The 71,697-nt window shown below is 42.5% G+C and overlaps 3 protein-coding genes and 1 long non-coding RNA gene across 6 annotated transcripts; 3 read left to right on the forward strand and 1 right to left on the reverse strand.

The window, feature by feature from the left end:
• The first annotated feature begins 166 nt into the window (after positions 1-166).
• jcada (junctional cadherin 5 associated a) lies at positions 167-20,616 on the forward strand. Of its 3 annotated transcripts, XM_084566171.1 has the most exons (5): positions 215-510; positions 9,441-9,989; positions 12,204-13,157; positions 13,474-17,039; positions 19,065-20,616. In XM_084566171.1, exons 2-5 carry the CDS (start codon positions 9,619-9,621, stop codon positions 19,097-19,099), a joined length of 4,926 nt encoding a protein of 1,641 aa, XP_084422297.1. In that variant the 5' UTR covers positions 215-510; positions 9,441-9,618; the 3' UTR covers positions 19,100-20,616. The 3 variants fall into 3 exon arrangements, with proteins under 3 accessions (XP_084422296.1, XP_084422297.1, XP_084422295.1); XM_084566170.1 differs by lacking the exons at positions 215-510; positions 19,065-20,616 and adding an exon at positions 167-213 and having other exon boundaries at positions 13,474-17,822; XM_084566169.1 differs by lacking the exon at positions 19,065-20,616 and having other exon boundaries at positions 13,474-17,822.
• A 10,564-nt stretch (positions 20,617-31,180) lies between these two features.
• LOC311503264 (uncharacterized protein) lies at positions 31,181-37,942 on the forward strand. The gene is made up of 5 exons (XM_084565899.1): positions 31,181-31,460; positions 31,661-31,857; positions 36,165-36,220; positions 36,525-36,893; positions 36,976-37,942. The coding sequence occupies exons 3-5, from the start codon at positions 36,172-36,174 to the stop codon at positions 37,206-37,208; spliced, it is 651 nt and encodes a 216-aa protein (XP_084422025.1). The 5' UTR covers positions 31,181-31,460; positions 31,661-31,857; positions 36,165-36,171; the 3' UTR covers positions 37,209-37,942.
• A 149-nt stretch (positions 37,943-38,091) lies between these two features.
• On the reverse strand, positions 38,092-42,958 carry LOC311503266. Its single transcript, XR_014699577.1, has 4 exons — positions 42,885-42,958; positions 42,515-42,591; positions 42,344-42,435; positions 38,092-38,376 (listed from the first exon to the last, which is right to left on the reverse strand). It is a non-coding gene; the product is annotated as an uncharacterized lncRNA (long non-coding RNA).
• LOC311503265 (uncharacterized protein) lies at positions 42,918-48,291 on the forward strand. The gene is made up of 5 exons (XM_084565900.1): positions 42,918-43,223; positions 43,923-43,975; positions 45,830-45,885; positions 46,194-46,556; positions 46,639-48,291. The coding sequence occupies exons 3-5, from the start codon at positions 45,837-45,839 to the stop codon at positions 46,827-46,829; spliced, it is 603 nt and encodes a 200-aa protein (XP_084422026.1). The 5' UTR covers positions 42,918-43,223; positions 43,923-43,975; positions 45,830-45,836; the 3' UTR covers positions 46,830-48,291.
• The last annotated feature ends 23,406 nt before the right edge of the window (positions 48,292-71,697 follow it).

Consider the following 71,697-nt stretch of genomic DNA (forward strand, 5'->3'; position numbering starts at 1 on the left):
GGTGGATGGATGACTCGTCTGGAAATGCTGAGCGCGAATTGACCTTATTGCTGAGCAGAATCCAGCTGCCTCCCGGCTGGAGAAGAGGGATGTTTCCTCAGAGCTGTAGTGTAGGGGGGCTGTTCCCTCAGCAGATCCCAGCTCAGTCCGTCCAGAGCAGCGGCAGGGATGAGCGCGGGGGACACGGAGGCGACGCAGCGACGCATTTCACAGGTAAAAAAACAAAAAACACGGCAACTTTTCACTCAGGCGTTTTTGTCAGGGCTTTAATTTCACGACACGGGAAGCGACAGTGGATGCAAACTGCTGCTTCTCCTGCTGCTGCAGCTGCGAGGGAGTAGACAGAGCCTGAGAGACGCATCTGCTCTGCCTTCAACATTTCCAGTAGTGGTCCCTCAACTTGCAGCCGAGCCGCGCCAGCTTCCACGGCTCCTGCCTGCCCGGCTCCCTCCTCAGCCGGGATTGGAGCCTCGGGACTGTAGACACTTCCCAGGACGCGGCGTTAAGCAGGTGAAGGAGCAGGAGGATGTCCGTGTCTTGCTTTTTTATTTTTTAATTTATTTCTGGTGGAGGGGGTTTGTTTTCTTTAACTTGACGCGTGTGCGGCGCCGATCGTGCCACCGTGTGCGGACGCGCTCCGATCAGCTGAAGGTTAAAGATTGCTGATGGAGCTAGCCGGGCTAGCGTTAGCCCCCGTGCTGCTCCGTTTCTCAGCCGTGGAGGGGGGAGAAAAAGAAAAAGGCCAAACTCCGTCCAAATTACGCAGTTTTCTGTGACCTAGCTCAGGCGCGGAGATTTCTACCGAGATGGAAACACTAATTGTGGAGCAAAGCGACGCACCTCGGCCGGGGCTTGTCTCCAAGGCAGCCTGCGTTACTCCAAACAACTACCACTCATATTGAATTTTAACTTGTAGAATCGCTTTGCCTTGTATTTCCTCCTACAGTGCGCTGTGAGCGTCTGGAGCTATAAAACGGAGCAGTCAGTGACATGCAGCCCCGTGCAGGCAGCGGATCATCCGTGCACGCCGAATTGATCCGAGCCCCTCCACTGATCTTTACGTGGATTGTTAAGTCTTATTAAACATGCACGCACGTGTTGCCTGCTCGGCTAAGCCTTAAATGTGCAGATGTTTGAACGGGGTTTGCTGGCTCCTTTTCGTGGCATCTGTAAAACTGCATGCGCGCATCCGGGCCGGGGCTAGTCCTGCTACGAGCAGCAACCTGCAACGGAACCAGGCAGCGGAGCTAGCCGGGGCCCCCGTCAATCATTTTGGAAGCGACGTGACAAGGCTCGGGTCCAGTGGCGGCTCCTGGTTCTGGTGAGGATGCACCAAATGGCGATGGGAATGAGGCGCAAAGAGCCTCACCCCCCCCCCCCCCCCCACTCTGCTTCACCCCTCCCCTCCTTTGGCAAATGGTCTGCCAAGTTTAGGTTGCTTTGATGTTTGCATGCATGCTGTCACTTTGTCACACCTGCAGCATGTTTGCACGGTGATGGCTGCTGCTGCTGCTGCTGCTGCTGCTTGACCTCTCTTCTCCTTCCCCTCCATGCAGCCTCCCGCTCCGCCTCGTAACCTTGCACGATTACAGTGCCTGCTGCTGTCAGTCTGCAGAAACAGGTGTATAACATGATTTACCTCCAGCGCTGGACGTTGCACTTAAACGTCCTTTTAAGGAGTAGTTATTTTTAATGGCCTACGCGGCTGCACGATGTGAAAGACTCACCTCTGCTTTGCTCGTTACCTTAAACGATGTCTCAGTGGCTTTAAATTTAGAAGGTCTTGGACATAGATTGTTGGTTACTGTCATGTAGGGACCTCTAGAGGCCGGATTGCCAAGATTTTTACCAGTTCAAGTTCGAGATTTTTGTGTTTTTGTTAGGATATCACTCATATTGACGCCGCCCTGAGGTTTTGATTAACGTCGTTGCCCAGCGGTGATGTGCCCCTTCGAGGTTACGGCAAAATCTGTTAGATCGTGCAGGATCTGAGGAGTTTAAAAGTCAAAACACTGCAAAAAAAAAAAAAGCTGGTAAATGTGCCTTTTCACAGAAACAAGTGAGATGTGTGCGTGGGTGCATGTGTGTGTGCGTGGTAGGTCTTTCACACATCCTTGAGACTGGGATGGTGTGGGAACACAAGGCCGTGCTAGATACCCCGAGGTGGAGGAGGAGGAGGAGGGTGGGGGGAGGTGTGGAGCACGGTGGGACGTATTAAGAACGGAAGCAGCTCATTAATTCCTTCCAGCACCAGGAGGAAAGGGTTGGTCAGCAAAACTGGAGAGGGCCCCTCCACGGCTACGAACTGAGTCATAGCAGCTCTGAGAAGACGTCCGAACGGCAAGTGGCGCCACGAGAAAGTGCTTTTGAGTGACACGGTGTGTGTGTGTGTGTGTGTGTGTGTGTGTGTGTCATCTCGGGCTCCGTCCGTCGGTCTCGCTCTTCATTTCCGGGCCGTCGAGTGATTGAGTTTCGTCTGCCGTCGCGGAGCTGCAGCTGAAGCCTTTGAAAGTCATCTGCCCGGCTACAGGGATCCCCTCTGAGGTCTCGCCTGATGTCACACGGTGATGTCAGAGCAGAGGTGACGCAGGCGGGAGGAAGGAGGCTGGTGGATGAAGCCAGAAATGTGTGAAAGCCACTGACATCTGCCAGTGAGCCTCTCAGAGCGAGAGGCATTAAATGAAATGGAATGCACACAAACACACTCTCTCTCTGTCCCTCTCTCTCTGTCTCTCTCTCTCTATATATAAATATAGTTTAATCCTGGATGGGTGTTAGCTGGTGGATGTCCATATGTTTGACAGATGGCTCGTGCCGCCTTTGCTTTGTGATGTCGCCGTGTGTCAGTTTCACGCCCGTGCAGCGGCGGAGCCCTTGAGATAACCCTGAGCCGTTCGTTTCCACGTGTTTACCTCGCAGCTTTCCACATCCGTCAGGCCGTCCGTCGTGACAGCGCTGCGTGGGTGAGCCTTTTCATTCCACCTGTAATGTGCGTCACGGGCCGTCTGCCAACAAAAATCCTATCGGCTGCCTTTAAACCTGACGCTCGGCGCGTTTAAACGCTCCCGTCGAGGCGTGGGCTGGCCTCTGTTTTGTTAAAAATGTGGATTGTTCACTGCCTTTTTTTTTTTCTCCTTTCCCTCTCCACGACGCTGCAGCAGGAGCCGTGCAGAGTCCACATCTGATTAGCAGAAAGCCAGGCCGTGCTAACCCTTTGATCAGCGTGTTTCTGGCTGATAAACCATGCCACTGTCATCTCTAGCGAGCCCCGGACCTTTGACAGACACTAATTGCCATGAAGCCAGTTTGGCAGGCTCAGAAACAGCATGGGCTTGGAATAGTTCAGTGCAGGTGAAGCCTACTGTGGAGGATTAGCATGCATAATAACCTCTCTCCTTTATGTTTTGTTTCTCTCTCTCTCTCTCTCTCATATGAAATGATCATTTTCAATTCCTGGCACCAGGCCCTCAAATCTCCCAGCACATATGACGGCTGGATGCATTTTTCAGAAATTGTCGTGACGTCAAATCGTCACATTGGAGCTGAACTGAGCTAAGCCCTGCCACACAATGGAAAATGAGTCCAGTGACATAATTACCCACTCATCATCAGCGTCTTACTGCTTGCCTTGTGCATCAGCGGGCTATTAGCTATACGGTTCTTGCGCTCAGGCCAGTTGTTATTGAAATTTGTCTCCGGATTGAAACACTGACACTGCATTAAACTCGGGAGAACAAATGTTTGGCTGGACTGCTTCTCGACAGTCTGCAATGAATCAGAACCAGGCCGTGGCGTCGCGAGCTGCGATGTGTTGGAATATGGTGGAATAAAAACAACACCCACCCCTCCTCCTCCTCCTCCTCCTCCTCCTCCCCCATCCCCATCCTGCCTTTGATTCCTCCGCCAGCTGAGAGTCTGACTATAATAAGTTTTGGGCCGAAGCGATGCAGCGGGGATATCTTAGCGGCCCGCGTGCTATTGTCTCGCGAGCTGCCATTCACAAAAGCAAAACAGCCGTTGCCATGGGATATGCTCAGCGAAATAATGTAAGTGGGTGTGTTTCTTTGGCTGAAGCTTTTCCACATGAGCTAATTGACTCTGAATGCGCGGGCCCTGCCTGTTGCCGCTCTCACCGTGCGTGCCGGGGAGAGCACATGGTTCGCAATGTGGCGCTGAGCTCATGTTTTGTAACGGGACTTTTCAGACGCATGTAATTTTTCATTGTTGGGTCGTAATTGGCCTAAACTGCGGCGGCTGCTGAGCTCCGGTGGGATTTTCCTGATGGATGGCGAGTGTCCAGAGGGCGCACAGCTCCCCAGATAATACGCTCACACTTCACTTCACGTTGCTGAGTTACAGTCCTACCTGAAGTGGGGAACAGAGCGGGGTCGCTGTGGCTGAAATATGGCCTGGAGGTTGTTTATTCCTCTGGCCTCAGCAGAAAGCATCCCTCTAACTTTTTACTTTCCAAATAGGAGCCCTCAGAGGGCCTGATTGGAAACATCTGCGACACCGCCGGCTCTCCTCCGTCCCCACAACGACACACTTCCTCAGGAAGAGGAGCGACGGCGGCCCCTCCGCTGGACGCGCTGATGTCACACAGATAAACAATCTCCGCGATGGGTTCGCCATCCCCGACGAGACCCTAACAGATGCAGGCCAGAGTCTTGCCAAGTACACACCCACTCGGGTCAGTTGTTATAGATCCAAGAAAACTGGGAACAATGTGCTGGAGAGGTGCGGCTCTTGTGGAATATTTTAGGAAGGAGCGGGGCTTATCGTCCTTTCGGTTCCAGGCTCGGGTGTTTTTGAGATTTCTTTTGTTGTGGTGCCTTCGTGCTGGAGGCTGTTAAATCCAGATTTGTTTTGTCTGTGGCGCTTTTCACTTTTAACACATCTGCGTCGTCTTTGGGACAACTTCAAGCGCGCAGTGTTGCTCAATCTGTTTTAGAGGACAGTGCGGAGACTCTTCTGTTTTTCTACTTTTTCATGGACTTTCCCCCGACTGCTCACTGTCTATAAAGTTTATTTGCGTGTGCTGATTCATTCCGTTAACCTTGTTAGGCCTGTAATCCTTGCAGGTTTTGGGCTGTTTACTTACACCCTCTTTGGGTGCAGTTCTGTCCTCCCCGAGGCCTGATTTAGGTCTCTGTCCTGCGTCGTCTGCCTGCCGCCCATGCTGTCCCCCCTCCGCTTCCCTTACACCCCGCTTCCTCCTCGCCCTGCCCTCATCTCACTTGGGCCATGAATAAGGAGCTGACACCAAACTGTCAACCTGCAAGGCGTCATAGCCCTGCACGGTCTGCCGCCGGTGTAGCCACCAGTCACGCCTCGCACACTTACACGCAGCTAAAAATGCTGTTATCAGTTTTATTATTATCATAAAAGGCCTTGACAAAAGTTCACTTGAGCTCAAAAGCGCCTTTCGTGCATCATTTTACAAAGCGTTTACAGTGGTGGTGTGCAGTGGCTGGCGTTAAGGTGCCAGGCCTCATGTGGTTGCATTTAAATTTGGCTTACTTAGCAGCACATGTTGTCCATAAACCATATCATTAATTTCCCCCCTTTTGTGTGAGCCATGTAATTAAAAATACAGCCTTTTTTTTTTTTTGCTGCCAAATCCAAGAGGCTGCCATTTTCACACAAGAAGGCATTGTAGCGGGAACACAATGTTGTTGTGTTTTGGGGGATGAAAGCCGCCCATTGTTGCGCGCTGCCGCTGCTTGAATCTGAGGTTTTTATTTGATATAAAAATGGGGTAATTCCATTGCATAACGGCATTAGCGGCGTTTAAACAGAGCTCGTCATGGGGAGGAAGTGGCGGGGGCCTGAGTGAGTGAGGGCAGGTCACTGTACAGGAGGAAATCCTCACTTTTTTTTTTTTTTCTACTGACGATGGAGATAATCCTCATTTGGTGATGACACCAAGAGCAATTGCCTCAGATTAAGGGTTTAGCTAGATTAGAGAGCGTATGGCTGCTGATCTAAGACAGGTTCGTATGCAAATGCGGTCGCAAAAAAATGCGTATTAATAACAAAGCCGTTGACCGAAGGCTCATTTAATTAAGCCTTTGCCTGGTTGGAGAGATAGGCCTCAACTGCAGGAAGGAAACGGCGATACCAATCTGACTTTGATCTCAGCGTCTGATACCGGCTTCTCTGAGGCTGAAGGGAGATCTGGTTCTTAATTTCAAGTACATAAGAAAATGTTTAGAGAAGAATTCGTGTTCATCAAGTGAGTTTGGGTTACTAATCTGTGGCCGCCCCTGACACCCTGACAAATGGCCACAAATACTACCGTCTTAGATCGCATATTTCTGGCATTCGCAGCGTTTCCGAACGTCGTCACTGGCACGATTCCCGGATAGTTCAGCTGAAGTTTAAGGAATAGTGGTCGGTGAAGAATTGGCCGCGTCCTCGGCCCGTCCGGAAGCGAGTGAAGCCCAGACGAGAAACTCAACACCGGCTTCTTCTTGAGGAGATTACTCATTAAGTGGAAAGAGTTAAACTCAACAAAAGTATTAACTGGGTAAGCGCCAAGAGTCAATCCTCCAAAACTAACAGGTTTAAGGGTTTTAAATGAAAAAGGTAATCGTATTAGAGAGCCAGACATGCAAGGAGAGCGGCATTTTCACGGTCTTGGATCCCGTTAATCACCTAGTAGACTATCCTAGGGTTCAGGTATAAGGAGGGAGGAAGGGGGGAGGGATGGCGGGGAGGCAACTCTGTCCTCTGAGTCAGGACTCCTTTCATAGGTGGATTTTATTTCCATCTCTTTGGGACGACTATCGTGGCTAAACAAACGCTAAGAAGCAAATCAAATGCTAATCTCTTCACAGCTGAATACATTTCGGCGAGGCTGTGTCGGCCCTCTTGTTTTTCCGAGATGCGAAAACAAGCCATTTGGCTCGGCCGTTTAACAATCGTGCCGCGACTGGCTTTCAAGACATCTGAGCAGCGTTTGATTCTGGCAGCGGGTCTCACGGCGCTGTTCCTGTACGCCATTTCTTATTAAGGACAGCCAGGTTGTTGGCAGTCTGTTCCAGTAGAGAGAGTATTGAATGAGTGGGCCGCAGCAGCATCTGTCCTGTTGACAAGGCAGCAAGCATGGCTTCATCAAGGGCATTACATCATGTGCAGATGCACACTGGGTGTCATTGGTTCAGTTCCTCATCAGTCCTTCATACTAATGCTTGCAGTCACTTTTGAGCATGTATATATTTAGCATGTGCTATCCCACAGGACCCTATACGTCTATGTTATTAATTTGCAGCACTTCCTAATCTTACAACGACTACAAAAATGACTTATTGTGTTTTGAAAACACGTGATTACTCCCAGAGCGGTTCGATTTGGCTCGGTTTACCACGTGGAACAAGTAAAGGCTGAATTTGAGGATGTTTTTCAGGTGGAAATGTCAAGTGTTTCCACTGTGTTTTTTTTCTGTGCTCCATCATCACACTTGCTTTAAACGCAGATAGCGGCTCAACTACTATTTACATCATTGATTGGTTTTGCCCTTGGCAGCAAATCAATAACTCAATCCTGATTCATTGATTCATTCTCCTTAGTGCATAAAATAGATAATGTAGTTTCGCAAAAAGGCCTCAGGCGACTCTCGCCACACCGATCAGGCATAACATTATGACCACCTTCCTAATATTGCGTAGGTCTCCCTTGTGGTGACTCATCAGAGAATGGACATGGGCCTTCTGAGGGTGTCCTGTGGTGTCTGGTAACACAATGTTGTTAGTTGGGGGGGCGTTTGGGATGTACCTGGTCTGGTCTAGGTGGGTGCTACATGTCTAAGTAACATCCACACCAATGAATGCCAGGTCCAAAAGTTTCCCAGCAGAACATTGAATTGTCACAAGATGGTCAATGTTATTCACCTCTCCTGTCATAATGTTGTGGCTGATTGGTGTATATTCACTTCACTGTGATACAAGACTCATAAATATCCCAGAATACACTTTAAAAATCACGAAACACTGAATTAAATAATACCAATTTCGTTGTCTGTTTTCTTGTCAGCTGACAAATCATATTAGTGGCTTTCATTTCTGTACATATGATATATTTTTTTTCCAAATCCAGCTCTAACCTAGATATTTATTTAGGGCATATGTCTGAAAAAAAACAACATCTTAATCTTATCTGACTGAAAGCAGAAAGTAGTTTTGAGATTGATGTGGAGGTGGGCACAGAGGAAAACAACCCCCCCACAGTTGCCTCATTGATGTAAAACATAAGAAGTGGAAGACTGCACTGCAAAAACTGAGCTCTAACTAAGATGAAATATGTTAAATCAAGACAAAATATGCTTGTTATTTTTTATTTTTTTATCAACCTAAGATAATTCTTCTTACTAGGCAGTTTTTGTGTTTTGTGTTAAAGCATTTGATTCTCTTTAAGTGTTTTGTTCCTAAATTATCTTACCAAGCTTTCATAACTTGTTATTGAGATTTTCTTACCGGAAAAACAGCCCTGGGACCGGAGGGTCACTGGTTCACATCCCTCTATGTCCATATGTCTCTAAATCTTTCCTTTGTATCTGGACAAATGTACTTGATTTCAGTGTAGCTGTACTGGTTTCAAAAATGTCTTGCCTAACAAATGACCTTCTTTAAAAATCAACATTCTGTTAGTGGGGGGCCTTTGAGGGGAGGGGCCTCTGTGTATCATCCCACAGATACTTGATCAGTTTAGGATCTAGTGAATTTGGAAGCAAGGTCAACACCTTGTGCTGTTCTTCATGTTTTTTTGAGTTGTTCCTTAAGCGTTTTTTGTGGCTGCATCCTGCTGGGGTCATTGCCATGGGGTGGGGGTGCCTGGTCTGGTCTAGGTGGGTGCTACATGTCTAAGTAACATCCACACCAATGAATGCCAGGTCCAAAAGTTTCCCAGAAGAACACTGAATTGTCAGAAGATGGTTTAAATGTTATTTACTTCTCCTGTGAGTGGTTTTAATGTTGTGGCTGATTGGTGTATTTACTTGTTTTAAGAAATCTTGGCAAGCCAAATTTTCCTGTTCTTCATACAGATTAATTTTGCTTATTTTAAGTCTGGTATAGTTTTTGCAGTGTGCTAACAGCTGCCTTAAAGCCTCAGTATGGAGGTCTACAGGGAGCCCACTGTAAACAGTGACAGTTTATCTTCGTCCTCCTCAGTCTTGGAACGTGAATGGGTTTGGTTCCGGATGTGCTCTTCGAGGAGAACAAGAAGAATGACTGATGGGAATGCGGGTGATGTCGGTTTTGTCGTGGCGGCTCATCTTGGTTTTTTTTTTTGGCTTGCTCTGTTGCTCTCGATTGTCCACAAAGGTTGGGACTCTTGACAAAAGCTGGACACGGGGATAATGGTTTTAGCGTCCTCTTATTTTCTCTGTGTCTCTTCTCGTCTCTTCATGTCATCCCCTTCTCTCTTTTTTTTCCCCCCAGTGATGGCCTCAGCTGCGCAGCTGTGCCGGTGATCCTGCCGCTGCACGGAGGGAAGAAGCAGAGACGCCTTGACAACCGACCTACCTTCCTCTTGCTCCAAAAAAAAGAGAGAGAGAGAGAGAGAGAGAAAGAGAGAGGGGGGAAAAAAGAAAACACACCAGCATAAACAAATGCGACCATGTACAGCGTGGAGGACCTCCTCATCTCTCATGGATACAAGCTGCCCAAGCATACAACCTCCTCCACCCCTACCCCGGCCCCCTCGTCCTCGTCCCGCCAGCCTCCCTCATCGTCGCCGCCGTCCTACAGCAAAAAACACCATGAAATCCTGGAGAACAGGCCCGGCCCCAGGACGGTGAACGGCTACGAAAGAGGCCCCGTGGTGACCTGTGGGAATGGCGGCGGGACCAGGCAGCCCCAGGCGTACGGCGGCAACTGTCCCAACAACAACAATGAACCCAGGGACAGGAGCCAGCCGAGACGGGAGGGGGAGAACCGGAGCCAAACTGACTCCCACTCCTTGGGAGAGTCGCTGACCTCAGACAGCGGGTAAGACGTAGAGTCGGTGCTTGTACCTTGAGGCCAGCGATGTGCTCTGGTCTGAACAGATTGCATGCCCTCCTCCCATCATGGTTGTTCTTTCACTCTATCGATTCGCGTCACAATCTTTCACCGTCGTGGTGCTTTTGCTGGAGCAGATTAATCACATTAAATAATGAATCGAGGGCTTTTGCGCGGGGATTCTGCATCACATCTTCAACGCAACGTTTTTTGCTCAGCCTCTCTCTCTTGCCTCCGTTATTCCCCTCGTGAGTAACTTCCTCTCATTTCTTCTCTGCTCCTCTTCCCAATCAAGTCTCAGGCAGGGGAGGGGGTATAATGTGTGCTGGAGTCTTAATCTGCCACATGGGACCTCGGAGACGTAATCAAAACAGCTTTTGGGCGAACCTGTGTGCCCCAGTTTGAGCATGCCCAGTCTCACACATGCAGGTTGCCAAGTTTGACAGGATACCCCCTTTCCTATTCCATCTTCATACATAACCCATATGCCTAACAGGCTTCCAGTGTTTCACACACATTATACCTGCTTACATAATGCATGCCCCATCAATAATACAGGATTCATATAGGGTTTATTTAAATATGAATATGGAGGGTAGGCTATATTTAGCTCAGTCTGGAGTTATGCAATTGAAACCCTCACGGGTAAGGGCTGCTGGATCGTATGATATTTCCAGCGATATCGCCTGGCTGCAGCCCGTCTGTTTTTTCCTGAAAACAGGATTGTTTAGATTGCCTATTCGCACCAGTTAGTGTGCTGTAACTGAGACAGAGTCAATACAGCTGTTCCCTTGTCCACACAATTAGGCAGGCTTGTCAGATATTTTTTTTCCTCCCCCCGCTTTTATCTTACATTTTGTGCGGATGACTTTCTTTTCTGTTCCCCCCCTAATCCCTTCCAGCCACCAGCCAGTGACAGAGCATCTCAAAATAGTCAAATGACCTTGGATAATGTCAGCGGTTGTGTCAGTGTTTTTTTTTTTTCTTTTTTCTTTTCGCTTTTATTCTTTGAGACGAGTAATCCGCATTTTCATGTCACTGCTCCGCCAGTGCTATCGGAGCATTCAATTGGGAACGTGGGAATTGCTAAGACATATGTTCTCCGATTTCAGTCTGTTGTTTGTTCATCCCTCTTTATTTTTTTTTCCCCCTCGTCCAAATCCGTTTTGCCTGGCAGCTTTAGTTTAGATAAGGAGCAGGCCTATCTTGGCACTCCCACTAGGCAGCGCTACTTAGACCCAATTAGACTAATGACGGTAACTCATCTTACACGAGATGGCCTCATATTTAGCAGACTGCCATGGCCACCCCCCCTTCCCCACTCCTCCTCCTCCTCCTTCGCAAACGTCGCTGGCCAGTGATGATCACGGATGGAAATGTCAAGGACGCTCAGCGGCCTTGGCCTCGAGGGGGAGTACACATGTGCTTGCGTCTTGTTTACGTTGTCAGTCAGTCAGTCAGCCAGTGCGCAGATAGCTTGAGATGATCAGACTGCACGTAGGTCTGCCATCAAACATCATCTCAGGGATGTAGTGGAAACCTTCTTACGCTGAAATGCTTCTCATTGTCTCAGATTACGGTGCAATAGAAAGACTGTCAATGAAATGTCCTATAACTGTCGATCTTTCCTTACTAACAGCCACAGATTTGTCATTGTGTAATGTGCCCATTATACCCGTAGAAAAACCACAACAACAGTGCACTGACACTCGTGATCATCTGTCTCCATCTAGTGGGAGATTCTTTCCTTTTTTATTTAATCTACTAAGGTTGTAGACTGGTCTTTCTGATGGTGCGCATTTGTTGGGATTTAATGCCCCTGAATGTTTGTTTTTCAGTGTTCTGATTATTTGGTTGCTTTAATGTTTTGAAGTTCCCATTGCGCATGGATTGGCTCATAACTATAGCGCAAAGGAAGGGAAGGTTATCCTGGAAACTATTGTTCATTGTCAAAGATTTGAATACAGGGAGGCAGTCTGGTAAGTCCGTCTTGAAAATGATGTGTGGAACAGGTAAAAATAGAGCTTTAAAAAGAGTTCAAACCTTTACTTACTTCTTGGTTTGTCAGATTGTCTGAGGCCAGAGTTACAAAGGCAATTACAACATTGCGGAGGTGCATGAGGTGGTGTTTGAGGGACTATTCAACGACCCAACAAGCATTTCAGCTGAAGCTCGTTGACACCTTTCTTTATTTCCTTGCAGGTTTTGTGATGGCACCAGAGGTCCTCAGCCACAGTCTAAGGACGTGTCTTATTGGAGGAGGAGAGGCCAGGACTTCACTGTGTTGCTGGACTATGCTGACTTCCGAGAGCCCCATGGAGGGGGGCATGGGGGTTACAGCAGGCCAGAAGGTCCTCAGCAAGCAAGAGGCCAGGAGCTCTCTGCAGAGGAGCGTCAGAGGGCAGCTCAGGAGAGACAGCGCTGGGCAGCCCAAGCCCAGGCTCAGGTCCAGGCTCAAGCCCAGGTCCAGGCCCAAGCCCAGGCTCAGGCTCGGTCTAGAGAGAGGGATGCTGCTCTTCATCAGTGGAGAATGGTGACAGAGAGGAAATGCCAGAGCCTCGGGACAGATGAGTGGCGTCCAGCTGTGAACTTTAGCCGGCAGCTGTCACAGAGCGAGGGTGAGCGTTGGCCACAGGAGCAGCAGCGCCTCCATGCCAGGACACCAGACGGCATGGTAGTCCATCCCAGGACCAAAGCCAAATCCCAGTCCCTGCCCAGGATGCTGCAGCCTGAGAGCCTGCAATATGTAGACATAGCTGCTTCCGGTCAGGAACTGTACAGGCGGGTCAACGGTCACCCACTGTCACACCATGACCTTTACAGGCCGCCCAGGTGGCCAGAGAATGGCAGGCCGGCTAGCGCTAACCAACTCTCAATGACACCAAAGCCCCGCTTCACTCGACCCCCCAGACCTCCCTCTTATGAGATGCACCAGCAAATCAGGGGAAGCTGTGAGGTGTTGTCTGGCAGAGACTCAGTCATTCCCCAGGCCAGGGACAGAACGCCACTTCCCATATTAAGACCAGGTGACCCCCAACTGGAATATTATGCACAGGACTCTGGACCTCCAGGATACATCCCTCCACCGTCGTATAAGAGAGCTCCTATAATGGGAGGGGGGCGCCGGGGATATGGTGAAATTGCTGTAGGATACAGGTACCGTAGGACTTTTTTCACTTTTACAGTCTTTAACTAGGATTTAAAATGAAATCTTGAGCTTATGAGATGCAGAACTTGGTCTTAGCTTTAAGTATTCAATTAGGTTTGAAGAAGGAATCTGCTACAATTTCTTTTTAGATGTTACGCTCAAACCAGACTCTGGTAGAGCTCTTTGAACGGGTTTCATTTTATGCAGTAACTATGAGGCGCCTACTGTCTTTTACTGTCTTGTATTATTAGTTTGGCTAACATAACTTAGACTGTAACCTATCATCTTTATATTGAAGAGTAACTTGATTGTTTTTGCTCTTAGGTACAGAGGGGATGTGTACCAGCATATCCAAGTGGCTCCAGATGGATCTCATTGGTTCACCAGACATCCAGCAGGTTCCTGGCCTGATCCCCAGAGAGAGAGGAGCCTGTCCAGCCAGAAGCAACTTTATCCTGTGTATACAACCCAGCAGCGCCCAGGTGGAGGGGTTCAGTACATCCCCTTCGACGATCCCCGCATCCGCCATATTTCCTCAGCCTTGGGTGGCAATTCCCTGACGGATGCTGACAAGATACGCCACATCCGTAACGAGCTTCCCAGCGTCACCGTGTCGGAGCCTGCACCCGACGATAGTGCCTTTTTGCCCCCGCCATTGGGGCCTTTCATCGCTGCCAAACTGGCCGATGATGCTAACCAGACGTCTTCGAGCGACTTCGACAATGACAATAACAGGTGGCACAGCGATTTGCACAAAGAGACTGTCGATAACTTCCCAGCACCTGACCAAAACTGCAACAACAGATATCCCAAAAACCAACGTCCTCCTCTGTCGCCCTCTTCCGCATTTCACGTCCCGTTAACAAGATCCTCTTCTCATCAGGGTCCCAGTTCGGACCAGGTCTTTGCAGAAACCATCACCCAAGTGAAGAAAATTGCCCCAGATTCAGGGCTCGAGAATAACAGGAATACCAAGAGAAGAGTGAGCGAGACCATCTTCTGCCTTGTGTCTGTCCCTGTTCACACACCAGTTAACATTAACAAAGACTTATCAGCTGATCAGAACAACAACGAGACAATGCCAAGCTCGAGCATTACCAACACGGACACTTTTGCTGTAGGCCTCAAAGAAAGCCCGAATATTCGGAGCAAGTCTGTGAATGAGATGCCCATCAAATCCCACTATTCTCACTTTCCCACCAGCAGCACATCCTCATTGAGGAATTACAAGAGGGCTCCTTTGAGAAAGGAAATTATAGATGCCTGGGCACTCCAAGCCAGTGAGGACAAAGAGTTGTGCTATGCTGGGTCCTGGCCCGGAAACCAGTACCGCAATCAGGAAACTCAGACCGGTTCACCTTTGACGGTGGTAAAAAGTCCAGAACCCCAGAGTCCTCCTGGGGGAAAGGAGCCCGTTCAGTCTGCCTCAGATACAACTACAGATAGTGGTGTGGGGACAGACAGTAACTCCTCTTATGTTTACCCTATGGCGGGCCAGAAAAACCTTCATCCATCGTTCAACAGCGCCTTCTCCCGTCTTAGCGTCAGTCCAACGCAACCGCCATCACTTCAGCCGTCACAACAAGACCCATCTTCTCCATCCAAGGTGCACGACCAAGGAGACCAGCCGCTATCTTCTCCCAGGAAAAGCAACTGTAGCCCCCCAGAAAGTGCAGAGCAAGTGGTCTTTGGTCAGTTTCTCTTAAAACCAGTGAACCGACGTCCCTGTGATGCCATCGGTGAACTGGAAAGCATTAATAAGGAGATGGAAGACACAATAAGTAAGAGACCGAATGCGGTTCGTTCCATAGATGATCTTGACGGACTGAGTAAGAAAATAGCTCGGTGTAAGTCAGGAGCACATTTCACTGCTGGTCCAGAACCTGGCAGGGAAGCAATCAGTCTTCCACCATTGCACATAGAGAAGCCCAATAATATAAAAGTGAGATCAAAGTCTTTGGCTTCAACTGCTGAACTGGATTCCATGGATATGAGGAGTGCTTTCTCCAGGCCACAGGCCAACAACATACCACCAACAAATGAGCTCAAACCAAGCCCCAATGGTAATTGTGTCCTGTCGTCAGTGCCCCCACACACTGAGTCCAACCGGACAATCTATAGACAGGATATCCCTGTCCCTCAAGAGTCCTTACTTCGGGATGTGGGACTAACCGTCTACACAGAAACTCCTGGTGGTCCTGGGGAACCAGTGCAGCGTTCACTTTCGGTCCCATCTCCGCTTGATCATAAGGATCTTAGTCAGTCGGTGCAGCTCCCCTGGGAGGTCCAGACAGCGCTTGTTAAAAATAGTGGTAGCCCTGAGCACAGTTCACCTAAACAGCTTAGGGCTGGAGTTAACATGGAGAGAAGGGCTAAATCGGAGAGCGCTCTACCACTCAGGGGTGAGGTGAACTTAGGCATCTGTAGAACCAGAAGTGAAAGCAGCAGGTCCCCTCCGAAAGACAGTTCGCCACGTATCACAAGATTCACCAGGGAGGTTTCTTTCATGTTTGAGAATGATGATGGTGATCAGAGATACAGCAACGCTGAGCCTCTGACCTATAAAAACGAGTCAACAATAGCAGATAAGCACCTAGAGAATTTACTGATTAAGGAAAAGGCCAACGCTTTACCTGCGGTGGACCTCAGCAACCTGTATGAGGTGAAATGCGCAAAAGGAATTCCTGAAAACGAGTCAATCGAGCAGCGGGCAGCAAGGATCCTAGGGATAGCTGTTCCAGTGGAGGCCTTGGGTGTGGCCGATAAACAGTCTGAGGACAATCAGGACGATGTGGACACCACTGTAGGTGAGAAACGACTAAGTTCAAGTGAAGAGACACAGCAGGTGATAGGAGAGTGTGAGCAAGTCAAAAAGGAGACCCTTATGGTGCAGGGAGCAGATATACATGAGGTTGTGGAGAAAGGATCGGGCGTTTACCAAGAAGAAAACAGACAAAAGCACAGCAATGACTACACTGATGGTGGGGACGGCGAGACTCAGTCAGTACTAGACCTGCCAGAGTTCCCACCGAGTAAGCTTCTGCTATCTCTGCCCGTCGCCCCTGATGAGAAGCTAGCCCTGAGCATGTGCAGCGTGGAGACAAAAGAGCGAGGAGGAGCGTGCAGTGTAATCGAATCTCTGCAAGATAAGCTCAACTCTTCTGTGGCTTCATCTGCCACATCTCTGGGCAGGTCAGACAGAATGGCCCGCCTGAAAGAAATGGAATCGGTGACTCGGATGAGACGACTCAGCCTCAACGGTCCCGAATCTGGAGGAGAAGCTGATTCCGTAGAGAGAGATGAAGACAGGGAGGAATGTGAAGTACAGGAAGAGGCTAAGGAGGAAGTCGTCAAGCAGCAACTAGAAAGAGAGGAGAAGGAAATGGAGGAAGGAGAAAGCAAAGAGGGGGAAACCCCAGCTGAGAATGCACATGACAAGTTGGGAGATTATAAAGAGGAATTGCAACCAAAGGAAAAGGATGAAGGGGTATGTAAGGAAGAGCAAAGATTGGAAGAGGAGGTAGAGGAGATTAACGCTGAGATTGCACTAAAAGCAGAGCGTGGAGAGAGTAAAGACGTAGATGTTGAATTAAAAATGGAGGAGCCAGAAGGAGAGACGAAGTTGAAAATTGTGGAGGAGGACAAAGAAGAGGCTTTGGGGAAGACAACAGATGAGCAGAATGCAGCCGGGGTCAGCAGAGCGGAGACAACTCGAGAGGCTTATGGAAGAAAGTTGCCCAAACCAAAGCAGCGCACCCGGCTCCAGAAGCCTCCCCTGCTTCCCAAACCTCGCAGTGTTCCCAAGAGAGAAATAACGCTGCCTCAAAGCTTCAGCTCTGGGACCTGCGGCACCTCGGATGTGGAGGATGAAGAAATGCTCTCAGTCTCAGGTGGGTGCAAAGCAGTTAATATTTGTTTCAGTTTAGTGTGGACGTAGCTTTCTGTGCAAATTACTCCCCCAGTCAAAGTCAATCATCACCAGTCTTGGTTTTGGCATCTGTACACAGCCTATAGTGCCAAACCTGCTGTCAGTTAGCATCGCTGTAGCCAGATTTGACAATTTTATGGCTCATTCGTTGGTCACTGAGGCCCTATTCAAACCTTGCATTCATATCCATCATGGCCAAATTCAATCGCAAGTGGCCTGCTTTAAGTACCTGTGGTCTCCACGTGCGTCCCCAGCCGGCACTTGAGATCCAGTCTCAGTTTTCGCGCTCTGTGTGCAGATAAACATCGACATCATTTTCGGCCGGAAGTATATTATAACAGCTGCTGTCTCTAATGCATCGTTACTGCTATATCAGAACCACAAACAGCTGTTGAGTGCACGTGTTTTATTATTTATTTATGTCCTCCCTGACATTGGTTATTTTAGAAACCTGCACAAAGCTCAGATTATGACTCGAACCCTGAAAACTTCCGTACGCACCAAGCTGTCACAGAAACATCTCTCGTAATAAAGATGATAAAGACTTCTGTGATTATAGAGGAAATGCGTAACTTAACTCCAGGGAAGCGGCTCCTTATACACCAACATGATCACATCAATAATCAACCACATGCCGACACGTTTCTTAGTGACAGAATCGCACACCGTGTTCTCGAATTGAATAATTTCATTTGTTAAATGTTGTTTAGATTTCTTTATTATTTAATTAGTCAACAGCTACGAGGACTGAATATTTTAAAAGTCTCAGACATCACTTATGTTGTCAAACTCCTCTGAGGAGTAACGGAAGACATCCCGGTAGTAGCTTCGGGACATTCAAGCCAGTTTACTAATATCTGCCTTGGTTCAAAAGGAAGCTTGTCGTTGTCGGCAGGATTCGAACCTGCGCGGGGAGACCCCAATGGATTTCTAGTCCATCGCCTTAACCACTCGGCCACGACAACTGCTGTTTGCACCTCATGGTGGCGCCAGACAGACCGAACAGAGAACATTGCACTACTCGTCAAAATAGATTCTTGTTTTCTATAGACTGGTGGGTCTGTTCTAGGGACTAGGATCTGTTCACACCTTGAGACTGATAATGAGACATTCGAGAACCATTCATGTACTTTTACAAGCAGAAACTCTGGCAGTTGCGTTGCCTTGTCTTTCTGGCTTTGACGCACTTGCTCAAGTGTCTTTTACAAAAACATGAAGGCACATTGTGCATGGATCATCTAAAAGATTGGAGATGCCGGGGATTGAACCCGGGGCCTCATACATGCAAAGCATGCGCTCTACCACTGAGCTACATCCCCTGTTGAAGCGTCAGCATGGGCAGCAGAGGGGTACAAATAATCTTTTTACAAGAGCGACACAGTGTTGTGGTGGTTAGCACTGATGCCTGATGATGGTTCTGGGTTTGATTCCATCTGAGCCATTCTGTGCGGAGTTTGCATGTTCTCCCTGTGTCTGCGTGGGTTCTCTCCAGGTACTCAAGCTTCCTCCTGCCATCCAAAGACATGCTGGTTAAGTTCATTGGTGATTCTAAATTGGCCGTAGGTGTGAGTGTGAATGGTTGTCTGTCTCTCTGTGTTAGCCCTGTGATAGACTGGAGACCTGTTCAGGGTGTACCCCACCTCTCAAATCTGATCTCAGTGCGTCCTTGGTGTATCCACATCTGTACTTCAAGCTGGTCACTTCTGATCCGGTTGCCCAGGAGGATGTTAATGCAAGATCTGAATGGGGGCCTGATAAATTCATTGTGTAACTCCTCCTGAATCCACAAAGTCCAAGTGTGCTTATTGGTATTAGAGGTGTTGGTAGACATATTTTGGAACTTTAAAGACAGACAGGTTTGCAGCTTAATTTCCAATGTGTTAACCACTTTCTCTAAGGTTCACCTTTGTATGAGAGGAAGTAATATCACTCTGACTTGTTCTCGATTGGGGCGTCTAATCTTCTCATTCCTCTCTTTCCTCATCAGACTCTTACGACCCCAGTCGTGTGGAGAGGGTGTAACCTGTGACCGCTGCCTTCGCCACTGAGGATATCCGTCTTTGTCCAGTTAACAGCCTTTTTCCAACAACAAAGGCTTTCATCTCACCTTGTAGCCCAGTTAGCTGTGGCCTCTGCAGCATCGTTACACATGACTTCTCACAGAACTAACTGTCCTGGTGCATTTCTACAGCCAAACAAAAAGGTCTCCGGTCCTTTATTCAGCCTCGTCATCCGCGTCCTCCTTTGGTTTGTTTGCTCAAGCGAGCGGACTTCCTCCTCCTCCTTTCTTTTTTGAAGCCGTCTCATTTTGCTTTTGGAAAAGCGCACGCCCTTTTTTCCCCTCCAGGTCCCGCACTCGGGCTCCTCGCCGAGCTTCGGTGTTGAAATATGAATGTAAAAGTGCTTCTGCTCAAACAAATACAAGAAATGTAACAGAGAAAAAAAAACAACAACACAAGAACGCAACAGTATTGCATTACAATCAGTATTAACCTACACCAAATGTAAATAAGAAAGAGTTATAAGATTTTATTAAGAATATAAAAAATAAATCAATTTATGACATTTAATTGCTGAAAATGTATATTTTCTTATGTATGTTAAGAAAAAGACTAGATTTTTGGAAGTGTAGTCTTTGGGTGTATTACTAATATTAAAATCCCCTCCACTGCTCTTTATTCTTATACTTGTGTGATAGAGAATGTACTCAGAGAGTCCGGATTGCGAAGAGAAACACTGTGGTCCTTGAATAGTTTCACTCAAGAGCAATATAGTTGTCACCACGGGACGTTTGTGACACGATTTCAGTAGTTCTAAGTCTGTCATTTCATACGAGCTGATCTCGTTTGCTTTAAAGCTCCACCTTTTGGTACAAGTGTTAGATTTGCACTGCTCAGATTATTGGCTTTATGTTAACCAGGGATAATCTCCGCAAATGCTCTCGAGGTTTCACTCGGAGGGGATTCACGTTCCGCTCGGCCTCGGCATCAGCATCAGCAGTCGCCACGTCTTTTGTTAATCCTCACACTGTTGCAAAAAGAAAATATAGATTTTGTGGCATTAACAGAAGTCTGTATTTAACCGTGGAGTGATTTTATTTTTTTTATTCTGTTCACATCTTGTGTGTATGTGTGTGTGTGTTGTTGCAGGAAACGATAGATGTAGCTAAACTGGTCTTAGCCTCGTGCACACAGTTTCACATTCACTGTCGTCAGTATATGACTCCTAGTTTAAACTGGACATCAGCGAATCCATTTCACTTTATTGAAGACGGAAAGCTATATGACGTTTTTTGGCAATAATGATAATAATATTTAATGTTAAGCCGCAGGCGCTTAATGTTGATGCTGTATAGATTATTGCTGTTGGAATACTAATCACAGTTATATTAATAATTTAATGCTGACATATCAGTGCTTTATAAGTTGTGGGCTTAACTGGCAATTGGTTTACACTCACGTCACTTATAGGGTAGCAATATGAGAAATTTAAGAACACACCAAACCAAACTTTTTTGCTATGCATTGGACATCAACATTCACTGGGGTGGGGGGTGGGGGGGTTAATTCCAAGCTAAAACTGCAACTTCTGGTTTGCCTGTTTGACCCTGTCACTCTGTGAGCTGTACTCAGTGTTGAACCCGTTGGATCTGGTCGTAGACTTGCATGGGAGCGGCTCTTGACTCGAGCCTCGACGCAAGGTTTCGTCTTAGTCCTGTTACCGACCCAGTTACCCGTACCTCTGTGCTCCAGGTAAAGTGTTATCTGGTCATTCTCGTAGGTCTTTTTGTACTCCGAGTTCTTTGTAACATAATCTAGACTATTGGTGCACATCTTGCTTTGATATTTTCTATTTTCATACAGAAGTATGTACAGCTTCTTTTTTAATGCGAAGCATCTTTTTTTTCCTGTTTTTTTTTTTTTTTTTTTTTTTGGTGCATGTAATGCGTAAGAAGTCACAGAGAGATGGTGTATTTGCATATAATTGCATTTGGTACAATATAGTCTATCCAATAAACAACTGTTATATTTCATATAATGTATATTTTATTTTCAAAAGTTAAGCTACATATTTAAAAACAGAACAAGGTATTTTTAGATTATTGTGAAAAGGGAACTGTTTTTGAAGGCGCAGTATTTGTCTATATTTGGTATGAAATATAGACAAGTGTGTGCTGTTGTACAGTACTGCAGACTATTCATAAATAAAAGTCTTTGCATGAAACACTGTCTCTGATTTTGTTCTGTGTGTTATTATCATGCATCATTAGAAATGTGCATTATGCAAATAACCGAGGTTATGCACACATGGAGGCTTCATGGCTGCAGGTAAATTACACTGCCTGACCGAAAAAAAGTCTCCACCTGGATTTAACTAATCAAATAGGTAGGAGCCTCCCATTGGATAATTACTGCATGGGTGATTATCTTCCAGCTGACAACAAGTTATTTAACCCCAACTGATGCAATGAGTAGCTTCTAATTTCTTAAACAACCATGTCTGAAGACACATCCTGTGGTCGTGGAAAAGATGTTAGTCTGTTTGAGAAGGGTCAAATCATTGGCATGCATCAAGCAGAGAAAACATCTAAGGAGATTGTAGAAACTACTAAAACTGGGTTAAGAACTGTCCAACGCATTATTAAAAACTGGAAGGATAGTGGAGAACCATAATCTTTGAGGAAGAAATGTGGTTGGAAAAAAATCCTGATTGATCGTGATGAAACCAAATCAAAGAAAACCAACAGTAGAACTTAGGGCTATGGTTAATAGTGAAAGTAAGAACATTTCCACACGTACAATGTGAAGGGAACTCAAGGGATTGGGACTGAACAGCTGTGTAGCCTTAAGAAAACCACTAATCAGTGAAGCTAACTGGGAAAAAAGGCTTCAATTTGCTAGGGAGCATAAAGATTGGACTATGGAGCAATGGAAGAAGGTCATGTGGTCTGATGAGTCCAGATTTACCCTGTTCCAGAGTGATGGGGGCATCAGGGTAAGAAGAGAGGCAGATGAAGCGATGCACCCATCATGCCTAGTGTCTACTGTACAAGCCTGTGGGGGCAGTGCTATGATCTGGGGTTGCTGCAGTTGCTCAGGTCTAGGTTCAGCAACATTATGTGTCCAAAGAATGAGGTCAGCTGACTACCTGGATATACTGAATGACCAGGTTATTCCATCAATGGATCATGTTCCAAGATGACAATGCCAGGATTCATGGGGCTGAGATTGTGAAAGAGTGGTTCAGGGAGCATGAGACGTCATTTTCACACATGGATTGTCTACCATAGAGTCCAGACCTTAACCCCAGACTCTCCCATCATCAATACAAGATCTTGGAGAAAAATGAATGTAACACTGGATGGAAATAAATCTGGTGACATTGCAGAAGCTTATTGAAACAATGCCACAGAGAATGTGTGCTGCAATCAAAGCTAAAGGAAGTGCAATGAAATACTTCTTTTTGGCCAGGCAGTGTATACAGTATGTCCAGTCCTGTGAGTGTACAAGTGTCTGTGTACCATGTGTGGACAATATGAAATATCAACATTGAAAGTTAATCGTTGACCATGCCAGTAGTTGTCTTACACATATTTTGAGCTTTAAAATGACGCTTTGTTCACTATGAGTGAGTCAAAACAAGAGTCTAACAAGCGTTAAGTCTAGTCTTGGGCCACATCATCAGTGAGAGCCTGTGTTCAATATTTAGCTGAGTGAGAACACCACCTGCTGGATGCAGCTGGTATTTTACTTGTAAATGCTCAGCAGTGAGTTGGACATAGAGGAAAGAAAACCTTTTAGTTTAAGCTCCAGATCAGAACATGCGTGAAAAGAGGAGAAGTGATGATTCAGTGCAGTCTTTTATTGAAGTCTTTTCTTCTGTTTCTTGAAAAACAAATCACCTGTCAACAACAGCCTTAGTCTGGTGCTGAGGTCAATTTGCCTTATAGATTGAGCGGAGGATGTGCGTTGGTGGTATAGTGGTGAGCATAGCTGCCTTCCAAGCAGTTGACCCGGGTTCGATTCCCGGCCAACGCAAACTTCTTTTATTGAAACTTCATTAAATATTTGCTGCTCTTTACCCTTTTTTAAAGCTTTTAAAATCATTGTCAATACAGAACTTTAAATGTCTTAGTATATAAGTCTGCTACTAGACTACTTACTAGATCAAATAGACATGATAATTTTATGATACTAACATTTTTTTTTCTCTCTCACACACTTAGACTTAGACTTTTGATTTTCATCAAAAAGAAATTTCGGTACAATGGCTCTTAGTACAGCAGGAATATTTAACAGAAACAGTATGTACAACAGAAACGGTATGTACAATTTCCAGGAACGTATATACAGAATATAATAAATATAATATAAATATCTAAGAAGCTTGAAATGTAGATAAATATTATTGCACGTTTTTAATTACAGGGTAATGGGAGTGGGGTACTGTTTTATAGTGTGTTGAGCAGTCTTATGGCATATGGGATGAAACTGTTTTTGAACCTGACTGTTCTGCTCTGTAGGCTGCGAAACCTCCTTCCAGAGGCCAACAGTGAGAACAGTCCATGTTGGGGGTGTGAGGGGGCTGAGGTGATGTTTTTGGCCCTTGTCAGACAGCGTTTCTTAGCAATGTCCTGGATGGAAGGAAGTGAAGTCCCGATGATTTTCTCCGCTGTCCTCACCACCCTCTGTAGGGACTTCCAGTCAGAGGCACTACAAGCCCCTGACCAGACAGAGATGCAGCTGGTCAATATGCTCTCTATAGTACCTCTGTAGAAGGTGGTGAGAATGGGAGGGGGCAGGTTGACTCTCCTCATCCGTCGCAGAAAGTGCATGCGCTGCTGAGCCCTCTTTACAAGGGTTCCAGTGTGTTCAGACCAGCTCAGAGTGTTCGTTATCTGCACCCCCAGGAACCTGGTGCTGCTGACGATCTCCACTGCTGAGTTATTGATGGTGAGAGGAGTGTGGCTGGACTGGTTCTTCCTGAAGTCTACGATGATCTCTTTAGTTTTTGAGACATTCAGGATCAGGTTGTTGGTCTCACACCAGTCCACCAGATGATTCACCTCCTCTCTGTAAGCCTGGTCGTTGTTGTTGCTGATGAGGCCCACTACTGTCGTGTCATCTGCAAACTTCACGATGTGGTTAGTAGTGGATGGCTCACAATGGCTCAGTACAGGAGAGAATGCTTTTCATTCCAGCTTTCAGCAGTCCACCTACACCTGAAGGACAAGGACACTCCTCTGAGGACCTGAGAACATTTTAGTCAGAAGAAGACAGATGGTTTGAAAGAGGAGTCATGGACTAAATCTATGTCAAATTAGAAAACCTCTGGAATCTCTGGACAGAGGAGCTGGAACTGAACATGGACGCCTCCAAGAAGACAGGTGAGGAGTCCAGTGGGTCGTTGCAGCAAACTAGCAGCGGTTCATCAAGTGTGTGGCAATACTTCACTAAAGATGAAGCCCATTCTACTGTGACATGTCAGTCCTGAAATAAAGTACGGTCCACATCCTCTGGACAGCAGAGTATTAAGAACTTCACCAAACACCCTGCAGTAACAGAGAGAAGAAAGCTGCACATCAACTCTTTGCAGGTGAATTTAATTGTCAAAGTTATTAGACCTTTAGCTGCAGTACATGGATAAGGTAATTTTATTTATTTCCCCTTTACACTATCCTACCTTACAACACAATAGTTTAGCTACATATCTGCATACCTGTATTATTTTTTATTGGTTCTTTTCTCTATACTGTTTTTTTTTTCTTTAAATCTGTGTATAGCTGTTGGTACAAGTTACATTTCTTTCGATTGTGCACTACAGGTGTTTAACTTCAAATGACAGTAGTATGCAGCAGCTACATGTGAGAAGAATAATGATCAGGAATTTAAATTAGCTAAATCTGAGAATTAGCATCTCTGATTTAACATTACCACCATTTTCCACTTCAAAGAGGACATGGAAGACAGTTTTCCAAAGTTATTCTCTGTCTGCCACTTTTCAAAAGCAGCTCTTCGTTGTCGGCAGGATTCGAACCTGCGCGGGGAGACCCCAATGGATTTCTAATCCATCGCCTTAACCACTCGGCCACGACAACTCGTGTTTGGCCGCATGGTGGCGCCAAACACACACAGACAGACTTCAGCAGACAGACTATACTTGTCAACTGTGTGCAGTGTTTGCAGTTGCGCTCTTCGAATCCACATGTGGCGGCCGAAAATCGTACGTTTTCGTCGCGTTGGTGGTATAGTGGTGAGCATAGCTGCCTTCCAAGCAGTTGACCCGGGTTCGATTCCCGGCCAACGCAATCTTATTTTATTAAAACTTTATTAGAATTAGAATTTTGTTACATTTTTTTTTAAGTTTTAAAATCATTGTTAATGAAACACCTTAAATGTCTTAGTATATAACACAGCCCGAGAACAACAATAAGTTTCTCATGGTGGTTAACTTTAACCCACTGAGAGCTGCTTCTCTTGGTCTCAGATGTAAAGTCTGCTACTAGACTACTTACTAGATCAAATAGACATTATGATAATTGTATGTAAATACTTTTACAGTTAAAGGGGTCAGAGGAGGATCTTGGAGGCTCAGTGATCAGTCACATATTTTTCACATATTCACTGTGTTTCAAACCTAAAACAAAGCGTTTAGTCGATTGATCATGGTTTGTAGTGTTCTGTAAGAAATGAAACTGTGCGACTCAGAGTTTTCAGGTTTCAGCAGTCCACCTACATTGGAAGGACAAAGGACACAATAATTCTCGTCGTCGTCTTCCACTTATCCGGGTCCAGGTCGCGGGGGCAACAGCTTCAGCAGGGAAGCCCAGACAGCCCTCTCCCCAGCCACTTCAGCCAGCTCCCATAACCAGTTCCCAGGCCAGACGAGAGATATAATCCCTCCATCGTGTCCTGGGTCGGCCTCGAGGTCTCCTACCGGTGGGACATGCCCGAAACACCTCTCCCGGGAGGCGTCCGGGCTTCTGAAAGCCAGCTTCCATAACCGAGGATCAGACCGCCAAGGCCCCCGCCTTGGTCTGCTGCCCGATCCACAATGCTCCGGACCCTTCATATTCCTCCTGCGGGTGGTGGGCCTACAGGGAGGCGAGCCCATGTCTCCTGTTCGGGCTGGGCCCGGCCGGACCCCATGGGCGAAAGCCCGGCCACCAGGCGCTCGCCCACGAGCCCCAGCCCCAGGCCTGGCTCCAGGGTGGGGCCCCGGTAACCCTCCGGGCCGGGTACACGGTCTCCTTTTGTTTTTCTTCATGAAAGGTCTTCTGAACCGTTCTTTGTCTGGCCCTTCGCCTAAGACCAGTCTGCCTTGGGAGACCCTACCAGGGGCAAATTGCCCCGGACAGCATAGCTCCTAGGGTCATTAGGACACTCAAACTCCTCCACCACGATAAGGTGACGGTTCAAGGAGGAGCCAATAATTCTTCATTTTCAAATTTTTTTATTGGGCTTTTGCTGAACTTTTGCTCAGCAAATACTTTTACAATTAAAGGGGTCAGAGGAGGATCTTGGAGGCTCAGTGATCAGTCACATATTTTTCACATATTCACTCTGTTTCAAACCTAAGACAAAGCGTTTAGTCGATTGATTATGTTGCTGATACATGTGTTCAATAAGAAATGAAACTGTGCGACTGAGAGATACATAGATAGACAACTTTATTGATCCCTTTGGGAGGTTCCCGCTGGGAAACTGACAATGACATGTATCAGCATTTATCAGTGGGTTGGCCTAGTGGAGTTTAAATCAGTGCAACTACTCTGAAAACAGACAGACATCATAGCCTCCTTGCCCGTGGCAACAATAAAAGGTAAGGTGCTTGTAAATACAGAAATATACTGTTGTTGCTGTTGTTGTTTGTACTTTTTCTATAAAATTAACATACAGTGGACAAAATAGATTTGGCTGAAATTGATATTTTTTTACTTTTATACCACACTATAGATAAGCCACTATATCCTAGCAGTTAATCCACAGACAGTTGGTTTATTTCGTTATATTATTGCTCTGTATTTATGATTAGACAATTGTGTTTTGATGTTGTTTCTGCTCTTTGACTTATTTATTCATACGAATCCAGAATACTCCAGCTTGATCCCACCGTGACATGCTCGTTAGGTTAATTGGTGATTCTAAATTGTCCGTAGATGTGCATGTGCGTGAGTGAATGGTTGTCTGTCTCTCTGTGTTAGCCCTGTGATAGACTGGAGACCTGTCCATGTATTTATGAACTTGTCTGATGAAACATCATTTGACATTTACTTTCATTTTGGGGCGTCGCATGACTCTAACCAAAATGAACCCAAGTAACACAACTTTTATGTGGCACAGTGGCATCTTAACTTCCCTAAAGCAGCCTCTGGGAAATAACAAATGACTTCATCACTGTGTTTAAAATACATTTGTCCAGTTACAATGGATTTTTTTCTTTTGAATCAACATTGGACATAAAGATTTGTACAACATACAAAAAATAGAACAAATAAAACAACTTAGAACCCAAATGCGACCACCCTTTCCCCTTTGGTTTACAGACGGACCTTTGGAACAGCAAGCAGTCAATTCTGGTTCATTTGTCCTAATCCTCAATAAATAATTAACATTTCTTTGAAATGTGTCTGTATCACTGTTAACAGGTCTGTGGTTTAGAGAATCAACAGAAACATGGGGCCTTGTGTGTGGGGCCTATTTGAACAGAACATCTCTGGAAGCTATGCACTTCTTATTGTTCATTGTCAGAAAATAGTTTTTAATGACTGAATTAATTGAGTCTGTAGATTTTCTGTCTCTTACTTGTACTGACTGAACCTTGACCTCCTGTTGATCACTCTTCAAATCTGTTTCCTGTCACAGAAAGAAGATGATCTGTAGGACCCTGCTGGTCATCACTTTGACCTCATGCATCTTAGGTAAGTTTACAAAATCAATTTATTAGGAAGATAAACATAAATTATAACATGGATTATGTTTTAGTTTTATCATTCTATGTGCCATGATATGTTTTCATTTTTGTAAATTAATGTACTATATATATATATATATATTTATACAATTCTTATCCCAAATTACACTTGTTTTTTGTCCTTTATCTGATGCAGTCAAAATATGAATCAATACAGTCAACAGTTCACTGATCAACCTGCATTTAATCCACAAAATACAAGAAATGACAAAACAGGAACCTCTGTAGATGTTTAAAGACACTCTGCTGTAACAGTTGCCATCTTTTCTGCTCCTCTTGATTCTCTCTAGTTACCACGACAGCAATATTTGAAGTGAATGAGATACAGAGCGTCTATCAGGCAGAGGAGAACCACAATGTCACCCTGGAGTGGAAGTTCACACCCAAAAGCAATGTGTCTTGTACTTCACTCACAATCCTCTGTGGAATGAAAGCTGATAACATGGTCTTAACCATGTACAATGTTCATGATGGAGTTGAACTAGCACATTCTTTGGCGCAAAAGTTCTCAGGACGAGTCCAGGGTGACACAGACGCCCTCAAAGAAGGAATAATCAGAATTAACCTGTTGAGAGTCACGACGGATGACTCAGGCCAGTACCTATGTCAAGTGAAAACAGATCATAGCAGTAACTCTGCCAGCTGTGAGGTCATTGTCACGCGTAAGTTGAGGAAGTCGATTTCCATAGAATTCCCATTCCAATTCCATTTTTTTCCCACAGTCTATGTGTTGCATTGACAGAGCTGTTAAACTAGACTTGAAGGAATTAGTCTGCTGGGAACTTTATTCATTATCATTTACTTTTAGTCCTCAGTCTTTTGCTGTTCTTAGTTTGTCTCCTCCTCTCCTTTCCCTCTCTGTGTCCTCAACAGCACCATTTAAAGTGAATGTGACACAGAGCTTCTATCAGGCAGAAGAGAACCACAACATCACCCTGGAGTGGAAGTTCACAACCAGAACTGACAAAGCCTTCACATACTTTCGTATCCACTGTTTCCTTATAACTGACCTTAAAGTCTCAGTTATATTTAAGGTATATGATGGTGTTGAAGTCCCAGAGTACCAGGATGAACAGTTTTTAGGTCGAGTCCAAAATGACAAAGACGGCCTCAAAGAAGGAAGAATCAGAATTCAAATATCCAGACTCAGGACCAATGACTCAGGCAGATACAGGTGTAACGTGAAAACACATTATGGTTATGACTCTGACAGCTGTCAACTCAATGTCACAGGTAAATATGAATGAATAAATATATGTCAATGGAATCCTCTCGTTTAGAATATGGTCACCACTGTTGTCTTTATTCTTTACAGCTGCTCATCAGCTCCAAAGTCACACACCAACTCTGAGTCCTGATTCAGAGAATTCAGAGAGTCGGGGAAGGACCGGTCTCTACCTGGAAGCAGCACCAGTGTTACTGGTCGTCTTCTATGTTATAGCTTTACTGATCTACAGAAAGATCAAAGGAAGACAAAACCTGACGAGCCAATCTGAGATACTACCTCTCAGGGAAATGTCTGGAGACCTTATCCACTATAATACCTGAGTTAATTCAAGATGCTTTTCTTTTCAGTACCACACTCAGTGTCTATAAAAAAAATGCATAATGTTCTGTTTTATGATCCTATTAATCTGGGCTGATTAATATTTCTGTTTCACTGTGTCACTTTAGATTTTATGGCCACCTCAACATCTCTTCATGGGTTTTAATTCATCAGATTGTTCGATTAAAAAATCTCGATCTCACCAGATTTTTTTCAGTTTTGTTTGTGTAAGCTATAACTTTGACTTAAGTCATCTCATGGTCTTCTTGCCTCATGTGACTGTCATGCTGCTTCCTCTTTATGGTGGCAGATCACCAGCCTGCTGACGTGTAGAATTATCGTTACTGTAGAAGTAGATCCCATGTTTTATTGTTGATTTTTGAAATTCTCTAGTTTATTTTGTTTTAATTGATCTTTATTAGATTAATTATTATCTTGTCTTTCGACAGTGCTGTGGTTGGACCTCAATAATTTCTTCTCTGTTTCGGTTCATGTTCCATGTTTTGGAAATCACAATGAGAAACCTTGAAACAATGGAAGTAGCTAAGAACATTTACATTCCCTAACTAAAAAAAAAAAGATTGAGGTATACGTACAGTATACTTTATTCTTATTATACACAAAAATACAATAAGACTTGTTTATGTGTGTTTGTTTGGACATATACGTTATATTCTGTATTTGTTGGGTTGTATTGTATCCGTTATGTGTCTCACCTGGTAGCCAGACTACTTTAACTGGGGTTAATAAAGATTAGGTTGATTGTAATTGACTTGAATGATTATTTTTTTCATGTCAGACCAAAGTTGCAACCTGTCTTCCTGCTGGGGCTCCAGTTGTTAACAAGCATGTTCTTTAGGTGGAAGTGTTTCTGCAGTAAATTAGAGCTGTAGTTCTTATAGTGCACCGATATATCACCTATTCAATTTGGGTTCTTCATGTTTAGCTAAATAAAGAGCACAACTTTTAAAAGAGCAGTTTTTTGAGTCGTAATAATTAACCTTAGTGGAGAAGGATAGAAAATAATGTTGCTGAAGACTACTGTAATATAAGATAATACCACCAGTCCAGGAAAAACATGGATAAATACCCACAATATGTTTCATATCTATTTATACAAGCAAATATATTTATTGGTTTGGAGCAACATTTAAAAGACTTGATTAAAAATAAATATTTTAAATTAAAGTACCAAATCAAGTGTTTGCTTTATTTTGACAACCAAGTAGTACAACATTCACAATATAACTACTATGATAATTACAACCCCAAAGATACTGCATGATGTCCTGTAAATGTAGACTACATACAGGTCAAACATAACACCATGTTCAGGATGATGTTTAGCTGAGTGAGAGCACCACCTGCTGGATGCAGCTGGTATTTTACTTGTAAATGTTCCGCAGTGAGTTGGACATAGAGGAAAGCGAGGCGTGTGTGAGGCGGCATCTGCATTATAGGCCATCTAGTGGCCAACTGTGTCATTACAACTGATTCAGTGCAGCAGAGGATACAGATTTATAATTTTCAAAAATTAATCTAAGGGCCACGTCGAGTGCTGCCGCGGGCCGTCAGTTGCCCATCCCTGATCTGGGGTAATCAGAAGGATCCAATAAATAGGAGGAGGAACCTTGGCACTCTCTCGCTCTCTCTCTCTCTCTCTCACACACACACACACACACACACACATTGTCTTCTCACAGCCACTGCAGCAAGAGTCATTGTTTATGTAGCTTCTGTTTACAATACAGCCTTAACATCTGTTCACACCTTGAGACTGGAGCCTCTGACTGATAATGGGTCGTTAGAGTTTTATTCATTGAGGGACGAGAACAGAACCAAACCAGTTTGATTCAACTACAGGTAAGTGTCTGGTTGTTAGCAGTCTGAATCTGTTTTGGAAACACCAAACAGTTGTCTATATACCAAAAAACATTTGTCACATTTATCATCATTTTTTAACAAAGGTTTTTAATGTAATAATTTTTCAATGGTGAATCAAACTAAGACACAAAAATAAACATGAAATAAAATGACTAAGAGTGAAAATACCGTCTCTGAAGGATTTTGGTCCAGTCTACTGAGAAAGCTTCTTATCAGCGAAGCAGCAGTGAGGGCGGAGGTGTAGTGGGATGAAAAGCTGCAGTACCAGATAACTGTCGACAGTTATCTGGTACCCTAGTGGCCAGAACAGTCTTGGTGACCAAGAGTACCTCTCTTCTAATTGCCACCAACTTCACTGCCACAGACACCACCTAAGGTAGGTGGAAAAAAAAATAAACATAAAAAATGTATTAAATCAGAACAATTTTAAAAGTCATGTTACCACATTCTCATGTCCTTCACATCCAAGCAAGATTAAATGATGAACTGATTAATATTTCAATAATGTTTCCAGATTAGTGTATTAAAACAGACAGCAGCAATATATTACTTAAGGATAATTTGTTGGTGTCAGTATTTAGGGTCATACCACCTGCATGAAATAAACCAAACTGGGTAAAGTCACTAATCTGTGACAGGCGTCAGCATTTATCAAAATACTGTAGTTATAAATAAGTGTAAAAATTATTGAGTGTAATGTCCAGTTGTGGCAGCTATGATAACATGATATTTTCCGTGCTTACTGCGTGGACTGGCCTGCTGCTCCAGCGCTTCACTCGGACTGTATTACCTTTCTCTACTGGGTCAGTTATGACCGCTGTCTGGAGCAGCGGGCGTGTACTGAGCCCGAGAAGAAGCGTTCAGGTTGAATGTTGTGTCTACAAACTGTAACGCACAAACCTTAACTGACATTACACACAGACCGTCTGGACTGACCTTAGCTAATTTGTGGGTCAGGGGTCGAAGCTGGTGATGATCAGTTTTGAGCAAATGCAAACAAAGTTGTTAATTGGATTTTTGTCAAGTATTGTGAGGGATGTCAGTTTTCGTTTTATCCTGAAACCGTAATTGTAAGAGTGTTTGATCAAAGAATTGGTCGTTAACTGCAAATACTTTTACAATTAAATATGTCAGAGGAGGATCTTGGAGGCTCAGTGATCAGTCTGAATTTTAAAATCTAAAACAAAGCTGCAGCGATTAGTTGAATGATATTTGTAGTGTCCTCAGAAATGACACTGTATGACTGAAAGAAACGTGTGTCAGCATTCTGTGGTTTGGCCTAGTGGAGTTCAAATCCGTGCTTCTCTAAAAACACGCACACATCATATTACTTCTTCCCCCATGGCAACAATAAACAGTAAGGTGCTTGTCAATACAAAAATATTCTGTTGTTGTTGTTAATTTATACTTTTGTCATAGGCTATTGTAGACAAAGTAGATTTGGCTGAAGTTGATATTTTTTAAACTTAACTATAGATTAGCCACTGTATCCCAGCAGTTAATCTACAGACATGGTCTTTGTAATAAATGATTTTACTCAAAGGAAAAACCTTGTCTCTGATCTTTATTGTGGTCTTACCTGTGCTAGTGGGAATCTCCGAGTTGGTAATAATCAATTTCACATTTTAACTCTTTGGGTGAAAGACCCAAGGTTGTGTTGTCGATCTATACTTATCAATTTGGGACGAGTCTTCTATTGGACCCGGTTACACATGCATTTAGCCGAGTGATGTGTGTTTTTGAGCCAAGGTACATTTTTTTCATTGAAAAAATCGCAAGGTACACCACCAACCGAAAATGTTAAAAAAATAAAACTCTGTAGCCTATAGTAACAATATAAAGTCATTCTTGTCATAGTGTCATGAATAGGAATCAAATAAACACAAAGAAAAAAGTCTTATGATCTTTCATATTTCTACTCATTCCATGTGAAACCTGGGCCTGTTTGGATGAACACAGCACTTGGCCTATAGGTACACAGTTATATACACACAGACACTTGACAATGGTGTCACTGCTCTAAAAACATACGTCATCATCAGATGTCATATAGACCCATCCACAGGAAAAAAAAAAGAAAAAGCTGCAAAAGTGACGAAATTTACTTGACATTTATTTTCATTTTGGGGTGATTCATATACCCACAGTACCATCTTAACAGATGAAGCAGACTGTGGGAACTACTATGTGCCAACTTGCACATTATGTTTGTGGTGTAGTAGCTGCCTTCCAAACAGCAGAGGGGGATTTATTATTTATTATTTTAATTGTAAAATGGTTTCCTGTTAATGCAAATATTTCACATCTCAGAGGAGTACACTATATTACCAAAAGTATTCGCTCACCTGCCTTTACTCATTCTATGAACTGAAGTGCCATCCCATTCCTAACTCATAGAATTCAATATGATGTCGGTCCACCTTTTGCAGCTATTACAGCTTCAACTCTTCTGGGAAGACTGTCCACAAGGTTGAGGAGAGTGTTTATAGGAATTTTTGACCATTCTTCCAAAAGCGCATTGGTGAGGTCACACACTGATGTTGGTCGAGAAGGCCTGGCTCTCAGTCTCCGCTCTAATTCATCCCAAAGGTGTTCTATCGGGTTCAGGTCAGGACTCTGTGCAGGCCAGTCAAGTTCATCCACACCAGACTCTGTCATCCACGTCTTTATGGACCTTGCTTTGTGCACTGGTGCACAGTCATGTTGGAAGAGGAAGGGGCCCGCTCCAAACTGTTCCCACAAGGTTGGGAGCATGGAATTGTCCAAAATGTTTTGGTATCCTGAAGCATTCAATGTTCCTTTCACTGGAACTAAGGGGCCAAGCCCAGCTCCTGAAAAACAACCCCATACCATAATTCCTCCTCCACCAAATTTCACAGTTGGCACAATGCAATCTGAAATGTACCGTTCTCCTGGCAACCTCCAAACCCAGACTCGTCCATCAGATTGCCAGATGGTAAAGCGTGATTCATCACTCCAGAGAACGCGTCTCCACTGCTCTAGAGGCCAGTGGCGGCGTGCTTTACACCATTGCATCCGACGCCTTGCATTGCACTTGGTGATGTGTGGCTTGGCTGCAGCTGCTCGGCCATGGAAACCCATTCCATGAAGCTCTCTGCGTACTGTACTTGGGCTAATCTGAAGGTCACATGAAGTTTGTAGCTCTGTAGCAATTGACTGTGCAGAAAGTCGGCGACCTCTTTGCACTATGCGCTTCAGCATCCGCTGACCCCTCTCCGTCACTTTACGTGGCCTACCACTTCGTGGCTGAGTTGCTGTTTTTCCCAAACGCTTCCATTTTGTTATAATAGAGCTGACAGTTGACTGTGGAATATTTAGGAGCGAGGAAATTTCACGACTGGATTTGTTGCACAAGTGGCATCCTATGACAGTTCCACGCTGGAATTCACTGAGCTCCTGAGAGCGGCCCATTCTTTCACAAATGTCTTGTTTCACAGTCTGCATGCCTGAGTGCTTGAATTTATACACCTGGGGCCAGGCCAAGTGATTAGAACACCTGATTCTGATCATTTGAATGGGTGAGCGAATACTTTTGGTAATATAGTGTATCTTGGTGGCTCAGTAATCAGTCTGAATTTTCACATTTTGACTCAAAACCTAAACCATGCGTTGAGTCGAGTGTAAGTGTGTGGGCGTTTCCCTAGTGCGGTTTCCGTTAGTGCCACTGCTCTGAAAACAGACGGACATCATCGTCAGCGACAATAAACGGTAAATACGGAAATATACTGCTGTTGTTGTTAGTTTATACTTTTGCTATAAAACTAAGTAGATTTGGCTAAAGTTAACCTTTTTTTAAACTTTTACACCAGTCACTGTACCACAGTTGGTTTATTTCGTAATATTTCTGCTCTATATTTAGTAGACAATGTTCTGATGTTGTTTCAGCTCTTTGATTTATTCATGTGGAAACTTGTTCCAATGTGATATTAATACAAATACAGAAGATTGGAGGTGAACAACATTTAGTTTCATTTTGGAGCGTCTCGAAACTCAAACCGTGCTCATGCAGCTTTTACAACAACATCCGTCGTAACTTCCTCAAAGCTGCGGTTCAGAGAAACCGTTAATCACTGTGTTTACAATCTGTTTGTCCTGTTTCAGAACATTTTGTTTTTTACTGTAGCACTTTTCAAATTGACATTAGACATAAAATTGTGCATACATATTTTAAAAACAGGCAAAATAAAACATAGTTGAGTGACTAAATACACTAAAATACATTTAAACACTTCATCAAAATCCTAATTAAAACCAGGAAATACTTTCCAATAAAAGTATGTTTTAAGTAGAGATTTAAAGGAGAGTGTTTGCAGTTGTGCTCTCGGCCTCCAGATGTGGCTGGAGAGAAAAGTGTCTGTTAGTTCTGGACCTTCATCCTGAGGGGAGGGGGGTAAACAGTTTATGAGTGGGGTGGGAAGAGTCTTTAATGATGATAATAACCGGGATATCAGAAACAAGAGAATCAACAGAAACACGGGGCCTTGTGTGTGGGGCCTATTTGAACAGAATATCTCTGGAAGCTATACACTTCTTATTGTTCATTGTCAGAAAATAGTTTTTAATGACTGAATTAATTGAGTCTGTAGATTTTCTGTCTCTTACTTGTACTGACTGAACCTTGACCTCCTGTTGATCACTCTTCAAATCTGTTTCCTGTCACAGAAAGAAGATGATCTGTAGGACCCTGCTGGTCATCACTTTGACCTCAATCATCTTTGGTAAGTTTATGAAATCAATTTATGGAATTAAAGATGAACACAGATATTTACATAGTTTGTGTTTTGTCATTCAGTCGAGATCTGTTTTAACATTTGCATTTGAACAATTGAAGTTTGAACACTTGTTTTCTGTCCTTTATCTGATGCAGTCAAAATATGAATCAATCCAGTCAACAGTTCACTGACCAACCAGCATTTAAACCACAAAATACAAGAAATGACAAAACAGAAACCTCTATAGATGTTTAAAGACTCTCAGGTATTACAGTTCTCAGTCTCGCTGCTTTTCTTGTTTCTTCTCTAGCAACCACTTCCCCATTTAAAGTCAATGTGACACAGAGCTTCTATCAGGCAGAGGAGAACAACAACATCACCCTGGAGTGGAAGTTTACAACCAGAACTGACAAAACCTTCAGATACCTTTCTATCAACTGTTTCCTTATAACTGACCATAAAGTCTCAGTTATATTCAATGTATTTAATGGTGTTGAAGTCCCAGAGTCCCAGGATGAACAGTTTTTAGGTCGAGTACAAAATGACAAAGACGGCCTCAAAGAAGGAAGAATCAGAATTCAAATATCCAGACTCAGGACCAGTGACTCAGGCAGATACAGGTGTAAAGTGAAAACAGATTATGGCAACGACGGTGACACCTGTCAACTCAATGTCACAGGTGAATATGAATGTATAAATAGATGTCAATAGAATCCTCTTGTTTAGAATATGGTCACCACTGTTGTCTTTATTCTTTACAGTGGCTGATCAGCTCCAAGCTCACACATCAACTTTGAGTCCTGATTCCGAGAATTCAGAGAGTTGGGGAAGGACCGGTCACATGGGAGCAGCAGCAGTGTTACAGGTCGTCTTCTGTGTTTTAATTAAATTTTATTTTTTCGGAAAGAATGAAGAAAGAAAACCTGACGATGAGCCAATCGAGATACCTCCTCTCAGTAATATAGCTGGATACCTCCTCCACTATGAGATCTGAGTTATATCAAGACACTTTTTCAGTGCTACAATCACTTATTTTTACGCTGTGCTGTGAGACCTCAGTACTTTATTTCCTGTTTCTTGCTGTTTTTTGTTCCCTTTTTAGCATCATCACCGTATCTGTCCGCCATTGGTTCTAGAGCATTCAGTCACTCATCTCCTCCACACCTTTGTTACAATCTCCCACCTGACATTTGAAACATAGACTCTCTGACATGTTTCAAATTCAAAGTCAAAACACATCTTTTTAATGTAGCTTACTCCATTTAACTCACTTCCCCCTTATCTCATTTCTATGCACTTTGAAATCTTCTTTCATTATATTGAATTGTATGTTTTATCCTATGATGTTTCATGTATTGCTGTTTAAGATGACCTTGAGTGCTTTGAAAGGTGTTCACCACTAAAATATATTATTATTCTTGAAACACTGGAAGTAGCTAGGAACATTTGTATTTACTAATTTAAAAAAGATTAACGTACATGTATTTTATTCTTATTATACACTATGTCTATTGCAGATTCAAATTAATCGTGCAAACTGTAATAAGACTTGTTTATGTGTTTGTTTGGACATATACATTATATTCTGTATTTATTGTGTAGTATGTTACAGTATGTATTAGAGGAGTCAGAGTTTGAGACCATTCACATGAACAATAACTCTGCATTAATTGTAAATACTCACTCACTATATACAATATACTACACCAATAAAGCTGATTCTGACTATGTGTCTCGCCTGGTAGCCAGACTAATTTAACTTTCAAAGGAGCATTTTAAATTGATCTAAGTAGTCGTAATAATTAACCTTAGTGGACATGAATAGAAAATAAACTTGCTGAAGACTACTATCACAGAAGATACTACCACCAGTACAAGAAAAACATGCATAAATACCCACAATATGTTCCATAACTATTTATGTAAGCAAAGATATTTATTGGTTGGATGCAGCTGGTATTTAACTTGTAAATGCTCAGCAGTGAGTTGGACATAGAGGAAAGAAAACCTTTTAGTTTGAGCTCCATCAGATCAGAACACTTGTCAAAAAGGGAGAAGTGCAGTCTTCTCTTGATTCCTCGTTTCTGTCTTTCCTAGTTGTTCCAGGCTCCGGTGTCTCCCTCTGCTCTGGTGTCTCCCTCTCTCCCTCAGGTGAAGTTGATCTGGGGTAATCAGAAGGATCCAATAAATAGGAGGAGGAACGTTGGCACTCGCTCTCACATCATCTTCTCCCAGTCACTGCAGCAAGAGCCATTGTTTATGTAGCTTCTGTTTTACTTATTTATTATGTTTAATATTTTGGTAGTCTCTCTTTTTCAGTCTTATTTCTGATTGTTCAGTTTGGTATGTTAAGAGTTAGGCGGAAAACACCAGGTCCTACGGTCCTATGTGGGCTGGCTTGAGTGGCTTCTTTGTTTAGTTTATTTGACCAACCTGTCTTGTTTCTTTGTTGATTAAGTTGTTTAATCTTAATAGTTTAAAGCAACTTCTGCTTGAGTTTGATCACTTTGTTGTGAGCCAGTCAAGGTGGTCAACACTGGTAAATCATTAGTTTAACACCTTGCTTCATGTGGGTCTGAGCTTGATTTTGGTGAGCATATGCCAGTCAATGCTAAATAGCTTGATTTTGTGTGTGAGAGACTAACGATAAGGCTTTAGAATGAGCTATTATTCATTTGTCTGTAAAGGTTCTCAATCATCCAGGTCATGGTAAAACCCAAAATTAGACCTGTAGAGTATCTTGGAGACATGTCACCACTCATTCAGTTCTGAAAAGACAAATGTGAGCAGCAAAAACACAGCATTCAAGTTCAGTTCAATTCCACTAATTCTGAGGCAGAAACTTGTTCACTCCAAAGAAAAATAAAACCTAGTCAAAAATACTCAACCTAGTCAATCTATTTATTTGTATGTCGTTCAGTGAAGTGAAGAATATACAAATATGTAAACTGGAGAAACAAAGCAACTCGTTCACAAAGACATGGTTCAACAAGAGAGACAGCTTTTTATTCCATCTACACCTGAAGGTCCAGAGAAGACAGATGGTTTAAAAGAGGAGTAAAGGAAGACATCTATGTCAAACTGGAAAACACTGGACTGAGATATAACCTGCCATCAGTTTACAATACAGCCATAACATCTGTTCACACTTTGTGACTGGAGTCTGACTGATAATGGGTCGTTTTACCAAAGTTATTCTAAGGGCCCGTCCACACGTACGAAAACGATCTTTTCCCTCTCCGTTTTCGATCATCATTTCAAGAAATATCCGCGTCCACACGGATCCGTTTCAGCACGACCGAAAACGCTACTTCCTATTCCAGGCCTATAAGTGGCGCTGTTTCGGTTTCAGAAATTCACCAAAAATGGAGAGGAAGATGCGGAGCATGCGCATAAAGCTTGAGCGCTGTTTACAAATCGCCTTTTTTGCTCAGCGTGGTGGCACAGGAGCATGATATGTTGCCCTAGTAACCCTAATAGGCTCAATATCGTCTCCAGCATGAAAACTAGCATGTAGTCCGCCATTGTTGTTGATGTTGTTACGAGACGTCTCGCGGGAGGTGGAAGGCTGCTCGGGAGTGTGGCGATGACGTCATCGTTTTCCCCGTATTCGCCGTCCACGTGAAAACGCAAGAGCTGCGTTTGCGAATTTCTCCACCCTGGGACCCGTTTTCAGAAAAGTGCGTTTTAGGGCAATGCGTTTACAGGATACGTGTGGACGAAAGGCCAAAACGATGAAAAACTTATGCGTTTCGGCGTTTTTGCGTTTCCGTGTGGACAGGCCCTAAGTCTGCCACTTTTCAAAATAGCGCTTTATAGCCGTTTGACCACATGGTGGCGCCAGAGACACACAGACTTTCAGCAGACAGACTTTTGATGACTACTGTATGTGCAGTGTTTGTAGTTGTACTGCAATAATGAGACATAACGTGACATCAAATTACAAAACAGTCTGAACATCTGTCCTTAAAAAGTTTCATCCCAGAGTTGTTAGAGCACCATTCACTGGAGAAAGAGGACAGAAACAAAACGGTTTCCTTCAGCTACAGGTGTTGTTAACAAACACTTTTTCTGCCTTTTTAAAGCTTTTAAAATCATATACATACTAGGGGTTGTACAGACTAGTCGACTTCACTGCTGTGCCATGACTCTTTAAGCATCACGTTGACTAGTCACTGATCACATGACAGTAACAATATGGACGAATAAATAGATGTCAATAGAATCCTCTTGTTTAGAATATGGTCACCACTGTTGTCTTTATTCTTTACAGCTGCTGATCAGCACCAAACTCAACTTTGAGTCCTGATTCAGATAATTCAGATTGTTAGGGAAGGACCAGTCTCTACCTGAGAGCAGCAGCAGTGTTACTGGTCGTCTTCTGTGTTACAGTTTTACATATTTTCAGAAAGAATGAAGGAAGACAAAACCACAGGAATATGTCTAGAGACCCCTCCTCTATCAGAGTGAGCATCAAAATATAAGACCTGAGATTTTTAAAGATGCTAAATGTTTTTAATTTAAATAACAAATTATTTTGACAACCAAATACACTGAAAAAAGGGGAAAAGGGGGGATTGTTCAATTTACATGTATACATTTCGTATAGAAGACATGATTGAGTTATGTTCTCCTCTGAACATGCTTCAATCATGTATAACCCCTTAAATCTTGGTGGATGCCAAGTCTACAAGTCTCAGTCGTGTTAAGAAAACAGAAAATAGTTATGTTTCCTCTTTAAACTCTGCCCCCTTCGAAAAACTTCTGCAGGAATTTTGACCGCCATCTTTTCACCCTCACTAGACAAATTGAAGTCAACTTGGAGAGTTATGGACAAGGTAAGGACAATTAAAACTTATCAAATGTTTGTCAGATTTCAAGGTAGTCACTTTAGATGTATAGTTTCCATAAAGCCGATGTTCAGCCAGGAACACTGAGCAACATGAATAAGACGATGTTAGCTAACATTTACTGGAGTTTACGTTTAGTGGAGAGGTTAGGGTCATAACCACCCTGTTAGCTTGCGGAGATATATCCGCGGTCGCGAGGTGTGGAAAGTCAAAGTCGCCCTGAAAAGTTTTGGGGAAACTGCGACGGCTGCCTTTAGTTTACTTCAGATTTTTACAGTGGACGCCCCTACTCGGCCAAAGTCCATCTACATCACATGTGTCAAACTGATCTGTGAAAGGGCCATGTGGCTGCAGGTTTTCATTCCAACCATGCAGCAGCACACCTGACTTGGCTCAGTCAATCAACTGAACTGCCTTCACACAGTCATTTCAGGTGTCCTCTTGCTTGATTGGAACAAAAACTTGCCAGCCACACCCACTGCATGGGTGCTGCATGGTTGGAATGAAAACCTGCAGCCACATGGCCCTTTCACGGAAAGAGGAGTAAAGGAAGCCATCTATGTCAGACTGGAAAAACCTTCACTATACAGAGGAGGTGGACTGAGATTTAATCTGCCATCTATTTACAATACAGTTTTAACTTCTGTCCTCAAGAAGTTTCAGTCTCATTCACATCTTGACACTGGAGCCTCTGAGGGACAAGAGTCATTAGAGCACCATTTATAGGGAAGAGGAGGGGGACAAAACAGTACCCCCTCAACAACAGGTAAGTCGTTAATGTAAATTAGCTGCGCCAGTTTCTGGTTATTAGCATAACAAGCAAGTTTTTTCAGGAGGAGTTCCTATTTAAACCTCAGACTTCCCACCAGTCCCCTAGAACTGAAGAAGCTACTCGGATGAGTGGTGAAACGTCTTCTCCAAAACTCTACAAGTCCAGTTGCCTTTTTTTTTTAACCTTTGTTAGATATTTATGTCTTATTTGTTTTTGGAAATGTCATGGTAAATGCTGTAAATAAGAGCTTAGGTTGGATCAGACAGAAGGATGTACAAAATGGATTTATTTAGGTAACAGAAATTAGTGCACGGAAATAATTTTATCATGCAATGGATGAGCAAAGTATGCAAAAACTTAAAATTTACTTGTCTGGGTCAGGTAGTGTAGTGGAAGAGAGAGTTGCTAAGTCTCCGAAGAACTTCAGACTTCAGCATATGAATCAGATCTCTTTATAACACGCAGCGTGGAGGGAAGCCAAAATCGTTCTCTCCCGAACCTACCTACCTTCATTTGCAACAGTCAGGAAACAGATTGCCTATCTTTACATAATGATGGTTTGATGTTTGGGTGTATCTTGTCTTCCCAGGATAGTGACCCTTTAATGTAAAACAGATGGGACAGCAAATGTTACTCATCTACATTTCTGTATGTTCTCATGATGGTAATGTGCCCCACCTGTGGTTCTCTGACACCTCAAGCATATGACATTCTTCCTTCCTCCTCGATCTCATCCTGCTCATGTCCTTACGTTTCTTTGATAACATACATACAATGTAATTTCTTACAGTAGATTTAACAGAACAAGTGTGTGTAATTTATGTAAAAAGCTTATGTTGCTTTAACAGATGATAACTGGATATAACAAGCATAAAAAAGCTTTAAAGTAAATTTAAAAAAAATATGTTGGTTTAACATAGAGTAATTGAATACACTCTTAACATTAAAGAAAATTGCTGAATTAACATACAAAAGTCATGTTTCTTTAACAAAAAGTAATTCAGTAATATATTTAACGTAAATAAAAATGTCCAACCGATGTACATACTTTTTTCATGTAGATCCAACAGCCTTTTTGTTTTTCACTGTGGTGGTTTCTTATTTCCTTGACTTGCTGCTTCCTCTCTCAACAATGCGGCTACACCCAGGGAACCAAAAAAAAAAACACCTACGTAGTTCTTGTGGCTGGCTGAGAGCGCAACAGTTTATAACGTACCACCTAATTGACGGTAACGGCGTTGTAACGATGGAAATAGCAATTAGTTAGATTAGCCGTTACTGAAAAAAAAAATAGCGCAGTTAGTAACGCCGTTTATTTTAACTCCGTTATTCCCATCACTGGATATCAGCAACTTTTTCAGCAGCGTGAGTGGACGACGAGACGAAGGCAAGTATGAGGGAGATCAGACACCACAGCTACTTGCCGTTTCCTTGACATGTTCTCTGTCTCACAAACTGTTTATCTCAATAACTTTGTCATGGTTACTGGGAAGAGTTTATAACAATAACACTGCATAAAATTAAACTAGTTTCATATTCATGAAGCTTTAAAAAGTAAAGTGCAAAAATAAATAAATAATAAATGTTTGACGCGAATCAACATGCTTGAAAAAAATCACCTAAATTCTAAAAAGGCACATTTTTACAAAACAGCAGTTGTAGTATGAGCATAAGGAGTGTGTGTAGTGATTTTGGAGCCTCTGTACTGTGTAATAGTGGAGTTATTTACTTTTGTTTGCAGCCTCTTTTGTCTTGCAAGTAACGAGCTCGGCTTAGTTCTGTAAAACTAGGGGTTTTGGACCTTGTAGCTCGTTGTCTATGCTATTACGGTGGGACAGGGGCATTATGTTTGAAAAACGTTTCTCTTCAGATTTATTGATCCCGGAAGTTGGAATCTGTCAACGTCTTTCCAACTTTACCGAAGTTTCAACTTGTAGGCAGCTCACTTGTCTGACGAAATTTACTTGACATTTATTTTCATTTTGGGGTGATTTATATACCCACAGTACCATCTTAACAGATTAAGCAGACTGTGGGAACGACTGTATGTGGAAGCTTGCACATTATGTTGCGTTTGTGTTTGTAGCTTCCTTCGAAGCAGCAGAGGGTGATTTCCGTCATCATCGACGACAATAAAAGGTAAGTGCTTGTAAATACAGAAATATATTGCTGTTTTTGTTAATCTATACTTTAGCTATAAAACTAAGTAGATTTGGCTAAAGTTAATATTTTTATTAACTTTTATGCCACACTATATTAGGGTGGCCATACGTCCGGATTTAGGCCGGACATTCCGGAATTTAAATGCCTTGTCCGGCTTATTTGTCCTCCTTTTTGGAGTTGCACCTGAACGCAACGCTGCATGTCGTCCAATGGTGTCAAACTTTCGCTTAAAAAAAGGATTGGTTAAAAATGATTGGCTAAAAGCGGTGTCACTCAATTCTGATTTCTCATTGGTTGAAAATGTAAACAAGCCGGCCCCTGTTCCCATGTGCTCGCTGTGTCACTCATCTCGTTAACTGAATGTTAACATGCCGAAAAGACGGACCTCGTTTAATGCAGAATGGTCAAAAGAGCACATGTTTGTCAGCAAAAGAAGCAAAGACGATTTGCATCCGTACTGCACACTTTGTCGCTTAGCACACAAGGAAAGGCGGCCACTGAAAGGCATGCCAGCACTGAGAAACATAAATACAACAGACGGGCCGCAGGCACCTCCTCCCTGCTTATTAAGAACTGGAATGTATATTTTTTGCATTTATTTATTTATTTTTATGTAAATTTAATTTGCATATTTAAGGCCATACATGTTCTGCTTCGTGGCACTGCACTTTGCAAAACAGATGTTTTGAATAAATACAAGTCCTGGCCTTTCTCTGTATAGTTTGCATGTTCTCCATGTGTCTGCGTGGGTTCTCTCCAGGTTCTCCAGCTTCCTCCCTCCGTCCAAAGACATGCTGGTTAGGTTCATTGGTGATTCTAAATTGGTCGTAAGTGTGAGTGTGAATGGTTGTCTGTCTCTGTGTGTTAACCCTGTGATAGACTGGCGACCTGTCCAGGGTGTATCCTGTCTCTCGCCCGGGATAGGCTCCAGCAGACCCCCGCGACCCTTAACAGGAATAAGCGGGTACAGAAAATGAATGAATGAAACAAATACCGTGAACAAATACTTTTTGCCTTCTCAGGAATATTTTTTCCTCTTCTGTTACACATACATCATGATATATCATATATATATATATATATATATATATATATATATATAAGCGAGTATCTCAGAATCACTGTATCATGATACCATCGTTATCATGTACACAATTGTATTGTCGTGGGGAGTACACTAGAGTTGTATGTTGCAATTTTTCTTTCCTCACTAAATGCCAGTAAGTGTCCTCCTTTTTGGTGTTGTGGAAATGGCCATCCTACTATTGATTAGTCACTGTATCACAGCAGTTAATCCACAGACAGTTGGTTTATTTCGTAATATTTCTGCTCTATATTCATGATTAGACAGTTATATTCTGATGTTGTTTCAGCTCTTTGATTTATTAATGTGGAAACTTGTCCCAGTGTGATATTAATACAAATACAGAAAATTGGAGGTGAACAACATTTAGTTTCATTTTTGAGCGTCTCTAAACTCAAACTGTGCTCATGCAGCTCTTGTAAACATATCTGTCTTAACTTCCTCAAAGCTGTCTGTGAGAGAGAAACAGATCATCACAGTTTAAAATCACTTTATCTAGTTTCAGTACATTGTGTTTTTACTGTAGCACTTTTCAAATTGACATTAGACATGAAATTGTGCATAAAAAATGAAAACAGGCAAAATTACAGAACATCTCTGGAAGCTATGCACTTCTTATTGTTCATTGTCAGAAAATAGTTTTTAATGACTGAATTAATTGAGTCTGTAGATTTTCTGTCTCTTACTTGTACTGACTGAACCTTGACCTCCTGTTGATCACTCTTCAAATCTGTTTCCTGTCACAGAAAGAAGATGATCTGTCTGACCCTGCTGGTCATCACTTTGACCTCAATCATCTTTGGTAAGTTTATGAAATCAATTTATTAGGAATGAAAGATAAACACAGATATAAAGATAGATTAGTTTTGTTTTATCATTCTGTCTGTCATGATCTGTTTTAATATTTGAACAATTGAAGTTTGAACATTTGTTTTCTGTCCTTTATCTGATACAGTCAAAATATGAATCAATCCAGTCACCAGTTCACTGACCAACCTGCATTTAATCCACAAAATACAAGAAATGACAAAACAGAAACCTCTACAGATGTTTAAAGACTCTCAGGTATTACAGTTCTCAGTCTCACTGCTTTTCTTGTTTCTTCTCTAGCAACCACTTCCCCATTTAAAGTCAATGTGACTCAGATCTTCTATCAGGCAGAGGAGAACGACAACGTCACCCTGGAGTGGAAGTTTACAACCAGAACTGACAAAGCCTTCAGACACCTTTCTGTCCACTGTTTCCTTATAACTGACCATAAAGTCATATTTGATGTATTAAATGGTGTTGAAGTCCCAGAGTCCCAGGATGAACAGTTTTTAGGTCGAATCCAAAATGATAAAGACGGCCTCAAAGAAGGAAGAATCAGAATTCAAATATCCAGACTCAGGACCAGTGACTCAGGCAGATACAGGTGTGAAGTGAACACAGATTATGGTAACGACGCTGACACCTGTCAACTCAATGTCACAGGTAAATATGAATGAATAAAGAGATGTCAATAGAATCCTCTTGTTTAGAATATGGTCACCACTGTTGTCTTTATGCTTTACAGCTGCTGATCAGCTCCAAGCTCACACATCAACTTTGAGTCCTGATTCAGAGAATTCAGAGAGTTGGGGAGGGACCGGTCACGTGGGAGTAGCAGTGGCAGCAGCAGTGTTACTTGTCGTCTTCTGTGTTTTAATTAAATTTTTTTTTTTCGGAAAGAATGAAGAGAGAAAACCTGACGATGAACCAATCTGAGATACCTCCTCTCAGTAATAAACCTGGATACCTCCTCCACTATGAGATCTGAGTTATATCAAGACACTTTTTCAGTAGTACAATCACTTATTTTTACGCTGTGCTGTGAGACCTCAGTACTTTATTCCCTGTTTCTTGCTGTTTTTTGTTCCCTTTTTAGCATCATCGCCGTATCTGTCCGCCATTGGTTCTAGAGCATTCAGTCACTCAGCTCCTCCACACCTTTGTTACAATCTCCCACCTGACATTTGAAACACAGACTCTCTGACATGTTTCAAATCCAAAGTCAAAACACATCTTTTTAATGTAGCTTACTCCATTCAACTCACTTCCCCCTTATCTCATTTCTATGCACTTTGAAATCTTCTTTCATTATATTGAATTGTATGTTTTATCCTATGATGTTTCATGTATTGCTGTTTAAGATGACCTTGAGTGCTTTGAAAGGTGTTCACGACTAAAATATATTATTATTCTTGAAACACTGGAAGTAGCTAGGAACATTTGTATTTACTAATTAAAAAAAGGACTGAGGCATACGTACTTTATTCTTATTATACACTATGTCTATTGCAGATTCAAATTAATCGTGCAAACTGTAATAAGACTTGTTTATGTGTGTTTGTTTGGACATATACATTATATTCTGTATTTATTGTGTAGTATGTTACAGTATGCATTAGAGGAGTCGGAGTTTGAGACCATTCACATGAACAATAACTTTGCATTAATTGTAAATACTCACTATACAAACTCCTGGATCATTGTATATATCTGCTCTTATCCTTTTTTTTGTACAGATTGAGATGTATTTTTTTACGTTTATTTAACTTCTGTGTATTTTTGCACAAGAGAGCAAAAGTTACCGAGTCAAATTCCTTGTATGTGAACACATACTTGGCCAATAAAGCTGTTTCTGATTCTGACTATGTGTCTCATCTGGTAGCCAGACTAATTTAACTGGGGTTAATAAAGCTTAGGTCTGTGAAAATTGACTTGAATGATTGTTATTGTGATGTTTACCTAACCTCTAAAAAGAGCATTTTAAAATGAGCTAAATTGTAATAATTAATCTTAGTGGAGAAGGATGGAAAATAATTTTGCTGAAGACTACTGTAACAGAAGATACTACCATCAGTACAAGAAAAACATGGATAAATACCCACAATATGTTCCATATCTATTTATACAAGCAAAGATATTTATTGGTTGGATGCAGCTGGTATTTTACTTGTAAATGCTCAGCAGTGAGTTGGACATAGAGGAAAGAAAACCTTTTAGTTTGAGCTCCATCAGATCAGAACTGATTCAGTGCAGTCTTCTCTTGATCCCTCGTTTCTGTCTTTCCTGGTTGTTCCAGGCTCCGGTGTCTCCCTCTGCTGGTCAAGAGAAGTAAAGACTGTTTAAATCCTGTGTTCTCTCCCTCAGGTGAAGTTGATCTGGGGTAATCAGAAGGATCCAATAAATAGGAGGAGGAACCTTGGCACTCTCTGTCACATCATCTTCTCACAGTCACTGCAGCAAGAGCCGTTGTTTATGTCATATGTCACCTTACTTTATTGAGCATTATTCATGGCAAACCTGAAAGGAGGCATCATGTGTACAAAACCAGCCTGCAAGGTCGTATCCAGGGTAAAGAGGAGAGCTTCTCTACCACCACGAAATACAATATGACCTATACTGTACATTCAAAAGTCATTAATCAAGTTCAAGTTCAAGTTTTATTATAGCCATTTCAACAATATAACAATACAGTTGATAGGAATGTGTTTTGGTATTCTCACATGTAACACACATAATGACAACACAGCATCACAGTACTAAAGCCAAAAAAGAATAGGCACATAAATAGCAGAGGTAACAACACTTAACACACATAGAAAAAGTGCATGGTGTACAGAAGCAGCAGTAAGGTTGGAGGTAAACCAGGTTATGGAGTTAACTCATAAAGTGCTTCGTGCATAGTGCATGTTCAGGTGGCGAATAGCTTGTGGATAGGTACTATCCCTAAAACGTGATGTTTTACATGTTATGCTCCTGAACCTTCTCCCTGATGGTAACGGTGTGAATAGATGGTGTGCTGGATGGGAGATGTCAGAAATGATGTTTTTGGCTTTCCTTGAAATTCTGGTGATGAAATGTGAGGCTATGGTAGGCAGACTACAGCCAATGATTTTTGAGGCTCTGCGCACTACCCTCTCAAGCCGTTGTTTGTCCTGGCTGGTGGCACTACCATACCAGACCAAGATGGAGAAGGTGAGTACACTTTCAATGGTAGCCCGATAGAAGTGGATCATGCCTGCTTTACTGACCCCAAATTTCCTCAGCTGACGGAGAAAGTGTAACCTCTGGTGGGCTTTGGAAATAATGAGACTAATGTTCAGGTTCCATGATAGGGACTGATGGATAGTGGTGCCTAAGAAACGGAAGGAGGGGACCCACTCCACTATCTGGCCATTGATGGAGATGGGAAGGTGCTGGTCTGCCTTTTTCCTGAAGTCAACTATGAGTTCTTTGGTTTTGGTTATATTGAGGATTAGATTATTGTCTGCACACCACTGCACAAGTTGTTCAACCTCACCCCGATAGGAAGATTCATCCCCATCGCGTATGAGGCCAATAACAGTGGTGTCGTCTGCAAACTTAAGCAGTTTGACAGATGCAGAATTTGGTATACAATTGTTTGTGTAAAGAGAGAATAACAGTGGTGATAAGACACACCCTTGTGGGGCGCCAGTGTTCAGAACCCTGGGTGATGACACATTGTTCTGGATTTTAACACACTGTGTCCGGCAAGACAGAAAGTTCAGTAACCACTGACAGAGTGAGGGATTAGCTCCCATGGACAGGAGAGAATTGTACAGTTTGACCGGCAGTATGGTGTTGAAAGCTGAACTAAAGTCAATGAACAGTACACGGGCGTAGGTGGACTTAGAATCAAGATGTTGTAGAATGAAATGTGTGCAGAATGAGACTGCATCGTCCACTCCCCTATTTACCCTGTATGCAAATTGGTGAGGGTCTAGCGTGATATGTGACAGGTATCTACAGACTAGACGTTCAAAAATTTTCATGACCACAGAAGTGAGTGCAACAGGCCTATAATCATTGAGACAGGTAATGTTAGTTTTCTTGGGTACTGGGATGATCAGAGCTGATTTAAAGCATGCAGGTACCATTGTACTGTTAAGGGACCAGTTGAAGATGTAGGTGAGAATAGGAGCAAGCTCGTCCGCACAGTTCTTTAGTGTAGCTGGTGTCACACCATCAGGCCCGGCAGCTTTGTTGGTGTTCTGTTTCCGCAGCAGTCTGCGGACATCATGCTCCGTGATGGAAGAGGGAGAGTGCCCCACCCCCAGCAGGTGAGAGAGAGCGCTCGCCTGAGCACTGTTGTTCTCAAAGCGGCAAAAAAAGTCATTAAGCCGCTCTGGCAGGGAGGGGTCACAGTCATGAATATGTTGTTTTGTCTTGTAGTCAGTGATCGCCTGTAGGCCCTGCCAGACTCCCTTGATGTTGTGATCTTGAAGTTTGCATTCAAGTTTGACTCTGTAGTTGGCTTTAGCTGTGTCGATTGCCTTCTGGAGTTTGTATTTGAGAAGTTTGTATTGCTCTTTGTATGTAGCTTCTGTTTTACTTATTATGTTTGATGGTTTGGTAGTCTCTCTTTTTCAGTCTTATTTCTGGTTAGTGTTCAGTTTATGTTTAGGGTTAGGGGGAAAACACCAGGTCCTCCGGTCCTATGTGGGCTGATCTGAGTGGATTCTTCTTTGTTTAGTTTATTTGACTAAATAAACTGGGGAAACAAAGCAACTTGTTCACAAACATGGTTCAACCAGAGACAGCTTTTTATTCCACCTACACCTGAAGGTCCAGAGAAGACAGATGGTTTGAAAGAGGAGTAAAGGAAGACATCTATGTCAAATTGGAAAACACTGGACTGAGATATAACCTGCCATCAGTTTACAATACAGCCTTAACATCTGTTCACACCTTGAGACTGGAGCCTCTGACTGATAATGGGTCATTAGAGTTTTATTCATTGAGGGATGAGAACAGAACCAAAACTGATTCATTCAACTACAGGTATGTGTCTGGTTGTGAACAGACAGTAGAGTTGCATCAGATAAACTATTTTGCCTAAAGTATACACTCACCCATCCAAATAATTGAAATCAGGTGTTCCAATCACTTCCATGGCCACAGGTGTATAAAATCAAGTACCGAGGGATGCAGACTGCTTTTACAAACATTTGTGAAAGAATGGGTCGCTCTCAGGAGCTCAGTGGATTCCAGTGTGGTACTGTGATAGGACGCCACCTGTGCAACAAGTCCAGTCATGAAATTTCCACAGTCAACAGTCAGTGGTATTATAACAAAGTGGAAGCAACTAAGAAACATCAGCAACTCAGCCAGGAAGTGGCCGGCCACGTAAAATGAGAGAGCGGGGTCAGTGGATGCTGAGGAGCATAGTGTGTAGAGGTTGTCAACTTTCTGCAGAGTCAATCATTACAGACCTCCAAACTTCAGATTAGCTCAAGAACAGTGTAGAGAGCTTCATGGAATGGGTTTCCACGGCCAAGCAGCTGCATTCAAGTCATACATCGCCAAGTGCAATGCAAACTGCTGGATGCAGTGGTGTAAAGCACGCCGCCACTGGACTCTAGAGCAGTGGAGACATGTTCTCTGGCGTGATGAATCACACTTCTCGATCTGGAAATCTGATGGATGAATCTGGGTTTGGTGGTTGTCAGGAGAACGGTACTTGTCTGACTGCATTGAGCCAAGAATGAAGTTTGGTGGAGGGGGGATTATGGTGTGGGGTTGTTTTTCAGGAGCTGGGCTTGGCCCCTTAGTTCCAGTGAAAGGAACTCTGAATGCTTCATCATACCAAGAGATTTTGGACAATTCCATGCTCCCAACTTTGTGGGAACAGTTTGGGGATGGACCTTCCTGTTCCAACATGACTGAGCACCAGTGCACAAAGCAAGGTCCATAAAGACATGGATGAGAGAGTCTGGTGAGGAAGAACTTGACTGGTCTGCACAGAGTCCTGACCTCAACCTGATAGAACACCTTTGGGTGTATTAGAGACAAGACTGAGAGCCAGGCCTTCTGGTCCAACATCAGTGTCTGACCTCACAAATGTGCTTCTGGAAGGATGGTCAAACATCCCCATAAACACACTTCTAGACCTTGTGGAAAGCCTTCCCAGAAGAGCTGAAGCTGTTATAGCTGCAAAGAGTGGGCCGTCATATTAAACCCTATGGATTAAGAATGGGATGTCACTTAAGTTCATATGCGTATAAAGGCAGATGAGCCAATACTTTTGGCAATATAGTCTATTTCTGCAGCTTCTTTTGCTTTTTAAATCAATCTTTTTTTTTAATCATATACATACAAGAACTTCACCCAAATGAACAGAAACATACCACGTGCAATAAGTTTATCACTGTGCAATATACATTTCTTTATACACAAAACCTGTAAATGATTATTTTATTTGTTTTCTCTATACTGTTAACAGTACCTAATTACGTTACCATCATTCTCCAGGTCACAGTCTGAGGACATGAAAGACAATTCTCCAAAGCTGTTATCAGTCTGCTACTTTTCAAAAACAGCTCTTCGTTGTCGGCAGGATTCGAGCCAGCGCGGGGAGACCCCAATGGTTCTCTCATCCATCGCCTTAAGTTTGACCACACGGTGGCGCCAGAGACACAGACAGACTTTCAGCAGACAGACTTTTGACAACTAGTGTACGTGCAGTGTTTGTAGATGTACTTTTCGGGTAGCTGCCTTCCAAACAAATGACATGGGTTAAAGCAATTTACTTTTAACAAACAATGGCTCAGTAGGAGAGAAAGCTTTTCATTCAGCAGGTTTCAGCAGTTCACCTGTACACCTTAAGGACAAAGGACACTCCTCTGAGGACCTGAGAACATTTCATCCAGAAGAAGACAGATGGTTTGAAAGAGGAGTCATGGACTAAATCTATGTCAAATTAGAAAACCTCTCTCTGAACAGAGGAGCTGGACTGAGATATAACCTGCCATCAAACTACTAAACAGTCTGAACATCTGTCCTAAAAAAGTTTCATCACAGAGTTGTTAGAGCACCATTGACTGGAGAAAGAGGACAGAACCAAAATGGTTTCCTTCAACTACAGGTGTTGTTAACAAACACTTTTTCTGCCTTTTTAAAGCTTTTAAAATCATATACATACTAGGGGTTGTACAGACTAGCCGGCTTCACTGCTGTGCCACGACTCTTTAAGCATCACGTTGACTAGTCACTGATCACGTGACAATAACAACATGGACGAATAAATAGATGTCAATGAAATCGTCTTGTTTAGATTTGCATTATTTTGATAACCCAATAGTACAACATCCACAATATCATCATTTTGCATTTTTCGTCAAGCATACTGCATGATGTCAAATATAACACTATGGTCACTATGAGTCCAGACAAGCGTAAAACACTCGCTGTTCTCTAGTCTGGTGTTACGCAACATCATCAGTGACAGCACTGACAATGACATATTGTTGAGCCTTGAGGTTTTCTTACTGCCTAAAATGACTTTCACACTGCTTCCTTGTAATGTTCACAAATCAACAGCCTGACACCAAATCAAAACAAAAGACATCAGCAGCTTATTCAGTATTGTGAGTGGTGGACGAGAAAAAGGGAAGTACATGAGGAGAACAAAGAAGACACAGAGGACCAAACCACAGAGTACTGCATGTACTTGTCATTTCCTGGAAATTTTCGCTATCTCACTAACTGTTTATCTCAATAACTTTGTCATGGTTATTGGGAAGAGCTTACAACAATAAAATTGTATAAATTTAAAATGAATTAATGAGGTTAAAAGCTAAATGTCCTCAACACTTTCGGTTCCCCTCACTGACATTACACATAACACTGAATGACCTATCTTGTAATTATTACTTTTAGTATCTCTAGTATTAAACATGATTTTAAAAGCTTTAAAAAGTAAAGTAAAAAAAATAAGTTTCTGTGTTTGCCGGGAGTCAAAATGCTTCAGCTGCTTGTAAGGCAGCTCACGTCTGCAGCACACCATGTGCTTGTGGCTGATTTTGCTTGCGTGGGTTGAGAAATGGGAACATTTGTCATCGTCGTCATCAACATGCCAAACGGAGGCCAAACCGTAGCTCTCTTGTCCTCAGGAAAGAGGCCATGACTCCTTAAACATCACGTTGACTAGTCTCTGATCACGCAACAGTAACAACATGGACGCCTCCTAGAAGACAGGTGAGGGGTCCAGTGGGTCGTTGCAGCAAACTAGCAGCAGTTCATCAAGTGTGTGGAAATACTTCACTAAAGATGAAGCCCATACTACCGTGACATGTCAGTCCTGAAATACAACTAAAGAACTACTGCAATGCATCTGAAAAGACATCCGCTAACGCTAGCAGAGGAATGATCCAAATCATCTGGACAACAATTAACTACTTCCTCTGTCCTGCAATAACAGAAAGAACATCAACTGCACATCAACTATTTGATGGTGAGTTTCAGATCCAGATGTGCCAGCCAGCAGAAGTTCCTCTTTCTGTCTTGTTGATGGTATAGTGGGGAGAATAGTTGACTTCCATATGGTCACCACCAGTGTTGGGTATAGTTACTTTGGAAAGTAGTTAATTAGGTTACAACGTTACCATCAATTAAAAGTAATCTGTTACGTTACAGCGTTACCTATGAATAAAAGTGTTAGAGTACTCATGCGTTACCAAAAATTAAAAGCCGTTTGCAGCGCCTCGCACATGCTGCAGCTTAACTGACACGGACACACAGCCTCCTTTAAATGCACCGAGAAGTCCTGACAATGAATTTTACCGTTATGTTGTTCTTGTCCTTTTCGCTGGCGAATTGAAAATAATGTGCGTACTTCCACGATTCAAAAGCTGTCCTCTCTGCCATTTTGCCGGCGGTTCGAAAACACTCACTCACACACACACAGGTAACGTAGGTCAGCAGGGCACAGACGCATCATCACAGCGCTGCACCTCCGCTGACACATCAGCTGGTGGCACAGTACTGTCTGACAAAAAGCAGGCTGCAGTCGGAATTTTTCTTTCCTTATCCGGAGTAATTCTTAAAGCAACTGATTACTTTTTTAAAAAAATAACGAAGTTACTGATTACTTAAAGCACGAAACTAACGCATTACGTTACAAGTTACACGAAAAAAGTAATTAGAGTACTCTAACGCGTTACTTTGTAACGCGCTACCCACAACACTGGTCACCACTGTTGTCTTTCTTCTTTATAGATGCTGATCAGCTCCAAACTCACACACCAACTTTGTGTCCTCACTCAGAGAATTCAGGGAGTTGAGGAAGGACCGGTTGTGACAGCCCAGGACTGGGTTCGATGTGTCTGCCTACGGTGTACTGTTGGTTTGTTGTTGCAGGTCTGAAGCAGGGCATTAGCTTGACAAGGAGCACCTGGCCAGTATTTCCGGTTAGGCCTATTTAATCCCGCCTTTCCAAATGCCAGATCTCTCTCTGTTTTATACTCTCCAGCAGCAGTGGCAGCAGCAGCAGCAGCAGCAGCTACTGGAGCTCCCAGGCAGAGAAAGCTGTATTATGGTTTTGCTTATTTTCAGGAAGAATGAAGGAAGATAAAACCTCATGAATATGTCTAGAGACCCCTCCTCTATCAGAGTATTAAAGACCTGAGTTATTTAAAGATGCTTCCTTCAACATCACTTTTACGTACCAGAAACAGTGACTTGCATAATGTTCTATTTTATGATCCTATTACTCCAGGCTCTAGGAGCCTTACTCTAGGAGTTAAAATGAGTAAACCGGGAAAAGGTGATATCAGTGCAAATTGCAACAGTGGGTAGCGCTGGTGCTTCACAGCAAGAAGGTCCTCCATTCGAATCCCCGGGGCAGAGAGGGCTGGATTCTCAGGGCCTTTCTGTGTTCTCCGGGCACTCCGGTTTCCTCCCATCATCAAAACCACGGGTGCTTGGCGCCGGGGCAGGTTAGCCTACAGTGGCAGCGCGCTCGGTCGCAGCAGCTCAGGACTAACCCTCCATCTGACCATGTAATTTCATTGTATGATGTATAGTGTATACGTTGTATAATGACAAATAAAGCACTTTACCTTTAAATAATGTTTCTGTTTCACTGTGTCACTTTACTTCATTGGATTTTTGCTGCTCTTTCCACTTTTTTAAGCTTTTAAAATCATTGTCAATACAGAACCTTAAATGTCTTAGTATGAAGCACAGCCCTAGAACAGCAGTAAGTTTCTCATGGTGGTTATCATTTATTCTTCACACACTCTTTTTTAGTGTGTTGTACAATTTGTTGTGTAGAGTTTGCATGTTCTCCCTGTGTCTGCGTGGGTTCTCTCCAGGTTCTCCAGCTTCCTCCCACTGTCCAAAGACATGCTGGTTAGGTTCATTGGTGATTCTAAATTGGCCGTAGGTGTGAGTGTGAGTGGTTGTCTGTCTCTCTGTGTTAGCCCTGAGATAGACTGGAGACCTGTCCAGGGTGTACCCTGCCTCTCGCCCAATGACAGCTGGGATAGACAAGGATTCAAGGATTCTTTATTGTCATTACAACACATGTTGGTACATGGGATGGAACGAAATTTGTTTCTGTGGTCCCGATTCAAGCCATAAGTAAAAAAAGTATAAATATAGAATAAAATGGGGTGCTACGGAGGTCCTCCAGCATTCAACAGTCTCACAGCCTCCGGGAAGAAGCTGTTCCTCAGTCTGGTGGTCCTGCTCTTAATATTCCACGGCCTCCTGCCTGAGGGGAGAGGGACGAACAGTGCGTGTGGTGGGTGGGGTCTTTCCTGATGCAGGTGGCCCTTTTCCTGCATCTGGAGCTGTAAATGTCCGTAGTGGTGGATAGACTGTGTCCCGCAGTCTTCTGTGCAGCTTTCACCACCCTCTGCAGAGCCTTCTTCTCTGCTGCAGAGTCGTGCCACACAGTGATGCAGGAACACATGACGCTCTCCACCACACACCTGTAGAATGATGTCAGGGCTGAGCTCCCCAGTCCGGCGCGCCTAAACCTCCTGAAAAAATAGAGGGGCTGGTGTGCCTTCCTAATCAGGCAGGAAGTGTTGGTGCTCCAGGTGAGGTCGTCAGTGATGTGGACGCCCAGGTACCTGTAGACCACTTCCACCGCTGTCCCTCCGATGTGCAGTGGAGGGAGGAGGTGTCTGCCTGCACCAACCCTCCAGGTGTTCTACCTCCTTCCTGTAGTTGGACTCGTCGTTGTTAGCGATGCGTCCAACCACAGCTGTATCGTCCGGAAACTTCACAAGACTCCAGCCCCCTGGTGACCCTTCACAGGACAAGCGCTTAGATGAATGAAATGAATGAATGAATGAACGAATGAATGTACAATTAGTTATTCATGATATGTGATAGCAGAGTAGCGCCACTTTCATAAAGCAGCCTGTGGCAACTACAGTATGTGCAAACTTCCCCATTCTGTGTTGGTGCTATAGTGGTGAGCATAGCTGCCTTCTTCAGTTGACTGGAGTTTGTTTCCTGTCCAAGTCAGTAGTTCCTTTTATTTAATGGCAAATATTTTATATGTCAGAGGAGGATCTTGGAGGCTCAGTGATCAGTCTGAGTTTTCACAAACTGACTCTAAAACAAAGCGTTTAGTCGAGTGATCACGGTTTGTAGTGTTCAGTCAGAAATGAAACTGTGGGCATTTATCAGTGGGCTGGCCTAGTGGAGTTTAAATCAGTGCCACTGCTCTGAAAACAGACAGACATTCCTCTTTGTCCGTGGCAGCAATAAAAGGTAAGATGCTTGTAAATACAAAAATATACTGTTGTTGTTGTTAATTTATACTTTTGCTATAAAACTAACATACAGCAGATTTGGCTGAAGTTGATGTTTTTAACTTTTTTACCACACTATAGATAATCCACTGTATCCCAGCAGTTAATCCACAGACAGTTGGTTTGTTTGTTGCATCATATTTCTGTTCTATATTTACAATCAGACAGTTATGTTCTGATGTTGTTTCAGCTCTTTGATTTATTAATGTATAAACTTGTTCCAATGTGATATTAATACAAATACAGAAGACGGGAGACAAGAACAGCATGAAATTTCTTCTCCACATTTTCCATCGTCTCTCTTTTACTTTGTTGAACAATTCGTTATACATGATATGTGATATGATACGTATTTATGAGCTTGTATGAAGAAATTTACTTGACATTTACTTTCATTTTGGAGCGTCTCTGAACTCTAAACTCAAACTGTTCCCATGTTGTTTTTATAACTATAGTACCATCTTTACTTACTCAAAGCTGCCTGTGGGAGAGAAACAGTTCATCACTGGATGTTTTTTATTGTCATTCCTAAACATGTGGAACATGAAAAGGGAACAAAACTAAGCACTGAGGTCCAGTCATAGACAATGTTCCCTCTAAGCTGCGCGCTTGCGCAATCGCGCACTGCTCGCACGTTCTCCGCGCACAAGAAAATCTATGCAGCGCATAAAAAAATCCAACATGAACTGTAAATAAATTAGACAAGTAAATTATTTGTTTATGTACCATTTTGCAATGTAACTCAGTGAGTGACAGCTGTCCAGCCAATGGTATGATGCGGTTCACTTACGCTGCCAATCATGACAGTACGTGCCCCCCCATATCCACCGCGGCGCCGGTGTTTTGCAGGTTAGCTAACAGTGCGGCGGAGTTAAGGCAGTGGCGCATCCACTCACCAAGACAAAGTAAAAATTAAATGTGGTTCTTTTAAGATGGAATGGCTGTCGGAGTGTGTGCAAACAGAAGAACCAGCGGTGACACTGGGTAAGATTTTTCTTTTTCGAGAGAGAAAGGTCTGCTCTGCAAAACTTGGGGTTGCCAACAGTCCCTTGAAAAACAGAATCGTTCCGTATTTAGAAACAAAAGTACGCGTCCCGTATTGAGCTGAAACAGGACGCACTTTGTCCCGTATTACCGTGAGAATCAAAAGTAGCGTGTAAAATGTCAATGTAATTAATGAGTAACAAGGCGCTTTATAGGAACATTTACGGTAAACTGTGACCAATAAGCTGACAGCGGGAATCCTGCTCATCTCATTGGTCGAGGTACTGTTGCTTGTGAAGAAGATACCAGAAGACAACAAAGCTACAACTTTTCCTCAAACTTTCTGTTTGAACTTTTCTTATTGCGCTATTACAAGAGGAATGTTCTGCTTTCTATTGTTTTATATTCATTTATACAGTTAGACTTAGACTTCTTTAATGTCCATAAAACTTACATAAAATGGAAAATTGTCTTTGACAGTGGCATAAAGACATACAAGCAACACACACACATCACAGACAGCACTATGCGCAATAAATAGATGAATATAATATATAGGTAAAAAATTACTGCTATAATGGGATTCTTTTGATAAACTATGTAACTTGCTATGATCTCAGGTTTTGGACAGGTGTGATACTGGTGTGTGGCCCCAGCGTGCACGTGTGATGTTGCTCACAGTGGTCCACAGTGTACTCACAGAGTTTTTGTGTATGCCCAGACACATGAAAAATTAGAGGGAACATTGGTCATAGACAACCTGATATGACCATAAGAAGGTTAAAAACACATGAAACAGAGTTCTTGTATCTGGAACATAGTTATTGGGTGGCAGCGTTTGTGAGTCTGGAAAGAAGTGTCTGTTTGTTCTGGACCTTCATCCTGAGGGGAGGGGGGTAAACAGTTCATGAGTGGGGTGGGAAGAGTCTTTAATGATGATAATTACCAGGATGTCAGAAACAAGAGAATCAACAGAAACATGGGGCCTTGTGTGTGGAGCCTATTTGAACAGAACATCTCTGGAAGCTATGCACTTCTTATTGTTCATTGTCAGAAAATAGTTTTTAATGACTGAATTAATTGAGTCTGTAGATTTTCTGTCTCTTACTTGTACTGACTGAACCTTGACCTCCTGTTGATCACGCTTCAAATCTGTTTCCTGTCACAGAAAGAAGATGATCCGTAGGACCCTGCTGGTCATCATTTTGACCTTAATCATCTTTGGTAAGTTTATGAAATCAATTTATTAAGAATGAAAGATAAACACAGATATAAAGATAGATGTTTGTTTTGTTTATCATTCTGTCTGTCAAGATCTGTTTTAACATTTGAACACCTGAAGTTTGAACATTTGTTTTCTGTCCTTTATCTGATGCAGTCAAAATATGAATCAATCCAGTCAACAGTTCACTGACCAACCTGCATTTAATCCACAAAATACAAGAAATGATAAAACAGAAACCTCTATAGATGTTTAAAGACTCTCAGGTGTTACATTTCTCAGCCTCTCTGTTCTTCTTGTTTCTTCTCTAGTTTCCACAACATCAACATTTAAAGTCAATGTGACACAGAGCTTCTATCAGGCAGAGGAGAACAACAACATCACCCTGGAGTGGAAGTTCACAACCAGAACTGACAAAGCCTTCAGATACCTTTTAATCAGCTGTTGCTTTATAACTGGCCATAAAGTCTTAGTTATATTTGATGTATTAAATGGTGTTGAAGTCCCAGAGTCCCAGAATGAACAGTTTTTAGGTCGAGTCCAAAATGACAAAGACGGCCTCAAAGAATGAAGAATCAGAATTCAAATATCCAGACTCAGGACCAGTGACTCAGGCAGATACAGGTGTGAAGTGGAAACAGATTATGGTAACGACTTTGACACCTGTCAACTCAATGTCACAGGTAAATATGAATGAATAAAGAGATGTCAATAGAATCCTCTTGATTAGAATATGGTCACCACTGTTGTCTTTATTCTTTACAGCTGCTGATCAGCTCCAAAGTCACGCACCAACTCTGAGTCCTGATTCAGAGAATTCAGAGAGTTGGAGAAGGACCGGTCTCTACGTGGGAGCAGCAGTGTTACTGGTTGTCTTCTGTGTTATACCTTTACTTGCTTCAAGAAAGATTAAAGGACGACAAAACCTGACAATGAGACAATCTGAGAGACTGCCCACTAGGAATATGTCTGGAGACTCCTCCACTATAAGACCTGAGTTATTTCAAGAGTACCACAATCAATCTTTCATTCATTCATTTCATAGACTGGACAGGCCTCCAGTCTATCGCAGGGCTAACACAGAGAGACAGACAACCATTCACACTCACACCTTCAGCCAATTTAGAATCACCAATGAACCTAACCAGCATGTCTTTGGACGGTGGGAGGAAATTATCCTATTAATCTACACTAAATAATGTTTCTGTTTCTTGTCACATATGACTGGCTCGCTGCTTACTGTTTATTGTGCTGCCTTTTTTTCCCGCTGTGCTGTGGCTGGACCTCAATACTTGTTCTCTATTTGTTTCTGTTCATGTTCCATGTTTTGGAATGACAACAAGAAACCCTGAAAGTGTGGAAGTACATTCACTAAAAAAAGACTGAGATATATGTACAGTATATTTTATTCTTATTATAAACTATGTCTGTTATAAATACAGTAAGACTTGTTTATGTGTGTTTGTTTGGACACACTGTGTACATTATATTCTGTATTTGATGGGTTGTATTGTATCCGTTATGTGTATCTCCTGGTAGTCAGACTAATTTAACTGGGGTTAATAAAGATTAGGTCTGTGGAAATTGACTTGAATGAGTTTTTTCTTTTCAGACCAAAGTTGCAGTCTTCCTGCTGGGACTCCAGTTATTAACAAGCATATTCTTTAAATGCTTATAACTGTGAACCACTGTAACAGAAGATAATACCACCAGTCTAGGAAAAACATAGATAAATACCCACAATATGTTCCATATCTATTTATACAAGCAAAGATATTTATTGGTTTGGAGCAATGATTAAAAGACTTGTGATGTCCTGTAAATGTAGACTACATACAGGTCAAATATAACACCATGTTCAGGATGATGTTTCGCTGAGTGAGAGCACCACCTGCTGGATGCAGCTGGCATTTTACTTGTAAATGCTCAGCAGTGAGTTGGACATAGAGGAAAGAAAACCTTTTAGTTTGAGCTCCATCAGATCAGAACACGTGTCAAAACGGGAGAAGTGATGATTCAGTGCAGTCTTCTCTTGATTTAGGGGGCGGCTGTCGCTCAGTAGGTAGAGCGAGTTGTCAACGAACCAGAGGGTTAACGGTTACCATTCCTCCTTTGTGTCTTCAATGGTTGTTCCAGGCTCCGGTGTCTCCCTCTGCTGGTCAAGAGAAGTAAAGACTGTTTAAATCCTGTGTTCTCTCCCTCAGGTGAAGTTGATCTGGGGTAATCAGAAGGATCCAAAAAATAGGAGGAGGAACCTTGGCACTCTCTCTCACATCGTCTTCTCTCAGCCACTGCAGCCAGACCCATTATTTATGTAGCTTCTGTTTTACTTATTTATTATGTTTGATGGTTTGGTAGTCTCTCTTTTTCAGTCTTATTTCTGATTAGTGTTCAGTTTGGTATGTTAAGAGTTAGGGGGAAAACACCAGGTCCTACGGTCCTATGTGGGCTGGCTTGAGTGGCTTCTTTGTTTAGTTTATTTGATCAACCTGTCTTGTTTCTTTGTTGATTAAGTTGTTTAATCTTAATAGTTTAAAGCAACTTCTGCTTGAGTTTGGTCAGTTTGTTTTAAGCCGGTCAAGGTGGTCAACACTCGTAAATCATAAGTTTAACACCTTTCTTCATGTGGGTCTGAGCTTGATTTTGGTGGGCATATGCCAGTCAATGCTAAATAACTTGATTTTGTGTGTGAGACTAACGATAAGGCTTTAGAATGTGCTATTATTCATTTGTCTGTAAAGGTTCTCAATCATCCAGGTCATGGTAAAAACCCAAAATTAGACCTGTAGAGTATCTTGGAGACGTGTCACTACTCATTCAGTTCTAAAAAGACAAATGTGAGCAGCAAAAACACAGCATTCAAGTTCAGTTCAGTTCCACTAATACTGAGGCAGAAGCTTGTTCACTCCAAAGAAAAATAAAACCTAGTCAAAAATACTCAACCTAGTCAATCTATTTATTTGTATGTCGTTCAGAGAAGTGAGGAATATACAAATATGTAAACTGGAGAAACAAAGCAACTCGTTCACAAAGACATGGTTCAACAAGAGAGACAGCTTTTTATTCCACCTACACCTGAAGGTCCAGAGAAGACAGATGGTTTGAAAGAGGAGTAAGGGAAGACATCTATGTCAAATTGGAAAACACTGGACTGAGATATAACCTGCCATCAGTTTACAATACAGCCTTAACATCTGTTCACACCTTGTGACTGGAGTCTCTGACTGATAATGGGTCGTTTTACCAAAGTTATTCTAAGTCTGCCACTTTTCAAAATAGCTCTTTGTTGTTGGGAGGACGTTGTCGAGCCGTTTGACCACATGGTGGCGCCAGAGACACACAGTCAGACTTTCAGCAGACAGACTTTTGACAGCTACTGTATGTGCAGTGTTTACAGTTGTGCTGCAGTAATGAGATATAACGTGACATCAAATTAGAAAACAGTCTGAACATCTTGTCCTTAAAATATTTCATCCCAGAGTTGTTAGAGCACCATTCACTAGGGGAGAAAGAGGACAAACCCAAAACAGTTTCCTTCAACTCCAGGTGTTGCTAACAGACACTATTTCTGCCTTTTTAAAGCTTTTAAAATCATATACATACTAGGGGTTGTACAGACTAGTCGACTTCACTGCTGTGCCGTGACTCTTTGAGCATCACGTTGACTAGTCACTGATCACATGACAATAACAACATGGACCAATAAATAGATGTCAATAAAATCGTCTTGTTTAGAATATGGTCACCACTGTTGTCTTTATTCTTTACAGTTGCTGATCAGCGCTAAACTGTCACAGCAACTTTGAGTCTCTACCTGGGAGCAGCAGCAGTGTTACTGGTCAGCTCCTGTGTTATAGTTTCACTTATTTTCAGAAAGAATGAAGGAAGATAAAACTTCAGAAATCTGTCTAGAGACCCCTCCTCTATCATTGTGAGTATTAAAGTATAAGTCCTGAGTTATTTAAAGACTTACTAGTTATGTATTTTTGAGCTTGTTTGACAACATTTACTTGACATTTATTTTCATTTTGGGGCGATTCATATACCCACAGTACCATCTTAACTAAACTGAAGCAGACCGTTGGAACTACTGTATGTGCCAACTTGCACATTATGTTGCATTTGTGGTGTAGTAGCTTCGTTCCAAGCAGCGGAGGGGAATTTCTTTCTGAAAGATTTTTAATTGTAAAATGGTTTGCAGTTAACTGCAAATATTTCACATGCCAGAGGAGGATCTTGGAGGCTCAGTGATCAGTCTGAATTTTCACATGTTGACTCTTAACCTAAAACCATGCGTTTAGTAGAGTAATCACGGTTTGTTATGTTCAGTCAGAAATGAAACTCTGTGGGTGTTTACCAGTGGGTTTACCTAGTGCAGTTTCAGTCAGTGCCACTGCTCTGAAAACAGACAGACATCATCATCAGACGTCATATTCCTTCTTCCCTCGTGTAGACAATAAAAGGTAAGGTGCTTGTACATACAGAAATATACTGTTATTGTTATTAATTTATACTTTTGTTATAAAACTAACATACAGTAGACAAAGTAGATATAGTTAAATTCGACATTTTTAACTTTTGTACCACGCTATAGATAATCCACTGTATCCCACCAGTTAATACACAGACAGCTGGTTTGTTGCATCATATTTCTGCTCTATATTTATGATTAGACAATTATGTTCTGATGTTGTTTCAGCTCTTTGATTTATTAATGTGGAAACTTGTTCTGTGATATTAATACAGATTCAGAAGACGGGAAATGAACAACATGAACTCAAACTGTGCTCATGCAGCTTTTATAACCACATCCGTCTTTACTCCTAAATGCTGCCTGTGAGAGAGAAACAGATCATCACTGTGTTTAAAATCAGTTTGTCCTGTTTAAGTATATTTTGTTTTTACTGTGGCACTTTTCAAATTTACATTAGACATAACATTGTGCATAAAAATTTAAAAAGGGGCAAAATTAAACATAGTTAATTGAAAAAAAATCATAAAACACACTAAAATACAGTTAAAAACATCACCAAAATCTCAATTAAAACCAGTAAAGATTTTCCAGTAAAATTATGTTTTAGGTAGAGTTTTAAAGGGCTCCAGATGTGGCCAGAAAGAAGTGTCTGTTGGTTCTGGACCTTCATCCTGAGGGGAGGGGGGTAAACAGTTCATGAGTGGGGTGGGAAGAGTCTTTAATGATGGTAATTACCAGGATGTCAGAAACAAGGGAATCAACAGAAACATGGGGCCTTGTGTGTGGAGCCTATTTGAACAGAACATCTCTGGAAGCTATGCACTTCTTATTGTTCAATGTCTGAAAATAGTTTTTAATGACTGAATTAATTGAGTCTGTAGATTTTCTGTCTCTTACTTGTACTGACTGAACCTTGACCTCCTGTTGATCACTCTTCAAATCTGTTTCCTGTCACAGAAAGCAGATGATCTGTAGGACCCTGCTGGTCATCACTTTGACCTCAATCATCTTTGGCAAGTTTATGAAATCAATTTACTAGGAATGAAAGATGAACACAGATATAAAGATAGATTTTTGTTTTCACTTATAATTTGCATTTGAACAATTGAAGTTTGAACATTTGTTTTCTGTCCTTTATCTGATGCAGTCAAAATATGAATCAATCCAGTCAACAGTTCACTGACCAACCTTCATTTAATCCACAAAATACAAGAAATGACAAAACAGAAACCTCTACAGATGTTTAAAGACTCTTCTTCTCAGTTCTCAGCCTCTCTGTTCTTCTTGTTTCTTCTCTAGTTACCACAACATCAACATTTGAAGTCAATGTGATTCAGAGCTTCTATCAGGCAGAGGAGAATGACAACATCACCCTGGAGTGGAAGTTTACAACCAGAACTGACGAAGCCTTCAGATACCTTAAAATCGACTGTTACCGTATAACTGACTATAAAACCTCAGGTATATTTGAGATATTTAATGGTGTTGAAGTCCCACAGTACCATAGGGATGCACAGATTTTAGGTTGAGTCCAAAATGACAACGACGGCCTCAAAGAAGGAAGAATCAGAATTCAAATATCCAGACTCAGGACCAGTGACTCAGGTACATACTGGTGTAAAGTTTACACAGGTTATGGTTACGGCTCTGACGGCTGTGAACTCAATGTCACAGGTAAATATGAATGAATAAAGAGATGTCAATAGAATCCTCTTGTTTAGAATATGGTCACCACTGTTGTCTTTATTCTTTACAGCTGCTGATCAGCTCCAAACTCACACACCAAATTTGAGTCCTGATTCAGAGAATTCAGAGAGTTGGAGAAGGACTGGTCTCTACCTGGGAGAAGCAGCATCAGCAGCAGTGTTACTGGTCGTCATCTGTGTTATCGCTTTACTTATTTCCAGAAAGATTAAAGGAATACAAAACCTGATGATGAGACCCACCAGGAATATGTCTGGAGACCCCCCTTGCTGCTTTCTGTTTATTGTGCCACTTGTTTTTCACTGTGCTGTGGTTGGACTTCAGTACTTTATTCTGTATTTGTTTCTGTTCATGCTCCTTTTTTCTCCAAATGACAGTAAGTTGCATCACATCTGTCAGACCTTTCCCGATTATTCACACCCTCACAGTCAGAACCTCCTCTACCCAACTTACTGCACCATCTTTGCAACACAGACTCTCTGACACGTTTCAAATCCAAACTGAAAACACATCTTTTTGATATAGCTTACTCCATTTAACCTGCTTTCCCTCTTATCTCATTTCTATGTCATTTTTTATAAGAATATGTTGTATGTATTGCTGTTTTATGTAAGATGAACTTGAGTGCTTAGAAAGGCACCTTGAAACCTTGAAACATTGGAAGTAGCTAAGAACATTTACTTTTACAAATAATAAAAAAAAAAGATCGAGTGGTTAGCACTGATGCCTCACAGCGAGAAGGTCCCGGGTTCGGATCCATTGATTCTAAATTGGCCGTAGGTGTGAGTGTGAATGGTTGTCTGTCTCTCTGTGTTAGCCCTGTGATAGACTGGAGACCTGTCCAGGGTGGACCCGCCTCTCGCCCGATGACGGCTGGGATAGGCTCCAGCAGACTCCGCGACCCTTCATGGGAATAAGCGGATACAGAAGATGAATGAATGAATGAATGAATGAATGAAAGATTGAGGCATATAATATAAATCTCTCTCACATCCTCCACTTTCTTTTCTCTGGCACCGAGCTCTTGCCTTCTGACTTCTTATCTACTACTAGTCATGCAGTTTTGTGCTATTACTGTTTAGCATGTTAATTGCTGTGTGTCCCTCTCCCATTACTTTTTTTTATTATTATTTTTATGTGTACAGTTTAAGATTTTTTTCTTTTTTTTTTTTACGATTCTTTAAATTCTGTGTGTTTTTGTACAAGAGAGCAAAAGTTACCCGAGTCAAATTCCTTGTATGTGAACACATACTTGGCCAATAAAGCTGATTCTGATTCTGATTCTGTGTCTCACCTGGTTTAACTTTTAAAAGAACATTTTAAAATGAGCTAAGTACTTGTAATAATTAACCTCAGTGGACAAAAATAGAAAACAAACTTTCTGAAGACTACTATCACAGAAGATACTACCACTAGTACAAAAAAAAAACATGGATAAATACCCACAATATGTTCCATATCTATTTATACAAGCAAAGATATTTATTGGTTGGATGCAGCTGGTATTTTACTTGTAAATGTTCAGCAGTGAGTTGGACATAGAGGAAAGAAAACCTTTTAGTTTCAGCTCCATCAGATCAGAACACGTGTCAAAAAGGGAGAAGTGATGATTCAGTGCAGTCTTCTCTTGATTCCTCGTTTGCGTCTTTCCTGGTTGTTCCAGGCTCCGGTGTCTCCCTCTGCTGGTCAAGAGAAGTAAAGACTGTTTAAATCCTGTGTTCTCTCCCTCAGGTGAAGTTGATCTGGGGTAATCAGAAGGATCCAATAAATAGGAGGAGGAACCTTAGCACTCTCTCTCACATCATCTTCTCACAGTCACGGCAGCAAGAGCCATTGTTTATGTAGCTTCTGTTTTACTAATTTATTTGGTTTGGTAGTCTCTCTTTTTCAGTCTTATTTCTGATTAGGGTTCAGTTTGTTATGTTTAGGGTTAGGGGGAAAACACCAGGTCCTTCGGTCCTTTGTGGGCTGGCCTGAGTGGATTCTTCTTTGTTTTATTTACTTAAAAGACCTGTCTTGTTTCTTTGTTGATTGATTAAGTTGTTTAATCTTAATAAATAGTTTAAAGCAACTTCTGCTTGAGTTTGATCACTTTGTTGTGAGCCAGTCAAGATGGTCAACACTGGTAAATCATTAGTTTAACAAATTGCTTCATGTGGGTCTGAGTTTGATTTTGGTGAGCATATGCCAGTCAATGCTAAATAGCTTGATTTATTCCACCTACACCTGAAGGTCCAGTGAAGACCGATGGTTTGAAAGGAAGACATCTATGTCAAATTGGAAAACACTGGACTGAGATGTAACCTGCCATCAGTTTACAATACAGCCTTAACATCTGTTCACACCTTGAGACTGGAGCCTCTGACTGATAATGGGTCGTTTTATCAAAGTTAATCTAAGTCTGCCAAAATAGCTCTTCGTTGCCGGCAGGATTCGAACCTGTCCATCGCCTTAACCACTCGACCATGACAACTGCAGTTTGACCACATGGTGGCACCAGAGACACAGACAGACTTTTGACAACTACTGTATGTGCAGTGTTTGTAGTTGTGCTTTTCAGATCCAGGTGTTGGTGGCAAAAAAAAAAAAAAAAAAGAGGACTCTCAGTCGTGTTGGTGGTGTAGTGGTGAGCATAGCTGCCTTCCAAGCAGTTGACCCGGGTCTGATTCCTGGGAAATGCACAATACTTAGTTTTCACACACAATGGCTCTGCACAGGAGAGAATGCTTTTCAGGCCAGGTTTCAGCAGTCTACACCTTAAGGACAAAAGACACTACTCTGAAGACCTGAGAATATTTCATCCAGAAGAAGACAGGTGGTTTGAAAGAGGAGTCATGGACTAAATCTATGTCAAATTACAAAACCTCTCTCTCTGAACAGAGGAGCTGGACTGAGATATAACCTGCCACCAAATTACAAAACAGTCTGATCATCTGTCCTTAAAAAGTTTTATCCCAGAGTTGTTAGAGCACCATTGACTGGAGAAAGAGGATAGAACCAAAACGGTTTCCTTCAACTACAGGTGTTGTTAACAGACACTTTTTCTGCCTTTTTAAAGCTTTTAAAATCAGATACATACTAGGGGTTGTACAGACTAGTCGGCTTCACTGCTGTGCCATGACTCTTTAAGCATCATGTTGACTAGTCACTGATCACATGACAATAACAACATGAATGAATAAAGAGATGTCAATAGAATCCTCTTGTTTAGAATATGGTCACCACTGTTGTCTTTATTCTTTACAGCTGCTGATCAGCTCCAAACTCAACATCAACTTCCTCATTCAGAGAATTCAGAGAGTTGGGAACTCTTAGCAGCAGTGTTACTGGTTGTCTTCTGTGTTATAGTTTTACTTATTTTCAGAAAGAATGAAGGAAAATAAAACCTCAGGAATATGTCTAGAGAGTGAGCATCAAAGTATAAGACCTGAGTTATATCAAGATGCTAAATGTTTTTAATTTAAATACCAAATCAAACATTTGCATTATTTTGACAACAATATCATCATTTTGATCATTACAAGCATCCACCAGGGATGATCTAGGCTTCATGGGAGCACGGCAAAGAGAAATTTAATGTAACTCAGAGAAATCGCTCAGAGTCATTTAGAATACTGTAAGTTCAACTGGTAGAAGGTTCTCTGGTTCTCTGATGAGATATGAGTTATTTGGGCCATCAGACTAGAGGTTGTTTGGCTGTCATGTCCCTATCAACTCCCACTGGACTTGTGATGGAAAGTGTCTTCAGCTGGTGCTTGGGCTTAATAAGTCCTAATGGCCACACCTGAGAAGATGTGGATAAAAGATGTAGCTGGAGAGGCTTAAAGAGAGGACACTACTTTCTTTAGCTCTAGAAGCAAGGCTCACATGTTTCCTGTTTGCCTTTTGAATCCATTTATAGTAATAAATAATTTATTTTTGTAAACTCTGATGTCATGCAGCCTCATTAACAAGACACATTATCTGGAAGCCAATGTCACCAATAGTGTTGCCAGATATGACTGATGGTTTCGAGCCAGAAATTGTTCAAAAAAGACAGAAGACAGAATCCGGTCCAGGGACAAGGCAAATTCTTGTGTTGTACATGGCTGCAAAAGAGGAAAGAGCTGCAGAAGTTATTGACACCAAATCAAACACCCACACTGCTTTTTCAGCAGTGAAAAGGGAAGTCCACCATTGGGACGAGCCCATAATCACAATGGTCATGGTTTCCACAAAAATTTGTGGTGACGTGGCTGATTTTGCTTGTGAGGGTTGAGAAAGGGGAACGAATGTCACTGTAGTCATCAAGATGCCAAATGGAGAACTGAAGCTCTCTTGTCCCCAGGAAAGTTTCATTCCCGTTCACACCTTGAGACTGGAGTCTCTGACTGATAATGAGTTGTTAGAGCACCATTCAGTGGAGAAAGAGGACAGAAAGAAAGAGGTGTTGTTAACAGACACTTCTTCTGCCTTTCTAAAGCTTTTAAAATCAGATACATACTAGGGGTTGTACAGACTAGTTGACTTCACTGCTGTGCCATGACTCTTTAAGCATCATGTTGACTAGTCACTGATCATATGACAATAACAACATGGATGCCTCCTAGAAGACAGGTGAGGAGTCCAGTGGGTCGTTGCAGCAAACAAGCAGCGGTTCATCAAGTGTGTGGAAATACTTCACTAAAGATGAAGCCCAAACTACCGTGACATGTCAGTCCTGAAATACAACTAAAGTACTACTGCAATGCATCTGAAAAGACATCCAGTAACAGCAGCAGAGGAACGGTCAAAATCCTCTGGACAGCAATTAACTACTTCACCAAAAGTCCTGCGATAACAGAGAGGAGGCTGCATAGCAACTATTTGAAGTTGAGTTTGAGGTGTGCCATCCAGCAGATAGTTTCACTTCCCATTTAGTTGGTGATATAGTGGTGAACATAGTTGACTTCCGAGCAGTTGACCTTGATTCAGTTCAGGGCCAAATGCAAACAAAGTTGTTAATTGTTTTTTTGTGAAGTATTGTGAGGGATGTCAGTTTTAGTTTCATCCTGAAACAAATTGTAAAAGTGTTTGTGTTTGATCAGGGAATTGGTCATTAATAGCAAATACTTTTACAATTAAATATGTCACTGTATCCCACCAGTTAATCCACGGACAGTTTGTTTGTTGGAAAGAAACAGATGAACAGGTTGTAGGTCAAGTCCAAAATGACAAAGACGGCCTCAAAGAAGGAAGAATCAGAATTCAAACTCTGCCTGAGTTTGAATCCAGAGGACTCAGGCAGATACAGGTTTGAACACAGATTATGGTTATGTTACAGCTGTCAACTCAATGTCACAGGTAAATATGAATGAATAAAGAGATATCAATAGAATCCTCTTGTTTACAATATGGTCACCACTGTTGTCTTTATTTTTTACAGCTGCTGATCAGCTCCCAACTCACACACCAACTTTGAGTCCTGATTCAGAGAATCCAGAGAGTTGGAGAAGGACCGGTCTCTACCTGGGAGCAGCAGCAGCAGCAGCAGCAGCAGCAGTGTTACTGGTCGTCTTCTGTGTTATAGTTTTACTTATTTTCAGAAAGAATGAAGGAAGACAAAACCTCAGGAATATGTCTAAAGACCCCTCATCTCTCAGAGTGAGCATTAAA

The sequence above is a fragment of the Chelon labrosus genome (assembly GCF_963514085.1).
Source record: "Chelon labrosus genome assembly, chromosome: 18".
NCBI lineage: Eukaryota > Metazoa > Chordata > Actinopteri > Mugiliformes > Mugilidae > Chelon > Chelon labrosus.

Coding starts and splice junctions, on each gene's coding strand:
- jcada (XM_084566170.1), top strand. CDS start 9,619: ATGTACAGCGTGGAGGACCTCCTCATCTCTCATGGATACAAGCTGCCC. Junction 9,990..12,203: donor TCGCTGACCTCAGACAGCGG/GTAAGACGTAGA, acceptor ATTTCCTTGCAG/GTTTTGTGATGGCACCAGAG. Junction 13,158..13,473: donor GAAATTGCTGTAGGATACAG/GTACCGTAGGAC, acceptor TTTTGCTCTTAG/GTACAGAGGGGATGTGTACC.
- LOC311503264 (XM_084565899.1), top strand. CDS start 36,172: ATGATCTGTAGGACCCTGCTGGTCATCACTTTGACCTCAATCATCTTT. Junction 36,221..36,524: donor TTTGACCTCAATCATCTTTG/GTAAGTTTATGA, acceptor TTTCTTCTCTAG/CAACCACTTCCCCATTTAAA. Junction 36,894..36,975: donor CTGTCAACTCAATGTCACAG/GTGAATATGAAT, acceptor TATTCTTTACAG/TGGCTGATCAGCTCCAAGCT.
- LOC311503265 (XM_084565900.1), top strand. CDS start 45,837: ATGATCTGTCTGACCCTGCTGGTCATCACTTTGACCTCAATCATCTTT. Junction 45,886..46,193: donor TTTGACCTCAATCATCTTTG/GTAAGTTTATGA, acceptor TTTCTTCTCTAG/CAACCACTTCCCCATTTAAA. Junction 46,557..46,638: donor CTGTCAACTCAATGTCACAG/GTAAATATGAAT, acceptor TATGCTTTACAG/CTGCTGATCAGCTCCAAGCT.